Source organism: Lissotriton helveticus, chromosome 4_1 (genome assembly GCF_964261635.1).
Source record: "Lissotriton helveticus chromosome 4_1, aLisHel1.1, whole genome shotgun sequence".
Lineage (NCBI taxonomy): Eukaryota > Metazoa > Chordata > Amphibia > Caudata > Salamandridae > Lissotriton > Lissotriton helveticus.
In genome coordinates this window covers 1,588,217,154-1,588,289,242 of record NC_136063.1, presented here as the reverse complement: position 1 = coordinate 1,588,289,242, position 72,089 = coordinate 1,588,217,154, and positions in this window count along the sequence as shown.

The following is a 72,089-nucleotide window of genomic DNA, read 5'->3' as shown; positions in this document are numbered from 1 at the left end:
ATTACCTCCGACTCATCATCCTGCACATCTTCTTGAATAAAATTGACTTTGTTTTTAAAACTATGACATACCCTACTGAAATGACCTTTCTTCTTGCATGTAGTGCATATTTTATTCATTGCAGGACACCAATTGGAATTAGCTAAGTGGCTACTAGAACCACATCTATAATACACCAATTTTTGTGGTTCAGCAATGTTCTTGTTAGAATTGCTATCAAATGTTTTGCTATCTCCTTTACTTCTACTCTTGATACTTTTATTCACAACACTTACTTGACTGGTACTACTATTCTCATTCTCCAATTCCATCCTTTCATTCCTCACTTCACGTATGCATTGATCAGAAACCTCAACACCCCTAGCAACCTCAATTGCAGCCTTCAATGAAATAGTACCACATGACCATAATTTGTCTTGGATCTTCTTGGACTTAGTTCTCATTAAAATGTGGTCACGTAACACTTAATCATAAGTCATACGATCAAATTCACAAGTAACTGCAAGTCCCCTCAAAGCTGAGACATATTGGTCAATGGATTCATCTACTTTTTTCACTCTAGAATAACATTTAAATTGCATATTGATGAACCCCAATATCACCAGCATTGTCTAGCATAGGTAAACCTTGTTAAAATAAGTCCTCGAAGATGTGAACAGATAGTTCGAAACATAGCGCGGTAACTTGCCAGCCAGAACAGTGTTTGAAAACCGCTACAGGATGTTACCAGAATGCTTACGAACTTCTTTTGTCCAAAGGAATTACAGTAGATCCAAAATGGCCACACGTTACCAGCATGATGACACTTGACGTCGTGCGTGTGCTGTTGCTAAGCGCAACGATGCCATACAGCTTCAAGCGTTGCTAAGCAGGCAAGATGCTTTGCTGTCAACGATGCCAAGCAGCCTCGAGCATTGCTAAGCAGCCACGATGCCTTGCCTCCAAAATTCATCACAGGTGGCACGTAGGTCAAATGGTCATACACGCCTTTGAAAATGAGGTAATTCTCAGTAATATATAATCTTAAAACTTCCGAAGTAATTTTTTTATTTAAATCAGGAATCCGCACATCCCCGGTGTCGCCATGCTCCCGCTCATCGCCACTGTGAAGAAGACAATGGTTCACCAAAGAATTGTATCCAGTAATCCTTTATTCCAGTATCATGGTACAGCGACACCGGAGCCAGACCTCCACACTCCAGCAGCAATCTCCAACTAACCTGGAGCTCTGCTACCTGTTCATCCATAAACATTCTACCACCACTCGCGACCCACTCATTCCGCAACCTCATGCGGCACCCACACCAAGATCCATGGGCCCATACCACACAGATATTTGCCACATAGTGTAATGCAGTGACCCACTGATGGTAGTTTTTAATCCCTCTAATCTTGTGGTTACTAGAGTCAAAAAATGTGCAAATGAGGAAAGTGTTTTAGCCAGTTTCTTGTAGCTTAGCTATATCTCATTTAGTCAGTAGGTGTAAACTGTCTTGCTTCGACCGTATATATATTAAACCAGCTACAATCCAGGAAATTATTTTGAGTGCAATCAACAGGCTATGTAATGGGTGAATCAAGGCAGAAGATGATCTTACTTGCTGAGACAGGAATAGGAATATCCCATGCAGGCAGGTGTGTACCCCTGCCCTGACTGTCTAACCGTGAGTGACGTTGATATCCTATCTCTGTGGCTGTAGGGTGAAGATCCAGACACTAAAGTGAGGAGGATGGATACAGGACTCCCTTTAGAAATTCCTTGAGTGCTTTGTTAGCAAAGTACTGCTGATTGGTTCTTCCTCAGCACTGTTATGTGATACATGGTAGAGGTGATGGGTTGGACTGCAGTTTCTTTTGTTCAGGGTTAAAGAAGATTCTAAGCAAGGCCTGCCCATGTCTGTCTGTGATTACTGCTTCAGGAAGGCTGAATAATAATTGGGTGCTGACATCTCAACTGTCATTGTGCCCTTGTTTGGGCCATTCTAAGGAGCTCGCCCGATTGCTATCACTTTCCATAAAGGCTATGTCTAGTTGAAACTGCAAACTCTACACAGCCTGGAAGCGACACTTGTCTCCAACCACCTCACCTCCAGAAACCCAGCCTGAGGCCACAACTGCTATTGCTGAGCACCTGGCTTATTAGGGTTGCCTCTGCTGGTGGTGCCCAGTGCTTCTGCAGATGTGTCTCTCCTAGACTGTTCCACAAAGCTTGCCCTGAGCAGGCTACTGACGCAGCTTCCACCCACGAAAGAAGATTCAAGACAGGAGTGCAACCCACACTTGCTTATGAGCCAAGACTACTGATAAAAGCCAGCAGGTAAACCACAGGGCTTAGCTTGAACCAGAGCTAACAATATTAACAAAAGGAGCCATATAAACATTGCACTAAATTGTTCATTGAGCCAGTGATAATTGTTGAGCTAATTGTGCTAAAGCCTAATCTTGCCTGAGTGTATACAGAGTTGGAGATGGTCATAGCAGGATCTCAAACACAGCAGGAGGAAGTACAAGTATCAGGAAGGTGGGAGAAAATGTACCACCTTACTTGCAACAAAGAACAGACCTGTATATCTTACACATTGGATTATGCAGTATGTAATACTACTTTGATATTAAAGTACTTCCTTCTTCCATGAGAAACAAGCACTAGGCTGGGCATTAGGGTTTTTGTATCTATTGGTTGACTGTTGAGTTATGAGGTTTTTCACCACCTTGCTACCTCCCAGAGAAGCCTGTGTCTTCTTGCCCCTGTAATTCCAAGTGTCAAATGCTGAAAGGGTTGTACTTGCCCAGTTTTTACAGACCCTGGATATCAGTGGCAAACGACCTAAACTACCACAGTTGTGTTCCAGTAGCCTATGTCTGCCTTTGGTGTCCTGAGCAGAGTATAACACCCACCAAATTAGTACTGGAAATTTAATAATCAGGAAGAAACAAGTAATATAGTAACAATAATCCCTCCCTATCATTCACCTGTGTGTGTGACCTTACTTGTTGACTTCTCTAGAACTTGCATTTTGATTTTTTTTTCATATTTCTCCAGTATTATTAGAGGACACTGTATTACTAAGTGGGATGCCAAGTATGATTCTTCTGAATTTGCTTGAGTTTTTAAAGCAAAAATGAATACTTGTGTGACATGTTGTCAACCACAAAAATGTTGAGATAACAAAATATCACTTCAATATTAGCAAAAACCCTACTATCGTCTTTCTTAAAACTCTGTACAAAATACAAGAATATCAAGAACAAATATAGTGACAATAAAAATATAGTAAAACAAACAATATCAAGCAGAAACATATCGAAAACAACATCAACAATACAATAAACCAAATGAAGCACAATGTAAACATTGATACTAAAAATATCCAACAACATATAACTGCTAAATAATATATCAAATATAAATAAAATATTCTTTTTGACAATAATATATATCAAATAAAAAGCATATATAATAAACAAATACAAAATATTACTACGCCTGTTACATATATGGTCAAATAAAAAGTCATAACTAAACCTTTAACCGATGAATTTAAAATAAAAATGTTAACGAAAAGGAAAAACAATTCAATTTTATAAGTGCTGTAAATGGAGAACTGCTTCACTGGAAGTCACCACACCAATAGCATATTTTTCTGTCGCAGTATAAAGCCAAAGAGAACGTCTGCACAAAAAAAGTATCAAAGCATCTCAAACTCCAGAAAAGTAAGTACTTCAAAAATTATGGCAAAAATTTACATAAAAACTTGTCAATTTTAATGTATGTATCCACAATACAGAACAAAAGACTGAAGAAATAAACATCAACTCTTAAAAAAAGAAAAATCCTGAAAATCAAAAGAGAATCTCACCACCGGAAAAGGTACAAATAAAATGTAAGTACAGCAATTAAAATATGAAAAATTGATTTACAAGTAAATATCCTAAACATAAAAAATGATTCACTATTGAAAATACATAATATTATAAACATAATATGTATACAGAACCAAAACATTAAACCAATCTATTTTTATTCACTTATCTAAACTGAAAAAATAAAATACGCCAACAAGTTCTGAAAAAATACACGTTTAATAAATCTTTAAAAAAGAGAAGAAAAGTTAAAATGTAAATACAAAATGTGAAATGTTTAAGTGTACCTAACAATAATAATAATAATAAGGAGAAGAACTATAAGTATAAATATAATATATTTTTCAATAATAACATAATCCACAAATCTCAAATTATATAAATTGCGAGATACATAACATCCCAGAAAGGAAAACCCCATTAAAGTTACTTGCAAGAAGGAAAAAAGCATATTTGAAATGTACAAAGTATTGATCAAATGGCTGTTATGTTAGAGCAACCACAGTAAATTGCATAATACAGAATGTAATAGAACACAATTGCCCTCCCAATATTACTGAAATCCCAGTTAAAAATGGTATACAAGAGCAAAGTGAAGCTAGTATAAATACCTCTGCCCATAAAAGAACTCTATTAAAAGATATAACACCTCACATATCCGAGGAAGTAACCGGACAATTACCTGTAATAGCTAACCTCAAAAGAATAATAGGCAGAACATGAACTGCAGTAAGACAAACAACAAGTGTCCCACGAACATTCTAAGATATAGAAATGATAACTGAAGAAACCCATGCTAACCAAGGTTTCATCTTAGATGACAACCAATGTAATGAAAGAAACATTTGCTATTCCTCAACAGCTAACCCCAATCCATAGCACAACCTAAGTGTTGCATTGGATTTTTCATGTATACCCCCATTCACACAAATTTTCACCATTCACCATCAATATCACAATGCTAAAATTGTAGACATTTACACACTACTTCCTAAAAGCAAACTTGAACTTACAAAGAACTTCGTACAAGAATCAAAGAAAAAAAGCTATTACCACCCAAAATTATTATAGAGTTTAAGCAACCCTTGATAAATACAGTCTTAAAAGTCTATCTATATACATCCATACAGGGATTCTTTTAGCACTTTAACCAGGCCTTATGGCGGTACCTTAAAAAGTGAACACTTAGCATAGAGTGCTCGACAAATGCACAATTCATATTTGAAGTTTTACAAAAATAATAGTACTAGTCTATGTGGCAACTACAGAAGTAACAAACCACTTTTGCTTAATCATATAGCCACCCTCTAGCAAACAAGAATTATCCACTGCTGGACAATTTCAAAGACATTTGGGTTGGACGGTTTAACCTATTAGGTCGCAGGCATCAACCTAAATTTAAAATACCATGGTGGAACGTGTACAATAGTACGGTTTGACAAGAAACAAATAACTAAAATGATGTCGAAGGGTGGCAAAATTCCTTCCAAAGGAACTCATGGAAGGAGCCACCTAACATTTCATCAATTTATAGAGATAGTAAAAAAAGAACAAACCAACTAAGAGCTCCAAATAACACAACCCTGACACTAAAACTCAAATATATCAATGAAAGCAATCAAAGTCTGTACTATCTTGTACAGTCAAACATCAGTGATAGCTGGCAACTAATTGGAATTACCATCCCTCTGGAGCCCTCATGGAATCAGTCACAATATGGTTTTGAGACGCCATATATCCCTGTAAATACTTACAGTTGTTCCTGCTCAAAAGAATTTCTTGGAGTAGTAGAATGTCAGTCCATATTGCTTAGCTTTCTTAAGAGCTGCAGCCCTTTTAATCATATGAAGATTACTAATATTGCATGAAAGACATTTTAGCTCCTCCTTAAAGTCATCTGTGTAGATGTGAGTGGCCATATATATTAGGCAATGGTGTAGAGAGATGCATATCTGTACGGGGTGACCAATTACGTATAACAAGGAAAGGAATAAGCAAACATTAAACATTCCTAGCCTGTTATATTCTATTGAGGTACCCCAATATAGGCTCAGGTAATATCCTAACCCTTCACCTATATTCTTAGGGAATTACCTTTTACCTAGATACAACACTGCACACAGAATGCAGGATTTTCCTCAGTAAAGGCCTCATACATTATGCATGAGGATTCATGGAAACTCAGCAGGACTACCATCTCCTGTATAATAATTTTGTATAAAGTTCATTCCCGATGTCATCCTAAGTCTGACAAATGGCACAGCAAGGCAGAACCCCTGGGTAGACCTTTGGGTATATAACCATCACATCTTGCTGAGACAGACAGAAGAGATCAGGATTTCCCTGCCGACACACTGACGCGAGACGCTGAGGTTCCTGCATGCAGATACTCCAGCTCGCAGTAGTCTAACATTCCTTGCAAGGTGTCAACTCGAGACCAAGACGGGGTCCCACAGTCTCTCACTTCAAGTAATGGGGTTGACTTTATCCTAGAGAGATTCTTGGCTTAACACTTACATATATGCTAGGTACATTTAGGTACATCTAGTCGGGGTAGCATTGTAGGGGTACGCATTTTATTGTCATGTATTTCATATACTTGCCTGTATACATGGTTATAGCAAAATGGTAGAAATCTACCATCCTTTTACTTTCTTAGTGATTCTAATAATTTATATCTGTTACTGTCTAATGAGTGTTTCAGCACACCTATTTTACACTAGAATAACAACTGTTCAATAAATGATTATTGGAAAACGTCCATACTGTTTATTCTGTGTATCTCTCTGAGAGTAAGTTGGCATGAGTGACTGAGCGAAAAGTAATTTACTGTTTCCACGGTCCTGAGGTATCAGGGTTGTCATGTTTGATAGTTTCCAAGAACTATTCTCTCCCAGATAAGAGGAGTTTCTAGTGGCACTGTGAGCTAGCTGGTATACAGGCCAACATACCCGGTGGGGGTGTCTAGAATCAGTCTGACACCAATCCTACAGTGTATGTTGTCTAAATGCACAGATCCTATATAGGTTTTGTAGGAACTACATGACATGGCGCAGCCAACGTTGGTTGGGTACTTATTTAACAGTCAAATCAGAGTAATTCAGTTGTGCTATTCTCAGATACCCCTACTCACATTTCCCCAAAGACGTCTGGAGTGGAAGGGTACAAAAATCTGCCGCAGATGAGTAGGCAAAATCCTATGTATTGGCTTTTGGTTAATGAAGCTTGAAAGACACATTGATCCTACTTGCACATAACACATTATCTTGGTTCCCTTCAAAAACTCATCTTACTAAAAACAATGACTGAGCAAGCGGATAAAGCTGTACATGAGCTAAATCTATCAGCCGAAGAAGATGCAGATGCAATACAAATTACAGAAAATGTTACAAATGCCATCACCCTAAAACTAGCTTCATATGGTTTAACGTTTAACAGCTAGGGGTGGGCCAGTAACCTTTGTGATTGGGGCACACAAATCATTTAGTACAGAGGTATTCTATTCATGGGTTGCATTCCCACAGTCAATTGCACGAACAAAGACATTTCATTACTACACAGAAGATGAAATTCCGAACGAATATTGTCCGTACGAGGACATTGAATCTCCGCTCACTTACCAGGAGCATTTATACTGGTATAAAGGCGTCCTACTCAATATAAGAAATAAAGTAAGACTCAGTCAGCATTTCTGCAATATGAACAAAATATCCTCTCCCAAATGAAATAATGCCTCCAGATCAGTATGCAATATAATTTACACTGACAGATCTGCTCAGCCGGCCATTAGAAGTAAACAACAATACAGCGCCGCATGAGCGATTGTGAAAGGTCGTATGCAGGACGGAAAGTTTCATCCAAGCTGTACAAAAAACATGGTCTCTAGGAGACTGCACAGCTCAGCTGGCAGAATTAAAAGCTCTATTACTGGCACTGATAAATACAGATTGAGAATTCCCCACACTAATTGTGTGCAATTCTTTCTTCTGTGTCCAGTCATACAATGAATATCTTCACTGTGCAAAATGGGTTTAAAGACTCAAAAGGTGGCACAATTAAGCATAAAATGGTATGGGAACAGGTAGTTGAGTTGAAAAATGATGTACCAAGAGTTCACGTGATCACACGCGGAGTCATAAATGTGATGGCGTTCACATTGAAGGGAATTCATTGGCTGATGAAGCCGCAAAGGGGGCAGTATGAACTGTGTCCATAGCTGCAATCACTTGTTCAAAACCGAGAATAGAAGGACAGATGATGGTAGCTGTCATTGCTTCACGCAAAGACAACAAGGCATTGCCGAACGCTTTTCCACTCAAGTACTCCTACAAGTTAGATGCAAATAACGCTCCATTTGCTCAGATTCCCGGAGTGTGGGATAGAGTAATTCCAAACATGCATAGCATGGCAGATTAGGCTTAATATTAGCTGCACATGAGGGTTTGAGGTCTGCACAGGCAGGTGTTACGGCAACAGTTTCTTTACTGAAACAACGCTATTGGTGGCCAGGGTTAACAAAGCAGACCAAAGATTATCAACAGATGAAGGACTCCACCAGAACACGTCCAGCACAGACACCATTGCTAATATCAGATAGATAACTCTCGTGTGTCTACTTGGACCAATGCGGCTCCTTACAATCAGATGGGGCTTACAAGTACATCATGGTTGCAGTGGATTCCTGCTCGAGATTCTGTGGGTATGGCCTCAGTGCTTGACTGACACTCGAACTGTTATCAAAGATTTGCGAGTCTTTATAGGGACATACGCAGTTCGCACATTACATTCTGACCGTGGTCCTGCGTTTAGCTCTAGGGCTTACAAGGAAGCCATGGGAAGTTTGGGTGTTGCACTACAGTACTCCTCGCCGTACCATCCCAAGGAAAATTTGGTTGTGGAGAGGAAAAACCGGGAGTTAAAGCCATCATTAACAGCTAGAGTATTAGGCACGGGTGGCAGTTGGGTCAATCATTTATATGTGCTACAGCGGGCCTTGAATAACATGTCAAGATGTTCCCTAGGGGGTGTCATTCCTCATGAGGTCCTATTTGGGATGAGAATCTGGGTAGCTGATCTCAATTGTGAAGGCACAGTGGTGGATGAAAAACCTTTTGACATCAATAAACGTTTAGTTGTTTTACAGGATCTGAATGAATCCAGGGCAATGCAGAGCAATGTGTAAGTAAAGCAGACTGCCACTGGGCAACTCAAGTTAATCACGGCAAGACCTGTTTGGGTCCCTAATATCAGGGATCTGGTCAGAGAAAGGATAGTGGAAAAAAAACTGAATTTGGTCCATCATACAGAAAGCATGTACCTGTCCTGGCTGTTGAAGGAACAAGAACTGTACTCCTGCCACCTCTTGCCGGGACAATGGGGAAGAGATTTGTCTCCATTGATCTGATAAAACCACACTATGTGGCTGATAAGGAATAGTAGGCCTTCTGGGCTCCTGGGTAGCCGATGCCCTCCTCTCGCTACCATACAGGATGTTCAACAGAAAGACTCATCACGTTTGAAGAGTCACCTATACGGAATGATTGACTATGCAACAATGCCATGGAACTTGTTCCTCTTGATACAGAAATTCAAAACCAAAATGAAATACAAATTTCAATTCGACCTAACACTGATATCTACATAAACATGCCTCAAAAAGAGCAGTCTACAAGTTTAACAAAACCTGCTGAACTACCAAAAATAGATCGAACTGCATCTGGCTATTTCATCGACTTAGATGCCTTTTCCTTGAATCCGAGTGAACCTGAAACAACGCCGGCCCCAATATCTTGTCAACAACAAATCAAAGAATTCTTAATTTTTCTTAAAAAGTCTTACCTGGTGTCACCTTGGCTAGAACTTTGGATAATCACTGGTATGGTTTTCTTTCTTTTCTGGATAGGCTTAGTAACTGTCTTTTGCTTACTTATTAATGGAACTTATCTTCGCCAAAGCTCTGTAGCATCAAAAGTGAACTTGATCCTGAAATCTCATGTTTCATCACATCGTGTACAAAGACAGCAGTTCCTATACCTGATGGTATAGTCTGGGACAAGGTTGATTATGACATATTTGGTCCGACAGAACTTTTAAAAATACCACATTTATTTAAAATTTCCTTAAATTATATCATCACCTCCAGTACATTTTCTGATGATTGTGATTTTGAAACTGTAAACAATAATGTTGTCTGATTTGGAACAATCTGCCCCATTTTCTAGCAATGAAATGTTATAAGACACATTTTAACACCATGTATTGTTATCAACATTATGGTCATCATTTTTTACACAAATCCAGTACCGCTAGGAATGTTTTCACATATCACCATTGGGAACATTGCCCTACACCATCAAAAAGTAGTTTGATAACGTTTGCACAAAACTTTTCATATTTTTCAGGATTTAACATTTCAGACCCGACCTCATATTACTCTAGGGTTGTACCGACATCCGCACAGAAAAATATGCTGACTAACATCAAACAGATTTACTCTGCTGCTTTCATTACCCATCTGTCTGAACGGGGTTTGACTTATGGAAAGACACTATAGACTTAAAATCAGTCTGAGGTTCTAGAAACTGGCCAGTCCAGGGAACAGAAGCACTATTTGGAGCATGCCGCAATCCCCAGCAGATGATGTTTCTAAATGATACTGTGCAACAGACTACCGGCCTTGGAATAGCCAAGAACAAGGACGACACACCTCCGATTCCAACACCATTACATACTGAGGATAATTTTACATCACAAGAAGGGATGACAATAGATGATATTTTATAATACAATAGATCAGACCCCAATTGGATGGGATGGTTGGTTTGGCCCATAGACACAAACAGATGCAAATGAAGATTCAGGGGTACCACCGAAGGGTTCAGTATCCATAGGCCAGACCAACGCTATATACAAAGAGAGCATCCAGGGGTGGTAACATCATACAGTGTTTGGGAAGTTATGCTTTGATTGGCTAAAAACCTCAATACTGACACAGGTGAAACAATACTTATCCTTACTTACAGAGGATGTGGACCTATGGGATTTTTTTTAATGTCCCAGAAAGCCACGTCAAAAATGTTTCTATTATGCTGTATATAATGAAATTTTGAAAATCTCCCAACAAGAAGCAGTGGAGAGACTACGTGAAATAGATAGAATTAACTTAGAAAAGGCGTTAGCCGTAGTTGACAATGGCATGACTACGTTAACTTCCAGGATTTATTCACTTGGCAATATTGTATCTTCTGCTATTGATGTACTAGTACAAGATTTGTCCATACTACAGCACAGGCAGAATCAGAATTAGGTTCAATTATGTTATTGAGCTGGATGCTGCAATCATTGCACGTAAGTTATGTGCCTTGGCGTTTTATCAACAGTACGTCACTGTTTTCTGCATACAATCTAATGGGAAAACAGATGAAAATGGCAATGAGGGGAGTGAAATATACAATGTTGTGTATTGAAAAACTGGATAGATTACCTTTTACTGTGGCAGAATCATCATCCACAGAGTGGTTGATCCATGGCATATAACATTACCGGTCACTACTTTCAAGTTTCAGTACTGTCTAGACCAACAACCGGCAGGCAGATGTGAAGCGATGGGTAGGAAATTCTTCAAAGAATCTTGGTAATTAGTGTACAGATTTCGATGCAGGAGTGGGGATCTAAAAGTGTTTCCAAGTGGTACAAACTGCGAGAACGCTTTAAGGGGATCTCTCATAAACCAGGATATTATGCTGCATGGGCCTGCAATGGTTCAGTGGCGAGCCTATCCTGTCACTTGAGGGGTACCCCAGCAGCCGTGATTACCCGGTATTCAAACTACTTTCAAATGGGAGTTACTTGATGCTGAACGATCAAGGTTGTTGTGGGATGCTTCTGGGCATCGCATATCTCGTTACTGTGAGCTCCAGGGTTACTTGCTGCATGCAAGTATTGTTTCCACCGACACACACAGTCAGGGAGGTGCCACTATGGCCTTCGTTGAATGTTTCCTTAATACGGTTTGATACTCTGAGCAAAATAAAAGCCATGCTTCTACAGAAAAGCGTGCCCTTAACCTCCGCCTGGGAGACTTTTGATCTCCAGATTGCAAGGTCCTCGGTTGAGATACAGGTACTTATACATACGAACTGCCCCTTCCATTTCAAAGAAATGGCAAATCGTATCTTTAACATGTCTGATACGACAGGTATAGTACATCTATTTAAGACCATAGGTTCCGGACTGTTAAGTGCCATGCAGACGGTCCTCGGAGTTAAACCAAACTTTATACACTCCGTATTCGGAAGCATTTTTGGAGGACTTCTACTGATCCTGTTTCTAATAGCAGGTATCCTGATTGTGTTTTTTCTGCTATGCAATGGTTGTTAGAGTCACCAAGGAGATGGAAACAGTACTCCTGGAATGTAAATACTGTGACCTGGGCACACCTTGCCTACGGGAACTAAGCGCCTCTTGGTTCCAGTCATTTAGACAAGTTATGTTATGTTATGTTATGTTAATTTATTTCTTCTAAAGCGCTCGGCTACTCCGAGGAGCATCCCGGCGCTTTGGCGAAGAAAAAACAGCAAGCAAGACAGCAACATAACAACTAAAAAGCAGACAGAAGAGAAAGTAACAAGTTTATTTAGTAAAAAGCCACGTTTTAAGCTCTTTTCTAAAAGCAAGGAGACTGGGAGCCTGTCTGTTTGGACTGCGTCTTACCTTTTCTCTGATGCCTGTTCTGCTGAGAAGAATGCATGTTCTGCAGTGTCCCCAGCGTATGCCTATGTTGATGGAGGCATTTTTAGAGTCTTCACAGGAAGTCTCTGCTCCTGTTGAAATGTATACCGGCTCTTCCACTAACACTCAGGCCATGGATGGCACACAGGCTGCTCCAGCATCAGCTGCAGACAGTATGGAAGATCATCTGTGCTCAATTGACATGATCTGCGAGGTGTTACAAGAGTCTTCGTCTGTGAAGGCAGGTAAACAGCGATGTTGCGTCTACCAGCCAGGACACATATTATTCAGCCTTTTTTTTATAAAAAACTCAAAATTGAAACTCTAAAACAATTGACACTTTTCATGATCTGCGTAGCTTTCCGATACTTATAGTTGTTTGAACTATATATACGAACACATTAAAGCTATAGCTTGATTGACAATTTTCTCCTTTTTACATATTTTAGAAATTTTTTAAACATTTTTGCAAAACTACTGTTTTACTATAGTGGTTTGTGTACGAATGCCTGGTCAGCCTAAGAGTATGTTTGAATGTAATTATGTCATCTAGTCGGATGAGGAGTGGGTGTTATATTCCATAGAGGTAACCCAATATAGGCTTAGGTAATATCCTAACCCTTCACCTATATTCTTCCCTACATTACATACATAATGATTCTTGGGGTATGACCTTTTACCTAGATACGACGCTGCACACAGAACGCAGGATTTTCCCGGGTAAAGGCCTCATACATTATGCATGAGGATTATTGGAAACTGAGCAGGACTACTATCTCCTGTACAATAACTATGTATAAAGTTCATTCCCAACGTCATCCTAAGTCCGACAAGTGACACAGCAAGGTAGAACCCCCGGGGAGACCTTTGGGTATATAAACATCACATCTTGCTGAGACAGAGAGAGGAGATCAGGATTTCCCTGCTGACACACTGACACAAGACGCTGAGGTTCCTGCATGCAGATACTGTTCAATGAATACTTATTGAAAAAAACGCCCAACCATTTATTCTGTGTATAATTCTAAGACAGACTAAGTAAGCACAAGTGACTGAGCGAAAGGTAGTACATTGTTTCCACGATCCTTTTTTTTTTTTTAAGTTTTATTGTTTTATTGCAAGGAAATACAGCAGAACATAACTAACAGAATAACACAATGTCTTCAAAAAATACATAACAAATTACAGCACAAATATAAATTAAGCAGTATAGTAAATTAAATCCATTTGGCAATTGGTGCCCAAATTTTCTCCCCCTTTAGTTTGCATATAGCAGATTCGATATTATACATAAACAATAATTTTTCACGCCACATAAAGAATGAAGGCGGGTCCGAACTAATCCATTCCTTAGTAATACAAGATCTAGCTGCAGCCATACAAAGAAATAAAAAATACGAAGTTGGTCTTGGCCTAATAGCAGTGTGATCAAGGCCCAGCAACAGCAGTTCTGCAGTTATCTTAATCTCACATTTAACAATCAAAGATAAAAAAAATTCAATATGTTGAAACAGCGTAGAAAGTTTAGGACAAAAAAAAACATATGCAATTCATCAGATGCGAATAGCCCACAGCGACTGCAGTTCATGCCTGTCGTCGTACTCCACTTAGCAACTTTACTTGGGGTATAATAAAGATTATGAATACACATAAAATTTTGGGATTTCATCATCCCTGTTATTAGACAATCAGAAGCCATTTTAATCGATAGCAAAATATCGGCATCAGGTATACCTAGGCTATTAGCCCATTTCAGCTGACATTGTCCTAGATCGTCCCCATATTCCTGAATTAAACTTGAGTAAATAATTCCTATACGGGGCTTTTTTTGCAAAAGTTCTAACAATGGAGTTTTGGCTGGGAGAATTGAAGGATGATTCTGTAGGAAGCTTCGAAGTTGAAGAAATTTAAAAAAGTCATTTCGTCCCACAGAAAAATTGTTCATTAAATCCTGGAATGAAACAATTTGGTCATTGCTAAATAGATCTCCCAGATACCGTATTCCTTTCTGCTGCCATCTATACATAGTTAAATCACAAAAAAATTCTGGTAAAAAGCCCTTTGATATAAGGGGAGTATAAAAGTTTAATTTACATAGTTTTATGTGTTTTTGAACTTGTTGCCAGACTCCAAAGGCTGCCTTCAGTATCTTATATTTTGTTTTTTTGTGATAGCTAGGCTCTACAATCCTCAGAAAGCTGCCCTTGGCTTTCTCGCCCATAATCATTTCATAAATTGACGGAGTCTGACAGTTCAGCACTTCTACTCTATCTCCCATAATTAAAGGACTTATATATTGCAATGCGGCAGATAAATAATAAAAAAGAAAATAAGGAACATTCCATCCGCCACATTCATTACTCAGTATCATTTTCTTTAATGCTTTCCTTTGACGTTTATAACCCCATAAAAACCGAGAAGTACTTCTATCTAGATTTTTAAAGGAAATCGGTTGAAATTCTAATGGTATTGTACGATACAAATAGAGTACTTTTGGTAAGATCATCATTTTTAAAATGTTAAGTCTACCGTAAAGTGATAAATGTAAGTGGTCTAAGCGCTGCAGTGAAGCATTAATTTGAGTTAATATGGGGTTTATATTGCGTTCTGGTATCTGCTCTACCGGCAGGGAGATCTTAATTCCTAGGTATGTGACCTCTGAGATAGTGGTAATATTTGAAGGTGGGTTATCTCCTGAACAAAGAATTTGTGTTTTCTCCAGGTTAAGTTTGTAACCGGAAAAAAAACCAAATTGCTTAGGAATGTCGTCAATCCCTGGTAGGGCTGTCTGAATATCAGTAGTAGTTATCACTATGTCATCAGCATAGGCTAAAACTCGATAATTAACATTGGCTAGATGAATAGGTTTAATTTTTTGCTAAAAAAAAACACGGTTAATTAGAGGATCAATATAAAAAGCAAAAAGTAAAGGGGAACAGGGACATCCTTGTCGGGTGCCCCTGGTAATTGAGAAGGGAGTAGAGATTTGCCCATTAATTCGAATATACGCTTTAGGAGCGATGTACAAAGTTTCTAAAGCTTTTATAATACCAGGGCCTAATCCCTTCCTGGATAGAAGGTCCCACAGGTAGTCCCAAGCAACCCGGTCAAAAGCTTTTTCAGCATCTAGAAATAAAAGTCCAACATTAGACCGAGTTGCTTGGGACCAATCCAAAAACGAGATCACTCGCCGAATATGGTCAGCAATGTCTCTAGCAGGAATAAAGCCATGTTGATAAATAGAAACTAAGGGAGAAATAATATTGGATAATCGTAAAGCTAGAATTTTAGAAAACATTTTACTGTCAGCATTTATAAGTGATATAGGACGGAAAGATGAGGGTAATAACGGGGGTTTGCCTTTTTTAAGAAACACAGTAATTATAGAATCATGCCATGATTAGGGGGCACTGCCCTGTTGAGCTCTCAGACATAAATCCACTAGTTCAGTTTTTAAGACCCTCCTAAACTGTTTAAAAAACTCTAAAGGAATAGCGTCAGGGCCTGCTGCTTTTCCTGAGGCTAACGACATTAGAGAGAGTTCAATTTCCTCCCAAGTAAATGGTAAATCTAATTTCTCCTTCTCTTCGCTAGATAAGGTGATATTCAAAGCTGATTCAGCAAACTGAGTAATCTGATCTGAACAATCTAACCTAACATCCTCAGTATACAATTTAGAGTAGAAGTCACTAAATACTTTAAGAATATCTTCTATTTTATTAACAGTCATCCCTGTCAGGTTATTTATTTTATCAATACTAGCAAATGTCGCTTTCTGTCTGGCCCTCTTAGCCAAATGTTTACCAGAGTTTTCTCCAACTTCGTAAACCTCTGTCCTAAAGGCAGAAACTTGTTGAGCAAACTTTGTAGCAAAGCCCTGATGAATTTTGACTTTAAGAATTGTTAGTTCCTTTATAATGCTTTCAGTAGCTGCACCTTTACTACACGCCTGCATAAGCTGAATCTCTAGCAACCTTAAATTTTTCATTTCTAATTCTTCTCGCATTCTAGCCTCCTTTTGTTTTCTTATTGAATAGCTCAGTGTTTCTCCCCGGACCCCACATTTAAAAGCATCCCAAACTATTTCTGCAGATGCAGAGCCTTTGTTATTAAAAAAGAATTTGGGAATCCAGATACTCATATGGTCAACATAGGATGAGTCATACAATAATTTACGGTCAAATGACCATGGTCGAGGGGTGGAAGGAGTGATTAATTCAAATTTAAAAGTTATGGGATTATGATCTGAGATGACTTTTGGTAGCACCCCATATTCCACTTGAGAAAGTTCATTATATAAACACTTAGATACGAAGAAGTAGTCCAGTCTAAAAAGTTTTTGATGCGGGGCAGAGAAAAAAGTATATCCACACATTCCTCCCCTTTTCTCATATCCTACATCTAACATTCTATTATCTTGAATTATCTCTTTAAGTGCCCGGAACACCTTCTTCTTCCTGCCTTTATATGGGATATTACCGTAGATATCAAATGTTTCATCCAAATGTAGATTAAAATCTCCACATAAAATGATATTAGATGATCATTGAGCTAACTCCACACTTAGGTGATTAAGGGCAATGGGGTCATCAATTATAGATGCATATAATGAACATATAGTAATAATCAATCCTCCATATTTAAATTCAGCAATAACCCATCGTCCTAATGAATCTTCTTTAACTCTTTTAGTTTCCCCCAATCCAAATCTCTTTAAAATTGCAACCCCTCTAATTGTAGAGCTCTGACGATAGAACCCTACAACTTCCAATCCAAGCTCTTTTAGCCACCCTCTGTTAGACCAAGCGATATGAGTCTCCTGTACACAGACTACGTCCAGCCGCATAGTTTTTAACATCTGAGCCATTGTACCCCTTTTTCTTTTATCATTTAAACCACAAACATTAATAGAGCATATCATCAGTTTAGCCATTATATTCTTTTAGTAAATTAACACAGTTAAACATATAATAACAGAGAATTCCAAGATTCAACACCTGCCATAAATGTATCATGAACTTAGAGTGAAAACATCTTTCAGCTGTATGACCTTGCACCCCAAAAACAAAAACAAATTCCCACCTACAACCCCCCCAACCCACCCGTTCCCCAACACCCCCCCACCGGAAGCGTAAGGGCTAATGCCCTCATTGATGGTAAGTGAGTATGAGCTGTTAGTTCCGCCCAAGCCAGCCCGACCTGAAATATAATATACCTCTGGCACGAAAAGAAAAAAGCAAAAAAAAAAAAAAGACTTAAAAATAAAGCACAACTAGAAGGGCCGCCCACTCAATCTACATATAAATCTTATCATTGACCTTTATCCTATACATCATTATTGCATGGTCTCTAGAAATTGTTGTGCTTTAATTTCTGATACAAAGTACATAGTTCTCCCCTTATGCACAACCTTAAGCTTAGCTGGATTTAAAAGGAAGGCTTGTCCCCCTTTAGATTGTATTGGTGCCATTAGTTGTTTAAGTCTCCAGCGTTGTTGCACTGTTGCAGAACAAAAATCTGGTCGAACAAAAAATTTGTGCCCCAGACCCTTTCTAGTTTTAGATGGCCTTGCCAAGTCATATAGAATCTCACGAAGTAGATAATTCTGCAAACTTATGAGAATAGCTCTTGGATTTTTGTTTCCCCCCTCCTGGTCATGTTTTTGGTTGAAAGGAAAGCGATGAGCTCTTATGACTTCTTTATCCCAGTCCCATCCTTTGAGATCCTGAAAGGCATCTGAAAACATCTCTACAACAAAACATCGAACATCCTTTCCTTCTGATTTTTCTGCCACTCCCAATATACGTAGGTTGTTACGCCGTGCGCGATTTTCCAGATCGGTTAATTTCCAATCAACATCTTGTCTAGTACTATCGAGATCTTTGATTGTGTTTTTTTGTAAAGTTAATTCATTTTCTACCGCAGATATGCGGGTTTCAGTCTCCTGTACTCTCAGATTAGTATCCGTACTCGACTTAGCCAAACGGCGAACAACATTCTGGAGCTTGCGCACAGCTCCTTGCGTTCGAAGCCCCTCTGCTTTAGTTTCCTCTCTGTGAGTCATGATCTTTCTGTACATTGACGTCTGTAATTTATATATTGACTTCAGTGTTACCTCTTCGTCTCCCTCCACTAACTCTGGAGATTCGGGATCAGTTTCTACATTCGTACCAGCCCCTTCCCATTGCGGTTGACCTATAGAACCTATATTTTCCTCTGTTTTGGCCTCTATGACCCTACGGACAGTATTTGGGGCTCCTTCATTCAATAGTAAATCAGATCCAAACAAATCTTCTTCTGAAACTTGATTACAATCATCGGCCCAGTCTTACAAGCAAATGACCCTCACTAAGTAGCTCCTCATCAAGGTCTCCTTCAGATGTTATCGACACATCAGACATAGAGAAAAATTGGCCCCCTGATTCAATGGAGTCTGCATCGTGCTGTTCAATCATCCTATGTGAAACTCTGATTTCCTCTGCAGCATGACAAAGTTCAGATAGTACATTGTCACTCACTCCCGCTCCTGCTCCAGCTTCCTGTTCAGATGTTATCATTGCTAAATTTACAAGAGATTTAGCTAGATGAATTGCGTTAGAATTTTTAGGAATAGCACCGGTTAAAGCCTTGGAGGAGGTCTGCACATTAGTACTGTTTTTAGAGGGATTAGGTATGTTTTTTTTTCTAAATAGTTCAGGTATTATGGGCTCTTTAGTAGTCCCATTTGCTTGGAGATTCCGGTTTTCTGACTCTGTTATTGTCATCGACGCTGTTGTCGTTTTTTCTGTAACTCCTGGCGTGGTATTTTCAGAGTTAACTACATTAGTGGCATTTTTTTTTGTTCCTCTGCCTTTAAGGGCCATAACTGAACCTTCAGTTGTTATGTTGATATTAACGGGTTACAGCCCTTCATGCAGCCCTTCTGTAGCTAGTTAGAGAAAACTCTGTATCAGTTTATAGTAGTTTATCAGTCTCAAAAAGCCTCAAAAAGCCTCAAGAACAGAAACTCAGAATTTCAATTATTGTATTGCATCAAACACAGAGTCTTCAATCTTCTTTAACTTTGGCTCCCCTTTTACTTTTTTAATCTGCTCTCCACACGCCTTATCAAATATTGCAGCTCTCACCTGCAGCTTGGTAAATATAAACACCACACTGTATCCAGACTCAGCACTGATTGAAACAGCTCACCGGTTAAGTTGGATGGGACCCTAGACGTTATACTCGGCAATTTCAACAATCCCTTAAACGCTGCTACAATGTTGCGGCGATAGACAAAGAGAGCTCTCAGCTCAGCTCCCCGGTTCTGGTCGTGCCGATGCCCCCGCCTCTCCTGCAGAAACGCCGTGAATCGCGTATCCGCCCGGAACAACTAGGCTCCAGCCACCGCACCACACCAACCTCCGCAGCAGCAATAGTCCACAAATGAAGCGTCGGGGATCTCGCCTTCACCCGTGGCAAGTGGCAGCGTCCGACCGCCGCACCAGCCAAGCGGCAGCCGCACGGCAGCAGCGTGGAAATGCCGAACACGCCGGTCTCACTCTCCAAAAAACGCCAGAGTTCAAATCAGTCCAACGGCCAGGTAACCCCACACAACCCTCGCAGCTTATCCCGAATACTTGGATAAGATTTCTAGTTCGCAGCAGTGGAACAAACGCCGATTAACTCCAGGTCGAGTCGGACATCAGGCGGAGAACACCACAGCTCCTCACATGGCTGCAGTAGCAGCCGCCATCTTGCTTCCACTGTTTCCACGATCCTGAGGGATCAGGGTTGTCATGTTTGATGGTTGCCAAGAACTATTCTCTCCTTGGTAAGGGGAGATTCTAGTGGCAATGTGAGCTAGCTGGTACACAGGCCAACATATCCAGTGGGGGGCTAGAATCAGTCTGACACCAATCCTACAGTGTATGTTGTCTAAACGTGCAGATCCTATATAGGTTTTATGGGAACTACACGACAAGCCCCCTACCCCACACCTCACATATGAAGAATCTATCATAAAGAAAATTAGGACAATGTGTCTACTATGCATGGAAGAACAAGGTAAAGGCTATGCTCCCTAGGCTACCCCAACTAAAACCCTTCCTACTTCTCAATAAGAAATTTAGGTAGTTGCAAACTAGTTTATAGCGCCTCAAGTCTTATCCTATTCAACATGCCTTGGTTGAACTACCTTGAATGCGGAAAATACAGAATAGGCAAGGCTTGCACTCTTCACATCATGTGGGTTGACCCGCTGCTGGTGCACCAATCAGTCTTCACCTTCATGGTGTTTTTTGTGATAATTGTGCTTTTTCCACTGCTTACTATTGTACATTACTGATTGTTTGTGTCCATGGGTGAGTGAGATCAGACAGAGCCCCCTCCATCCATTCTCTCCTGTGATTGCTCCAATGCAGTAGACTCCACCAGTACAGAAGCGTCAGCGGTCGAGGACCCCATTTCCCGCATGCCTCCTTCATTCTGATATTAGAACTTGGATCTGAAACCAAGGCAGATCTCTGCCATTTTTGGTTTAGTAGCAGTTGCCTGGCCTAGTTGCTGATTTCTCCACCCCATCCATGCCTAGTCCGGCGAATCAAAGAACAATGATTGAGCTTGAAATGTATGTTTCAATTTAGCAGAGAATAACAGCAAGTATTTAGGTTCAATGGCTCTTAATGTCTGTTTAAATTGGTTGAATGATTTACATTGCTTTTGGACCAGTCTCATATAGCTAAAGAACATCATGGTGGTTTGTGATTCAAGCTTTGCTTCAGCTTCTAATTCAATTACAGGAAGGATACGATCTCTGTCCTTGAAGTTAAGATACCGAGATATTATCTGCCATGCTGGAGGTGCCAGCAGAGGCCTCACACCCAGGGGCCCCTGTGCTTGCTCATTTGCATGGCATGGTGATAGTTTTTCCTTCAGGATAAATGTCAACATACAGGTGTTCAGCATGTGTTCTGTGTCGTCCTCTATGCCCTACACAAAGCCCACAAACATTAGGTTGTTCCTTGAGGAACGACCCTCTTCATATTTTCTTCACTGTGTCAATTCCTTAGATGAGGTGACAAGCTGGGCAGCAGCAGATTTGATCTCTTTAATTGTATCTTTTAGTTCTTTAGGATGTTGATGCATGGATGTCAGAGGGGCATCCTCTGTCTGCATTGGGGCCATTGTGGATTCTGAAATAGCCTGTTTGCCAGGAAGAAGCCTCTAATATTTATCTGTTCAGCCTTGTTTTGGCTTTGAACTTGACCTGTCCCTGGTAGTAGGTATTTGCTTGCCAAACCTCAGAGGTTTCCACTACGCACTGTTTTCCAGAGAAAAAAGTCTAACTGCAGGTTTTAGGGAGCAACTCCATCTGTAGAGGAGCACCTCCACTTTCTCCAGTCTTGCATCTCTCACACCGTAGCGCGGATGTCTATCTCTGTTTATGTATTCCTGGCCATAATATCAGGGTTGTGGCCCATAGTGAGAGTATTTCACAACTTGGTTCTATAGAAAGCAGGGACAGGCAACTTGCATTGCTTATGGCAGTCCAGAAGCTCCACCTCTAGCCCCTGGACCAGGGTGTGCAGCAGCCCTTGGAGCCCAAGACTGCATCAGTATTGTACAGTTTAGGCTCTTCAATGGGTTGTACATCTGTCTTACACATCAAGGGGTGCTCCAGCACAGAGGGTACCCCCTCCAAGGAGCTCCTCTGAAGGCTGTAAGCTGAGAGTAATCAATTGCTGTGATCCACTGGGGCCAGGTCTGCACCCTAGGTCCAGCTGCTGCAATGTCTACCGTTTCAGGGCACCATTGACAATCAAAGGGCAGATAAAGAATAGGCCCTGATGCCTCATCCACAGCTGCTGACTTTGGGGCAAAAGGGAGGAATACAGTCGCCTCCTGCATGATAAGTGCCTCTGGTCCACTTATCCCTTGAGAGAGTGCTTATTGTTGGGTAGTACGAGCAGCTGAGAGTTCCCACCACTGATTCCTTTCCCTGGCTGTCAAGGAAATTCACACCGATATGTATCCCTGCAACTCCTCTAGGTCTTTAGTATGTAGAACTCCCATTCTGATACCTAGTTGCCTCTCCTTCTGCTCCAGAGTACTTAAATGATGGCAGTGCTAAGTGAGGTTCTTTCCAGTGCAGCCACCACAGCTCCAGTGCTGACATCCAGCTCCCAGGGGATACTCAGAGGGATTTATTGGTTGCAATCTTACAAGCAGCATGGGCCAGTGCAGGAAGACTCTGTGTAGGTCACCCACTCCAGATTGTAAATTTGGCCAGGTAATGCTACATGTTGGAGATCCACCTTCTGCAATGATTTCAGCATTATTAGGGCCTCAAAAGAGCAGAATGTAGATGGATTTTCGAGTCATGGTTGGAACATGTTGGAAATGGGGTCTCTAGTTTGCAGAGATGTGCACCACGTCCAAGTAAGGACACCAGTCAAGTCAAGGTAAGGATAGTACACACTAAAAGTTTACCTATCCTCACCCTCTGGTACCTTGGCAAAGAGCAGGCAAGCTAAACTAAAGAGGTAATGTGTAACATATTTGTGCACATACACACAGAAACACAGTGAAAACACCACAAAAATACTCTGCACCTGTTTAGTAAAATAGCCAATATTTATCTGAGTAAAACAAGAACAAAATGACAAACATCTGACATACATATTCAAGATATGACTATTGCAAGCTTAAATCAAAATGCAGTGCTTATAAGTTTATAGCTCCAACTGGGGCTATCTGGTCAGACTTGACCGGGCCAAACCCAAAAGTTCAATCCGACTGCAATGGAGAGCGGGTCGGATACAGGAGTCATGTAGACCAGCTGACAGTACCTTGGATGCTTTGATGCTCAAGGACAAAGCATTGAAATCCGGTGGTGAAGTGTCGCTGTCGCGGGCGATGTGTTAGTTACGAAGTCAGGCAAGGTCATTGATGTGTCTATGTCAAGAGATCGGTGCGTCTGTTATAAGGCATGAATGTCGAAACAACTGAGCTTGAGGCGATCCGTTGATGGGAAGCCATGCTGGGCTCAGGATGCGTCAGAGTTGGGACAGTGCACCACAGACATCAGAAAGATGTCAGTGAAGCATTGTCCGAGACTCATGCAGCAGCACTTCTTCGGAGGCCCTGCAGCAAAGTTGAGGATGAGTTATAAGTCGAGGTCATTGCGTCACGCACTCTGCAAGTGAGGACTACGGCTTCGGTGCTGCAGTGGCGATGCATCGACAAAGTTGGGGCTGTGTTGTAAGTCGAAGTCAAAGTGTGATGCACTCAGTGAGTGGGGACCACGGCTTCAGTGCAGGCAGTTGCGAAGCGTCGATTTTGCAGGGAGCACCGTTTTTGAAATGACGCTTTGGAGTTGATGCATGGACTTCTTGGGTTGCAGCCTAAACATTCACTTCCAAGGGCCTAGGACTGAATTTGGCACCACTTGGCAGTGCAGGACTCACAGCAGAGGAGCCCTGATGCAAGTAGCAAGATGCAGATGAAATGCAGGTGAAATATTTGATGTTCCTGAGACTTCAGCAGTAGGAGGCAACCCCAAAAACGCCCTTGGAAAACCTTTAGAGGCAGTGTGAGAAGTTGGCCTGGTATATGATGCTCACTAGTTCTAGTGATCACCTTGTACCATGCCAAGCAACCCTTATGATGATTGGTTGTAAGTCAACCTTGTAGATCAGCTATCCTAGTAGCGTGGACAAAGCAGTCTTAGGCTAAACTCTGTAAAGGCATGTGAAGCAAGCTGTTTTACCATACACAATCCCCTTGAATACCACATGAAAGGACACCACACAGATATATATTAAAAATATATATAGATTTATTTCTACAAATATCCCCGATACTCTTTATGAGCACAGAAGAAAAAATGCGTTAAAACAAAACACAGTTTAAATATACAAAAGTTGCACAATTTTAAATGAGCCCTAGGGGCCACCTAAACCATATACTAAAATAGTGGTATAAGAACTACTATGGGGAAAGAAAAGAGGCCTAGGGCCTGGGGAATCGCTGGAGCTGTTTGGGACTAGCAGTGATGAAGTCGGGAAAGGCCCGCGGGACTCGGGTGCAGCGCTTAAAGCGCACGCATGCACCAATGCAATGTCAATGGTGCGTAAAAGTTACAAAGTTAGTGTTTTAGGAACCTTCCGATGGACCTACAAGGATAAAACTTTAGACACAGGCACTAGAGGTGTATACCAGTGTGGGAACACTGGCGTTGCTGAGTTACCTCACCCACAGGAAGCGGGTGCACAGGTGCGAAGTAGTGTCGGGTTTCGTCACGCAGGTCGATGGTGCTTGGAGCTGAAGATGCTGCAGGCGGGTCGTCGAGGAGAGTTCCGGTGGATCCAAGGGTGGATCTGAAGAGGTGAAGACCTGAAAGCAGAGGGGACAATGTTCAAAGTCACTAGCCAGTGACTACCGTGGAACCAGGATGGAACCAGGCAATGTCGGGTGCAAACAGGTGAAAAGGTGAAGATTGTCTCTGCAGCCATGTAGACACGAAGAGGTCGAGGATGTCCAGGCGTGGTCATGAGCTGTCCCACAAAGGCTCTAGCTGTTGGCGATGTCGGCTTCTTGATTGGAGCAAACAGGCCTTGGCTAATGCAAGCCACACAGAAATCAATGCAAGCTTCTTACTCGGACCAGCAAGGTCAGAGCGGGTGCTCCTTTTCAGGGGAGCAAGGGCCAGTCTGGCGCAACCAGAACAGCGGTGTAAGTCGTAGTTTTCATCACCAAGATGGCCGCTAGCCACGTGGCAATTGGCCGGGATGGCGCGTAGAGTGGCAAAGTGCAAAAGGGCCCCACGCAGATCGTGGAGATGCTGGGGGGCTGATCTTTGGTGAAAATGCTGCTCACTGTTGGGGCTTCTCGAAACCCCAAAGCACAGCATCGAGGGTGCCTCGGGTGCTGCGCAGTCAGCTTCTCGGGGGTCTTCCAAGATGTCCGGTCCCACGTCTCTCGGTGCCTCCACGGGTCTCTTCTTTTCAGGGACTGTGGATCGGGCTCTGAGATGTCTGGGAGTCTGCGTCTTGTCAGGCTCTGGGCTCGGGCTCTGGTGGGAGGCGGCGGCAAAGCAGATGTCGAGGTGCTGATTGGTGCCTGTATTCACAGGGTGGTCACTCCTTGGCCACAAGGGAGATTCTCTTCAGTCTTCTGTGCAGCAGAATGTCCAAGTCCAGTTTTCTTCTTAGTTTCAAGTCGAGTTCAGGATGATCTGAAGTCTTGGGACACAGCTCCTACTCTTATTCCAAATCTAGCTGCCGGATTACCTGCTAGGTCCCTCCTCTGGGTGGACCAGGAAGGGGAGTGGTTACACCCCCTTTCCTTTGTCCAGCTTTGCGCCAAGACTGGGGCTGGAGAGCCCCAGCACCGGTTTGAACTGGCATATGCACAGGGACACCTTGTGTGCCCCAGGCATGTCTGATTCTATTCAGCCCTGTCCTACCTAATACACAAAATCCTGTCTGGGGTGGTGCTAGCACCTCCCAAGGCAGGAAACCCTTTGTCCAAGCCTCCCTCGCTGGAAGGACTCCCAGCAGCAGGAGGTCAGACTTGTGTCTGTGGCGGCAGCATCCATTTTGTGATGCTGAGGTTCATGTTTAACTTTACCCGGGTTTCAGGTTATGTACATGTCGTGTCCCTCTAGAAGGGTGGAATGCTACCCCCGTCGCCAGAACTGGCGAGGGGGTAGTATTCCAATTCGTATGACACCTTACTCGACATGTTTTGATAAAGCCAAACCAAAGATAGCATTTAACCGCGAGGTTCATAATGCACTTAAGGGTATATGGTATGGCAGTATCATGGAACAGCTAAAGGACTTGGTTCCGAAAGCTGCAGACAGGCTCAGCTCATGCCAGAGCACCATCTCACATATTTCCAAGCACTCTGCCTCCAGGATTGAAGAGGCCTTCCATAGGAGTGGCTGATAGGAACATATGTGTCCATTTTGGGTTAGATATAGGCATACTATACCTAAGTAATGGGTGATTACACTGACTTACCCCAGCTGAGTGATCAGCCAGTTGTGTCAAATATGGAGGCCAGGCCAGGGGTGGCACAATACGTGCTGCAGACCCTGGTAGGCCTTGGAAGCACCTATGCCCTGGGTACCTGGGGTACACTGTTACAGGGGCCAATAAGGTGAACCAGTTCCAATTTCGTAATGCACCTAATGTGCATTGGCATTAATTTAGAGAGAGAACAGCAGGCTGTGGGTCTGATTAGCAGGCCCACAGCCACATTAAGTCATAAACCAGTGAAGCAAAAAGCAAAAATTTGGGGTGACCATAGGATAGCAGACCCTACTCTCCTACACAACCCCCCCAAACGCAGGGACATTAGACTAACCTTGACCAGTTGTGTCTTCATGTTCTAAGTGGAACTACCTGGAGAGACCATCTGCATTACCATGGTCAGTCCCTGGGCCGTGCTCCACTGTAAAGTCCATCCCCTGTAGGGAAATGGACCACCTGAGCAGTTTGGGGTTTTCACCCTTCATCTGATTAGGCCATAAGAGGGGCTTATGGTCGGTCTGAATCTTGAAGTGAGTGCCAAACAAATATGGTCTCAGCTTCTTCAGGGCCCACACCACAGCAAAGGCCTCCCTCTCAATGGCTGACCAACCTTTCTCTCTGGGGGTCAGCCTTCTGCTAATAAAAGCAATGGGCTGGTCTTGACCATCTACATTAAGTTGTGAAAGCACAGCTCCCACTCCCAACTCAGAAGCATCTGTTTGGACAATGAACTCTCTTGAGTAGTCAGGACTCTTCAGGATAGGTGCAGAGCACATGGCCTTCTTCAGGTCATCAAATGCCTTTTGACAGTTTACTGTCCACTGAACCTTTTTGGGCATCTTCTTGGATGTCAGATCATTAAGAGGAGTCACAATGGACCCATAGTTCTTAACAAACTTCCTGTAGTACCCAGTCAGGCCCAAGAACGCTCTGACCTGAGTCTGGGTAGTTGGAGGGGACCAGTCCTTTATGGTCTGGATCTTACTCTCCAGGGGTTGAACTTGGCCTCCACCTACAAGGTGGCCCAAGTATACAACTTTACTCTGCCCTATCTGGCACTTGGTGGCCTTGATAGTGAGGCCTGCCCTTTGCAGAGCCTCTAGCTCTTCCTTCAGGTGGACCAGGTGATCCTCCCAGGTGGAGCTGAAGACAGCAATATCATCCAGATATGCTGCGCCAAAGTCATCCAACCCAGTAAGGACTTGATTCACCAACCTTTGGAAGGTGGCAGGTGCATTTTTCAAACCAAAGGGCATCACCACAAATTGGTAATGCCCACCTGGGTAGAAAATGCTGTCTTGGCTTTAGACTCCTCAGCTAACCTGATTTGCCAGTAGCCAGCTGTCAAGTCAAATGTGCTCAAATACTTGGCAGAAGCCAATTTGTCTATGAGCTCATCTGCCCTTGGAATAGGGTGTGCATCTGTCCTGGTGACAGCATTGAGTCCTCTGTAATCCACACAGAACCTCATCTCTCTCTTTCCATCTTTGGTGTGAGGTTTGGGGACCAGAACCACTGGGCTGGCCCAGGGGCTCTCTGAAGGCTCAATAACACCTAATTCCAGCATCTTTTGCACCTCAGTCTTGATACAATCTCTGACATGGTCAGGTTGCCTGTAAATCTTGTTTTTCACAGGACGACTATCCCCAGTGTCCACCACATGGGTACACCAGTTAGTCTGACTGGGTGTCAGGGAGAACATATGTCTATATGACTGCAAAACTTGTCTACAGTCATTTTGCTGATGTTCAGTGAGGCTGCCATCTAAGGCCACACCATCAACTGACCCATCCTCAGGGTTCTGAGTCAGCAAGTCTGGGAGAGGGTCACTCTCTTCCTCCTGCCCCTCATCTGTAGTCATGAGCAAGCCCATGTCTGCCCTGTCAACATATGCTTTCAGCCTGTTAACATGGAGCACCCTGTGGGGGCTCCTGGGAGTTCCTAGGTCCACCAAGTAGGTAACCTCTCCCTTCTTTTCAATGATAGTATGGGGTCCAGACCATTTGTCTTGGAGTGCTGCTGGGGCCACTGGCTCCAACACCCATACTTTCTGTCCAGGCTGGTACTCAGTCAAGACAGCCTTTTGGTCATGCCAAGCTTTCTGTAATTCTTGGCTAGCCTCAAGGTTTTTGGATGCCTTCTCCATATACTCAGCCATCCTGGAGCGGAGACCAAGTACATAGTCCACTATGTCTTGCTTGGGCTTTTTGAGAGGTAACTCCCATCCTTCCCTCACCAAACACAGGGGTCCTCTTACAGGGTGCCCAAACAACAATTCAAAGGGGTTGAAGCCAACCCCCTTTTGTGGGACCTCTCTGTAAGCAAACAGAAGGCACGGTAGAAGGATGTCCCATCTGCGCCTGAGTTTTTCTGGTAATCCTTTGATCATACCCTTTAGGGTCTTGTTAAATCTTTCAACAAGCCCATTGCATTGTTGGTGATAGGGAGTGGTGAACTTGTAGTTGACACTACATTCCTTCCACATAGCTGTTAAGTATCCTGACATGAAGTTGGCACCTCTATCAGATACTACCTCCTTAGGAAACCCCACTCTGGAGAAAACTCCAAGTAAGGCCCTGGCCACAACAGGAGCTGTTGTGGTCCTAAGTGGAATTGCCTCTGGGTACCTGGTGGCATGGTCCACCACCACCAGTATGAATCTGTGCCCAGATGCTGTAGGGGGATCCATTGGACCTACAATATCAATCTCCACTCTTTCAAAGGGGACCCCCACCACAGGTAGTGGTATCAGGGGGGCCTTTGTTGTTCCACCTGCTTTGCCACTGGCTTGGCAGGTTACACAGGAGCGACAAAACTCCTTTGTATCTTCAGACATGTGAGGCCAGTGAAAGTGAGAGACAAGCCTGTCCCATGTCTTATTCTGGCCTAGGTGTCCTGCTAAGGGAATATCATGGCCCAAGGTAAGAAGGAAGCACCTAAATTGCAGAGGTATGACCAACCTCCTGGTTGTACCAGGCTTGGGGTCTCTACCCTCTGAATAAAGGAGCCCATCATCCCAATATACTTTATGGGTACCTTGAGCATTCCCAGCAGCCTCAGCAGCAGCCTGCTGTCTGAGGGGTTCAAGAGAAGGACAGGTTAACTGAGGCTGCCCCAAGTCTGCCCTAGAAAGTCCCCCTGTCCCCAGAAACTCAACCTGATCAGGTTCAAGCTCTTCAGGGACAGTTCCTTCAGGGGTCTCAAGATCACCTTCCTGTGAAGGCTGATCGTCACTTGTAGGCAGTTGGGAAGGCACAGCCTTTACCCTCCTGTTCTTCTTCTTGGAAGGTGCTTAGTCCATTGTTCCAGGATTTATCACCTGGTAGGTATTGTCCAGGGTCCACAAAGCTAGGTGTCACCATGGTGACACTGGCACATGTGTCCCTGTATGCTTGAGACACTTTTTCATTAATCAAAGGCGTCTGCCTGTACTTGCCCAGATTACTGGGACTGACAGTAGTGGACAAATCAATCTCCACATCACAAATCAGAACAGCCTGTGTAGGGGTTCTGACTAGGCCAGAATCTCCCTCAGTTCCCAAGGTGATACCTACTACCCCCTTAGTTTGTGGACCAACACTTCTGACTGTACTATTGGGTACAGGTGCCATAGGGGCTGCAGTGTTGGGGGCTCCACCCTTTTTACACTCACTGGTGCAGTGAGAGGTGTTTTTACAAGTACTACACCAGGGTTTTCTCTGACCTTCTTTCTTCTTCTTCTTTGAAGTTTGGGACCCACCCTCAGTATTAGTTTGGGGCCCTGTTGAAGACTTCTGGTCTTTAGCTTTCTGCTCCCCACCCTTCTGGTCTGTTTTCTTTTGGTCACCACCCTGGTTCTGGTTCTTTTGCTTAACTCTGGTTATAACCCATTTGTCTGCCCTCTTTCCCAATTCTTGGGGAGAGGTCAGATCTGAGTCAACCAAATGTTGATGCAACTGCTGGTTCTGACAGTTATTTAAAATCTGTTCTCTCATCAGTAAATTGTACAATCCTTCATAGTCTGTAACCTTACTTCCCAGCAACCACCCCTCCAGAGCCTTAGTGGCAAATTCAACAAATTCAGACCAGTCCTGAGTCTGTGTCTTCTGGGTGTCTCTGAACATTAACCTGTACTGTTCAGTGGTTAAGCCTAACCCATCAATCAGAGCACTCTTCAGGACCAGGTAGTTTCTAGAATCCCCATCACTAACTGTGAGGAGTCTGTCTCGACCTCTACCTTCAAAGGAGAGCCACAAGATTGCTGCACACTGCTCCTGAGGGATCTGCTGTACTCTGCAGGCTCTCTCAAGTACAGTCATCCATTTGTGGATATCATCCCCAGCTTTGTAGGGGGGCACAATCTTACTCAGGTTTCTATTGTCATAGGACCTGTCTTTATCCTTTTGGATATTGCTGCCACCAGTGGATCCTAAGCCACCCTCTCTAGACTGTCTTGCTCTAGCAAGTTTCTCTTTGGCCAGGGCAACTTCTAATTCTTGCTTCTGGATCCTAAGCTCAGCCTCTCTCATTTTGGCCTCATGCTCCCTTCTCTGAGGGCTAGTCAACTCCCTTCTGGAGTGACCATGAGATCCTCTAGAAGCTTGGGAGGCATTGTACTCACCTGAGTGATTCCTCCTCCTCCTTTGCTCCTGGTTAAGTCCACTTGGGGGTCTGAATGGGTTGGACCCACTTTCAGTCCCAAATAGGCTTAAGTTAGCCTGGTTAAGCCTGCTGACTAACACCTGGATATTTCTACCATCATCAGAATCACTTCCTTCCTCCTCCTCTTCCTCTTCTTCCTCATCCTCAGGCTGAGTATCTCCAGTGACCTGGTCTTCCTCATCTATCTGGATGACAGGGACAGGGGTGTCAGTGTTATCATCTTCAGTGGGAGAGCCTCCATCTCCATTCCCTGAGGGGCCTGGTTTGGAGGTCTTTAGAGCTTCAGACTTTTCTAACAGCTCTTTGAGGTGACCTGCTGTAGGGGTAGGACCCGTTTTAATTCCTCTTAAGGAACACAGCTGCCTCAGTTCTTTAAAGTTGAATATAGCAAATTTGGATGGTACCTTTGGAGGGTTATTCTCAACAGGGATAGATCTGCCCTCTGCTCCAGACATTGCTCTAGTGTGGGTGGATATGTTGCAATCTACCTACACTGGTGTTTACCTACTAAACCTATCTAGTAGTTGTAGTCAGGGTGTGCTACTCCCTATCCTCTACAACAACTAAGTTCAGTAGAACTTAAGTATACTAGTCTTGTTTTAATGTACCTATCAGGTACCTGTATGATCTTTCAAATGATACTCTCAAAGATTGTAATGGTAAAACAACAGCAAGCTCAAATCCCAACACTGCTCACCAATGTGAGAAGTTGGCCTGGTATATGATGCTCACTAGTTCTAGTGATCACCTTGTACCATGCCAAGCAACCCTTATGATGATTGGTTGTAAGTCAACCTTGTAGACCAGCTATCCTAGTAGCGAGAACAAAGCAGTCTTAGGCTAAACTCTGTAAAGGCATGTGAAGCAAGCTGTTTTACCATACACAATCCCCTTGAATACCACATGAAAGGACACCACACAGATATATATTGAAAATATATATAGATTTATTTCTACAAATATCCCCTATACTCTTTATGAGCACAGAAGCAAATGTGTTAAAACAAAACACAGTTTAAATATACAAAAGTTGCACAATTGTGGATGAGCCCTAGGGGACACCTAAACCATATACTAAAGTAGTGGTATAAGAACCACTATGGGGGAAAGGAAAGAGGCCTAGGGCCTGGGGAATCGCTGGAGCTGTTCGGGACTAGCAGTGATGAAGTCGGGAAAGGCCCGCGGGACTCGGGTGCAGCGCTTAAAGTGCACGCATGCACCAATGCAATGTCAATGGTGCGTAAAAGTTACAAAGTTAGTGTTTTAGGAACCTTCCGATGGACCTACAAGGATAAAACTTTAGACACAGCACTAGAGGTGTATACCAGTGTGGGAACACTGGCGTTGCTGAGTTACCTCACCCACAGGAAGCGGGTGCACAGGTGCGAAGTAGTGTCGGGTTTCGTCACGCAGGTCGATGGTGCTTGGAGCTGAAGATGCTGCAGGCGGGTCGTCGAGGAGAGTTCCGGTGGATCCAAGGGTGGATCTGAAGAGGTGAAGACCTGAAAGCAGAGGGGACAATGTTCAAAGTCACTAGCCAGTGACTACCGTGGAACCAGGATGGAACCAGGCAATGTCGGGTGCAAACAGGTGAAAAGGTGAAGATTGTCTCTGCAGCCATGTGGACACGAAGAGGTCGAGGACGTCCAGGCGTTGGTCACGATCTGTCCCACAAAGGCTCTAGCTGTTGGCGGTGTCGGCTTTTTGATTGGAGCAAACAGGCCTTGGCTAATGCAAGCCACACAGAAATCAATGCAAGCTTCTTACTCGGACCAGCAAGGTCAGAGCGGGTGCTCCTTTTCAGGGGAGCAAGGGCCAGTCTAGAGCAACCAGAACAGCAGTGTAAGTCGTAGTTTTCGTCACCAAGATGGCCGCTAGCCACGTGGCAAGTGGCCGGGATGGCACGTCGAGTGGCAAAGTGCAAAAGGGCCCCACGCAGATCGTGGAGATGCTGGGGGGCTGATCTTTGATGCAAATGCTGCTCGCTGTTGGGGCTTCTCAAACCCAAAGCACAGCGTCGAGGGTGCCTCGGGTGCTGCGCAGTCAGCTTCTCGGGGGTCTTCCAAGATGTCCGGTCCCACGTCTCTCGGTGCCTCCACAGGTCTCTTCTTTTCAGGGACTGTGGATCGGGCTCTGAGATGTCTGGGAGTCTGCGTCTTGTCAGGCTCTGGGCTCGGGCTCTGGTGGGAGGCGGCGGCAAAGCAGATGTCGAGGTGCTGATTGGTGCCTGTATTCACAGGGTGGTCACTCCTTGGCCACAAGGGAGATTCTCTTCAGTCTTCTGTGCAGCAGAATGTCCAAGTCCAGTTTTCTTCTTAGTTTCAAGTCGAGTTCAGGATGATCTGAAGTCTTGGGACACAGCTCCTACTCTTATTCCAAATCTAGGGGCCGGATTACCTGCTAGGTCCCTCCTCTGGGTGGGACCAGGAAGGGGAGTGGTTACACCCCCTTTCCTTTGTCCAGCTTTGCGCCAAGACTGGGGCTGGAGAGCCCCAGCACCGGTTTGAACTGGCATATGCACAGGGACACCTTGTGTGCCCCAGGCATGTCTGATTCTATTCAGCCCTGTCCTACCCAATACACAAAATCCTGTCTGGGGTGGTGCTAGCACCTCCCAAGGCAGGAAACCCTTTGTCCAAGCCTCCCTCGCTGGAAGGACTCCCAGCAGCAGGAGGTCAGACTTGTGTCTGTGGCGGCAGCATCCATTTTGTGATGCTGAGGCTCATGTTTAACTTTACCCGGGTTTCAGGTTATGTACATGTAGTGTCCCTCTAGAAGGGTGGACTGCTACCCCCGTCGCCAGAACTGGCGAGGGGGTAGTATTCCAATTCGTATGACACCTTACTCGACATGTTTTGATAAAGCCAAACCAAAGATAGCATTTAACCGCGAGGTTCATAATGCACTTAAGAGTATATGGTATGGCAGTATCATGGAACAGCTAAAGGACTTGGTTCCGAAAGCTGCAGACAGACTCAGCTCATGCCAGAGCACCATCTCACATATTTCCAAGCACTCTGCCTCCAGGATTGAAGAGGCCTTCCATAGGAGTGGCTGATAGGAACATATGTGTCCATTTTGGGTTAGATATAGGCATACTATACCTAAGTAAGGGGTGATTACACTGACTTACCCCAGCTGAGTGATCAGCCAGTTGTGTCAAATATGGAGGCCAGGCCAGGGGTGGCACAATACGTGCTGCAGACCCTGGTAGGCCTTGGAAGCACCTATGCCCTGGGTACCTGGGGTACACTGTTACAGGGGCCAATAAGGTGAACCAGTTCCAATTTCGTAATGCACCTAATGTGCATTGGCATTAATTTAGAGAGAGAACAGCAGGCTGTGGGTCTGATTAGCAGGCCCACAGCCACATTAAGTCATAAACCAGTGAAGCAAAAAGCAAAAATTTGGGGTGACCATAGGATAGCAGACCCTACTCTCCTACACAACCCCCCCAAACGCAGGGACATTAGACTAACCTTGACCAGTTGTGTCTTCATGTTCTAAGTGGAACTACCTGGAGAGACCATCTGCATTACCATGGTCAGTCCCTGGGCCGTGCTCCACTGTAAAGTCCATCCCCTGTAGGGAAATGGACCACCTGAGCAGTTTGGGGTTTTCACCCTTCATCTGATTAGGCCATAAGAGGGGCTTATGGTCGGTCTGAATCTTGAAGTGAGTGCCAAACAAATATGGTCTCAGCTTCTTCAGGGCCCACACCACAGCAAAGGCCTCCCTCTCAATGGCTGACCAACCTTTCTCTCTGGGGGTCAGCCTTCTGCTAATAAAAGCAATGGGCTGGTCTTGACCATCTACATTAAGTTGTGAAAGCACAGCTCCCACTCCCAACTCAGAAGCATCTGTTTGGACAATGAACTCTCTTGAGTAGTCAGGACTCTTCAGGATAGGTGCAGAGCACATGGCCTTCTTCAGGTCATCAAATGCCTTTTGACAGTTTACTGTCCACGGAACCTTTTTGGGCATCTTCTTGGATGTCAGATCATTAAGAGGAGTCACAATGGACCCATAGTTCTTAACAAACTTCCTGTAGTACCCAGTCAGGCCCAAGAACGCTCTGACCTGAGTCTGGGTAGTTGGAGGGGACCAGTCCTTTATGGTCTGGATCTTACTCTCCAGGGGTTGAACTTGGCCTCCACCTACAAGGTGGCCCAAGTATACAACTTTACTCTGCCCTATCTGGCACTTGGTGGCCTTGATAGTGAGGCCTGCCCTTTGCAGAGCCTCTAGCTCTTCCTTCAGGTGGACCAGGTGATCCTCCCAGGTGGAGCTGAAGACAGCAATATCATCCAGATGTGCTGCGCCAAAGTCATCCAACCCAGTAAGGACTTGATTCACCAACCTTTGGAAGGTGGCAGGTGCATTTTTCAAACCAAAGGGCATCACCACAAATTGGTAATGCCCACCTGGGTAGAAAATGCTGTCTTGGCTTTAGACTCCTCAGCTAACCTGATTTGCCAGTAGCCAGCTGTCAAGTCAAATGTGCTCAAATACTTGGCAGAAGCCAATTTGTCTATGAGCTCATCTGCCCTTGGAATAGGGTGTGCATCTGTCCTGGTGACAGCATTGAGTCCTCTGTAATCCACACAGAACCTCATCTCTCTCTTTCCATCTTTGGTGTGAGGTTTGGGGACCAGAACCACTGGGCTGGCCCAGGGGCTCTCTGAAGGCTCAATAACACCTAATTCCAGCATCTTTTGCACCTCAGTCTTGATACAATCTCTGACATGGTCAGGTTGCCTGTAAATCTTGTTTTTCACAGGACGTCTATCCCCAGTGTCCACCACATGGGTACACCAGTTAGTCTGACTGGGTGTCAGGGAGAACATATGTCTATATGACTGCAAAACTTGTCTACAGTAATTTTGCTGATGTTCAGTGAGGCTGCCATCTAAGGCCACACCATCAACTGACCCATCCTCAGGGTTCTGAGTCAGCAGGTCTGGGAAAGGGTCACTCGCTTCCTCCTGCCCCTCATCTGTAGTCATGAGCAAGCCCATGTCTGCCCTGTCAACATATGCTTTCAGCCTGTTAACATGGAGCACCCTGTGGGGGCTCCTGGGAGTTCCTAGGTCCACCAAGTAGGTAACCTCTCCCTTCTTTTCAATGATAGTATGGGGTCCAGACCATTTGTCTTGGAGTGCTGCTGGGGCCACTGGCTCCAACACCCATACTTTCTGTCCAGTCTGGTACTCAGTCAAGACAGCCTTTTGGTCATGCCAAGCTTTCTGTAATTCTTGGCTAGCCTCAAGGTTTTTGGATGCCTTCTCCATATACTCAGCCATCCTGGAGCGGAGACCAAGTACATAGTCCACTATGTCTTGCTTGGGCTTTTTGAGAGGTAACTCCCATCCTTCCCTCACCAAACACAGGGGTCCTCTTACAGGGTGCCCAAACAACAATTCAAAGGGGTTGAAGCCAACCCCCTTTTGTGGGACCTCTCTGTAAGCAAACAGAAGGCACGGTAGAAGGATGTCCCATCTGCGCCTGAGTTTTTCTGGTAATCCTTTGATCATACCCTTTAGGGTCTTGTTAAATCTTTCAACAAGCCCATTGCATTGTTGGTGATAGGGAGTGGTGAACTTGTAGTTGACACTACATTCCTTCCACATAGCTGTTAAGTATCCTGACATGAAGTTGGCACCTCTATCAGATACTACCTCCTTAGGAAACCCCACTCTGGAGAAAACTCCAAGTAAGGCCCTGGCCACAACAGGAGCTGTTGTGGTCCTAAGTGGAATTGCCTCTGGGTACCTGGTGGCATGGTCCACCACCACCAGTATGAATCTGTGCCCAGATGCTGTAGGGGGATCCATTGGACCTACAATATCAATCTCCACTCTTTCAAAGGGGACCCCCCACCACAGGTAGTGGTATCAGGGGGGCCTTTGTTGTTCCACCTGCTTTGCCACTGGCTTGGCAGGTTACACAGGAGCGACAAAACTCCTTTGTATCTTCAGACATGTGAGGCCAGTGAAAGTGAGAGACAAGCCTGTCCCATGTCTTATTCTGGCCTAGGTGTCCTGCTAAGGGAATATCATGGCCCAAGGTAAGAAGGAAGCACCTAAATTGCAGAGGTATGACCAACCTCCTGGTTGTACCAGGCTTGGGGTCTCTACCCTCTGAATAAAGGAGCCCATCATCCCAATATACTTTATGGGTACCTTGAGCATTCCCAGCAGCCTCAGCAGCAGCCTGCTGTCTGAGGGGTTCAAGAGAAGGACAGGTTAACTGAGCCTGCCCCAAGTCTGCCCTAGAAGGTCCCCCTGTCCCCAGAAACTCAACCTGATCAGGTTCAAGCTCTTCAGGGACAGTTCCTTCAGGGGTCTCAAGATCATCTTCCTGTGAAGGCTGATCATCACTTGTAGGCAGTTGGGAAGGCACAGCCTTTACCCTCCTGTTCTTCTTCTTGGAAGGTGCTTAGTCCATTGTTCCAGGATCCAAGACCTGAGGTTCAGAGAGGCACTTTTTGGCCTGTGACCTGGTCACAGCAAGGACATGTGATGATATCCCTAACATCTCTGCATGAGTCCTGTACTCAATTTCTGACCATAGAGAGTTCTCCAGGTCATTGCCCAACAAACATTCTACTGGGAGATCAGCACTAACCACAACTCTTTTTAGGCCAGTTACCCCTCCCCAGGAAAAGTTAACAAGTGCCACACTATGTGTAGTAGTGACATTGCTGGCATTGGTCACCAGGTAATTATTACCTGGTAGGTATTGTCCAGGGTCCACAAAGCTAGGTGTCACCATGGTGACACTGGCACATGTGTCCCTGTATGCTTGAGACACTTTTTCATTAATCAAAGGCGTCTGCCTGTACTTGCCCAGATTACTGGGACTGACAGTAGTGGACACATCAATCTCCACATCACAAATCAGAACAGCCTGTGTAGGGGTTCTGACTAGGCCAGAATCTCCCTCAGTTCCCAAGGTGATACCTACTACCCCCTTAGTTTGTGGACCAACACTGCTGACTGTACTATTGGGTACAGGTGCCTAAGGGGCTGCAGTGTTGGGGGCTCCACCCTTTTTACTCTCACTGGTCCAGTGAGAGGTGTTTTTACAAGTACTACACCAGGGTTTTCTCTGACCTTCTTTCTTCTTCTTCTTTGAAGTTTGGGACCCACCCTCAGTATTAGTTTGGGGCCCTGTTGAAGACTTCTGGTCTTTAGCTTTCTGCTCCCCACCCTTCTGGTCTGTTTTCTTTTGGTCACCACCCTGGTTCTGGTTCTTTTGCTTAACTCTGGTTATAACCCATATGTCTGCCCTCTTTCCCAATTCTTGGGAAGAGGTCAGATCTGAGTCAACCAAATGTTGATGCAACTGCTGGTTCTGACAGTTATTTAAAATCTGTTCTCTCATCAGTAAATTGTACAATCCTTCATAGTCTGTAACCTTACTTCCCAGCAACCAGCCCTCCAGAGCCTTAGTGGCAAATTCAACAAATTCAGACCAGTCCTGAGTCTGTGTCTTCTGGGTGTCTTTGAACATTAACCTGTACTGTTCAGTGGTTAAGCCTAACCCATCAATCAGAGCACTCTTCAGGACCAGGTAGTTTCTAGAATCCCCATCACTAACTGTGAGGAGTCTGTCTCGGCCTCTACCTTCAAAGGAGAGCCACAAGATTGCTGCCCACTGCTCCTGAGGGATCTGCTGTACTCTGCAGGCTCTCTCAAGTGCAGTCATCCGTTTGTGGATATCATCCCCAGCTTTGTAGGGGGGCACAATCTTACTCAGGTTTCTATTGTCATAGGACCTGTCTTTATCCTTTTGGATATTGCTGCCACCAGTGGATCCTAAGCCACCCTCTCTAGACTGTCTTGCTCTAGCAAGTTTCTCTTTGGCCAGGGCAACTTCTAATTCTTGTTTCTGGATCCTAAGCTCAGCCTCTCTCATTTTGGCCTCATGCTCCCTTCTCTGAGGGCTAGTCAACTCCCTTCTGGAGTGACCATGAGATCCTCTAGAAGCTTGGGAGGCATTGGACTCACCTGAGTGATTCCTCCTCCTCCTTTGCTCCTGGTTAAGTACACTTGGGAGTCTGAATGGGTTGGACCCACTTTCAGTCCCAAATAGGCTTAAGTTAGCCTGGTTAAGCCTGCTGACTAACACCTGGCTATTTCTACCATCATCAGAATCACTTCCTTCCTCCTCCTCTTCCTCTTCTTCCTCATCCTCAGGCTGAGTATCTCCAGTGACCTGGTCTTCCTCATCTATCTGGATGACAGGGACAGGGGTGTCAGTGTTATCATCTTCAGTGGGAGAGCCTCCATCTCCATTCCCTGAGGGGCCTGGTTTGGAGGTCTTTAGAGCTTCAGACTTTTCTAACAGCTCTCTGAGGTGACCTGCTGTAGGGGTAGGACCCGTTTTAATTCCTCTTAAGGAACACAGCTGCCTCAGTTCTTTAAAGTTGAATATAGCAAATTTGGATGGTACCTTTGGAGGGTTATTCTCAACAGGGATAGATCCAGTGGACCCCTCTGCTCCAGACATTGCTCTAGTGTGGGTGGATATGTTGCAATCTACCTACACTGGTGTTTACCTACTAAACCTATCTAGTAGTTGTAGTCAGGGTGGGCTACTCCCTATACTCTACAACAACTAAGTTCAGTAGAACTTAAGTATACTAGTCTTGTTTTAATGTACCTATCAGGTACCTGTATGATCTTTCAAATGATACTCTCAAAGATTGTAATGGTAAAACAACAGCAAGCTCAAATCCCAACCGCTGCTCACCAATGTGAGAAGTTGGCCTGGTACATGATGATGATGCTTGGGGACTACCTCTCCCCTGTTAAGTCTTTGCAATGTGGGGTGCCACAGGGGTCGGCGTTGAGTCCGACCCTGTTCAATATCTATGTGGCCCCCCTTGCAAGGCTAGTAAGATCTCAGGGGATGGAGGTAGTGTCGTATGCCGACGACACGCAGATTATGGTGTCCCTGACCCACTCCGTAAACGTCACCTCGTCCAGCTTTAAAGCCTGTATGCAACTTGTTGCAGAATGGATGGTCTTCAACTCACTAAAGTTGAACGGTGACAAAACGGAGGTCCTGGTCTTCGGCAAAGACCAGGGTATGTGGTCAGGTGAGTGGTGGCCCTCATCGTTAGGCATCTGCCCCACACCCACCGAATCTGCTAGGAACCTAGGCGTCATTTTTGACACTCGGCTCTCCATGGAGCTTCAGGTCAATAGGACAGTGGCCACCTGTTGGGGGGTCATTGGAATTCTGAAAAGAATTGCTCACTATCTGTCCCCACAGGCACGCAAACAGGTTGTGGTTGCCCTTGTTGGCTCAAGGCTTGATTATTGCAACTCTCTCTATGCCGGGGCCAACAAGGGTATTCTACAACGCCTGCAGGTGATTCAAAACGCCGCGGCACGTTTTGTTTTGGCCCTCCCATGGCGGACCTCTGCAACCTTGGCAAGGAAGAGTCTCCACTGGTTGCCCATCCCTTCCAGAGTGTCGTTTAAGCTTCTTTGCCTTACCTACAGCGCCCTGAGGGCAGGCCCGAATGATGCTTTGGGGTCTTTGTTAACTAGGTATGTCCCAAATAGATGCCTCCGCTCTCTCGAGCTTAACCAACTGGTAGTCCCGCGCGCCAGGATGGCGAGATGGGGGAGCAAAGCCTTCTCCATTCTTGCACCACAACTGTGGAATGCTCTCCCATTAGAGATAAAATCACAGCCTTCACTGGATCTCTTCAGGAAGGCATTGAAAACTTGGTGCTTCATTAAAGCCTACCAGTGAGCTCCTGGTTTCTGTTTGCCGTCAGCTAGTTTTGGAGTTAGGCGCCTTGACGCCCATTGGGCATAGTTGCGCGGAGATAAATAACATTTCATTCATTCATTCATTCACTAGTTCTAGTGATCACCTTGTACCATGCCAAGCAACCCTTATGATGATTGGTTGTAAGTCAACCTTGTAGACCAGCTATCCTAGTAGCGTGGACAAAGCAGTCTTAGGCTAAACTCTGTAAAGGCATGTGGAGCAAGCTGTTTTACCATACACAATCCCCTTGAATACCACATGAAAGGACACCACACAGATATATATTGAAAATATATATAGATTTATTTCTACAAATATCCCCTATACTCTTTATGAGCACAGAAGCAAATGTGTTAAAACAAAACACAGTTTAAATATACAAAAGTTGCACAATTGTGGATGAGCCCTAGGGGCCACCTAAACCATATACTAAAATAGTGGTATAAGAACCACTATGGGGAAAGGAAAGAGGCCTAGGGCCTGGGGAATCGCTGGAGCTGTTCGGGACTAGCAGTGATGAAGTCGGGAAAGGTCCGCGGGACACGGGTGCAGCGCTTAAAGCGCACGCATGCACCAATGCAATGTCAATGGTGCGTAAAAGTTACAAAGTTAGTGTTTTAGGAACCTTCCGATGAACCTACAAGGACAAAACTTTAGACACAGGCACTAGAGGTGTATACCAGTGTGGGAACACTGGCGTTGCTGAGTTACCTCTCCCACAGGAAGCGGGTTTACAGGTGCGAAGTAGTGTCGGGTTTCGTCACGCAGGTTGATGGTGCTTGGAGCTGAAGATGCTGCAGGCGGGTCGTCGAGGAGAGTTCCGGTGGATCCAAGGGTTCATCTGAAGAGGTGAAGACCTGAAAGCAGAGGGGACAATGTTCAAAGTCACTAGCCAGTGACTACCGTGGAACCAGGATGGAACCAGGCAATGTCGGGTGCAAACAGGTGAAAAGGTGAAGATTGTCTCTGCAGCCACGTGGACACGAAGAGGTCGAGGACGTCCAGGCATTGGTCACAAGCTGTCCCACAAATGCTCTAGCTGTTGGCAGTGTCGACTTCTTGATCGGAGCAAACAGGCCTTGGCTAATGCAAGCCACGCAGGAATCGATGCAAGCTTCTTACTCAGACCAGCAAGTTCAGAGCGGGTGCTCCTTTTCAGGGGAGCAAGGGCCAGTCTGGGGCAACCAGACCAGTGGTGTAAGTTGTAGTTTTCATCGCCAAGATGGCCGCTAGCTACGTGGCAAGTGGCCGGGATGGCGCGTCAAGTGGCAAAGTGCAAAAGGCCCCACGCAGATTGTGGAGATGCTGGGGGGCTGATCTTCAGTGCAAATGCTGCTCGGTTTTGGGGCTTCTCAAACCCCAAAGCACAGTGTCGAGGGTGCCTTGGGTGCTGCGCAGTCAGCTTCTTGGGGGTCTTTCAAGATGTCCGGTCCCACGTCTCTCGGTGCCTCTACGGGTCTCTTCTTTTCAGAGACTGTGGATCGGGCTGTGAGATGTCTGGGAGTCTGGGTCTTGTCAGGCTATGGGCTCGGGCTCCGGTGGGAGGCAGCGGCAAAGCAGACGTTGAGGTGCTGGTTGGTGCCTGTATTCACAGGGTGGTCACTCCTTGGCCACAAGGGAGATTCTTTTCAGTCTTCTTTGCAGCAGAATGTCAAAGTCCAGTTTTCTTCTTAGTTTCAAGTCGAGTTCAGGATGATCTGAAGTCTTGGGACACAGCTCCTACTCTTATTCCAAATCTAGGGGCCGGATTACCTGCTAGGTCCCTCCTCTGGGTGGGACCAGGAAGGGGGGTGGTTACACCCCCTTTTTCTTTGTCCAGCTTTGCGCCAAGACTGGGGCTGGATAGCCCCAGCACCGGTTTGAACTGACATATGCACAGGGACACCATGTGTGCCCCAGGCATGTCTGATTCTATTCAGCCCTGTCCTACCCAATACACAAAATCCTGTCTGGGGTAGTGCTAGCACCTCCCAAGGCAGGAAACCCTTTGTCCAAGCCTCCTTCGCTGGAAGGACTCCCAGCAGCAGGAGGTCAGACTTGTGTCTGTGGTGGCAGCATCCATTTTGTGATGCTGAGGCTCATGTTTAACTTTACCCGGGTTTCAGGTTATGTACATGTCGTGTCCCTCTAGAAGGGTGGAATGCTACCTCCGTCGCCAGAACTGGTGAGGGGGTAGTATTCCAATTTGTATGACACCTTACTCGACATGTTTTGACAAAGCCAAACCAAAGATAGCATTTAACCGCGAGGTTCATAATGCACTTAAGAGTATATGGTATGGCAGTATTATGGAACAGCTAAAGGACTTGGTTCCGAAAGCTGCAGACAGGCTCAGCTCATGCCAGAGCACCATCTCACATATTTCCAAGCACTCTGCCTCCAGGATTGAAGAGGCCTTCCATAGGAGTGGCTGATAGGAACATATGTGTCCATTTTGGGTTAGATATAGGCATACTATACCTAAGTAAGATGTGATTACACCGACTTACCCCAGCTGAGCGATCAGCCAGTTGTGTCAAATATGGAGGCCAGGCCAGGGGTGGCACAATACGTGCTGCAGACCCTGGTAGGCCTTGGAAGCACCTATGCCCTGGGTACCTGGGGTACACTGTTACAGGGGCCAATAAGGTGAACCAGTTCCAATTTCGTAATGCACCTAATGTGCATTGGCATTAATTTAGAGAGAGAACAGCAGGCTGTGGGTCTGATTAGCAGGCCCACAGCCACATTAAGTCATAAACCAGTGAAGCAAAAAGCAAAAATTTGGGGTGACCATAGGATAGCAGACCCTACTCTCCTACACAACCCCCCCAAACGCAGGGACATTAGACTAACCTTGACCAGTTGTGTCTTCATGTTCTAAGTGGAACTACCTGGAGAGACCATCTGCATTACCATGGTCAGTCCCTGGGCCGTGCTCCACTGTAAAGTCCATCCCCTGTAGGGAAATGGACCACCTGAGCAGTTTGGGGTTTTCACCCTTCATCTGATTAGGCCATAAGAGGGGCTTATGGTCGGTCTGAATCTTGAAGTGAGTGCCAAACAAATATGGTCTCAGCTTCTTCAGGGCCCACACCACAGCAAAGGCCTCCCTCTCAATGGCTGACCAACCTTTCTCTCTGGGGGTCAGCCTTCTGCTAATAAAAGCAATGGGCTGGTCTTGACCATCTACATTAAGTTGTGAAAGCACAGCTCCCACTCCCAACTCAGAAGCATCTGTTTGGACAATGAACTCTCTTGAGTAGTCAGGACTCTTCAGGATAGGTGCAGAGCACATGGCCTTCTTCAGGTCATCAAATGCCTTTTGACAGTTTACTGTCCACTGAACCTTTTTGGGCATCTTCTTGGATGTCAGATCATTAAGAGGAGTCACAATGGACCCATAGTTCTTAACAAACTTCCTGTAGTACCCAGTCAGGCCCAAGAACGCTCTGACCTGAGTCTGGGTAGTTGGAGGGGACCAGTCCTTTATGGTCTGGATCTTACTCTCCAGGGGTTGAACTTGGCCTCCACCTACAAGGTGGCCCAAGTATACAACTTTACTCTGCCCTATCTGGCACTTGGTGGCCTTGATAGTGAGGCCTGCCCTTTGCAGAGCCTCTAGCTCTTCCTTCAGGTGGACCAGGTGATCCTCCCAGGTGGAGCTGAAGACAGCAATATCATCCAGATGTGCTGCGCCAAAGTCATCCAACCCAGTAAGGACTTGATTCACCAACCTTTGGAAGGTGGCAGGTGCATTTTTCAAACCAAAGGGCATCACCACAAATTGGTAATGCCCACCTGGGTAGAAAATGCTGTCTTGGCTTTAGACTCCTCAGCTAACCTGATTTGCCAGTAGCCAGCTGTCAAGTCAAATGTGCTCAAATACTTGGCAGAAGCCAATTTGTCTATGAGCTCATCTGCCCTTGGAATAGGGTGTGCATCTGTCCTGGTGACAGCATTGAGTCCTCTGTAATCCACACAGAACCTCATCTCTCTCTTTCCATCTTTGGTGTGAGGTTTGGGGACCAGAACCACTGGGCTGGCCCAGGGGCTCTCTGAAGGCTCAATAACACCTAATTCCAGCATCTTTTGCACCTCAGTCTTGATACAATCTCTGACATGGTCAGGTTGCCTGTAAATCTTGTTTTTCACAGGACGTCTATCCCCAGTGTCCACCACATGGGTACACCAGTTAGTCTGACTGGGTGTCAGGGAGAACATATGTCTATATGACTGCAAAACTTGTCTACAGTAATTTTGCTGATGTTCAGTGAGGCTGCCATCTAAGGCCACACCATCAACTGACCCATCCTCAGGGTTCTGAGTCAGCAGGTCTGGGAAAGGGTCACTCGCTTCCTCCTGCCCCTCATCTGTAGTCATGAGCAAGCCCATGTCTGCCCTGTCAACATATGCTTTCAGCCTGTTAACATGGAGCACCCTGTGGGGGCTCCTGGGAGTTCCTAGGTCCACCAAGTAGGTAACCTCTCCCTTCTTTTCAATGATAGTATGGGGTCCAGACCATTTGTCTTGGAGTGCTGCTGGGGCCACTGGCTCCAACACCCATACTTTCTGTCCAGTCTGGTACTCAGTCAAGACAGCCTTTTGGTCATGCCAAGCTTTCTGTAATTCTTGGCTAGCCTCAAGGTTTTTGGATGCCTTCTCCATATACTCAGCCATCCTGGAGCGGAGACCAAGTACATAGTCCACTATGTCTTGCTTGGGCTTTTTGAGAGGTAACTCCCATCCTTCCCTCACCAAACACAGGGGTCCTCTTACAGGGTGCCCAAACAACAATTCAAAGGGGTTGAAGCCAACCCCCTTTTGTGGGACCTCTCTGTAAGCAAACAGAAGGCACGGTAGAAGGATGTCCCATCTGCGCCTGAGTTTTTCTGGTAATCCTTTGATCATACCCTTTAGGGTCTTGTTAAATCTTTCAACAAGCCCATTGCATTGTTGGTGATAGGGAGTGGTGAACTTGTAGTTGACACTACATTCCTTCCACATAGCTGTTAAGTATCCTGACATGAAGTTGGCACCTCTATCAGATACTACCTCCTTAGGAAACCCCACTCTGGAGAAAACTCCAAGTAAGGCCCTGGCCACAACAGGAGCTGTTGTGGTCCTAAGTGGAATTGCCTCTGGGTACCTGGTGGCATGGTCCACCACCACCAGTATGAATCTGTGCCCAGATGCTGTAGGGGGATCCATTGGACCTACAATATCAATCTCCACTCTTTCAAAGGGGACCCCCCACCACAGGTAGTGGTATCAGGGGGGCCTTTGTTGTTCCACCTGCTTTGCCACTGGCTTGGCAGGTTACACAGGAGCGACAAAACTCCTTTGTATCTTCAGACATGTGAGGCCAGTGAAAGTGAGAGACAAGCCTGTCCCATGTCTTATTCTGGCCTAGGTGTCCTGCTAAGGGAATATCATGGCCCAAGGTAAGAAGGAAGCACCTAAATTGCAGAGGTATGACCAACCTCCTGGTTGTACCAGGCTTGGGGTCTCTACCCTCTGAATAAAGGAGCCCATCATCCCAATATACTTTATGGGTACCTTGAGCATTCCCAGCAGCCTCAGCAGCAGCCTGCTGTCTGAGGGGTTCAAGAGAAGGACAGGTTAACTGAGCCTGCCCCAAGTCTGCCCTAGAAGGTCCCCCTGTCCCCAGAAACTCAACCTGATCAGGTTCAAGCTCTTCAGGGACAGTTCCTTCAGGGGTCTCAAGATCATCTTCCTGTGAAGGCTGATCATCACTTGTAGGCAGTTGGGAAGGCACAGCCTTTACCCTCCTGTTCTTCTTCTTGGAAGGTGCTTAGTCCATTGTTCCAGGATCCAAGACCTGAGGTTCAGAGAGGCACTTTTTGGCCTGTGACCTGGTCACAGCAAGGACATGTGATGATATCCCTAACATCTCTGCATGAGTCCTGTACTCAATTTCTGACCATAGAGAGTTCTCCAGGTCATTGCCCAACAAACATTCTACTGGGAGATCAGCACTAACCACAACTCTTTTTAGGCCAGTTACCCCTCCCCAGGAAAAGTTAACAAGTGCCACACTATGTGTAGTAGTGACATTGCTGGCATTGGTCACCAGGTAATTATTACCTGGTAGGTATTGTCCAGGGTCCACAAAGCTAGGTGTCACCATGGTGACACTGGCACATGTGTCCCTGTATGCTTGAGACACTTTTTCATTAATCAAAGGCGTCTGCCTGTACTTGCCCAGATTACTGGGACTGACAGTAGTGGACACATCAATCTCCACATCACAAATCAGAACAGCCTGTGTAGGGGTTCTGACTAGGCCAGAATCTCCCTCAGTTCCCAAGGTGATACCTACTACCCCCTTAGTTTGTGGACCAACACTGCTGACTGTACTATTGGGGACAGGTGCCTAAGGGGCTGCAGTGTTGGGGGCTCCACCCTTTTTACTCTCACTGGTCCAGTGAGAGGTGTTTTTACAAGTACTACACCAGGGTTTTCTCTGACCTTCTTTCTTCTTCTTCTTTGAAGTTTGGGACCCACCCTCAGTATTAGTTTGGGGCCCTGTTGAAGACTTCTGGTCTTTAGCTTTCTGCTCCCCACCCTTCTGGTCTGTTTTCTTTTGGTCACCACCCTGGTTCTGGTTCTTTTGCTTAACTCTGGTTATAACCCATATGTCTGCCCTCTTTCCCAATTCTTGGGAAGAGGTCAGATCTGAGTCAACCAAATGTTGATGCAACTGCTGGTTCTGACAGTTATTTAAAATCTGTTCTCTCATCAGTAAATTGTACAATCCTTCATAGTCTGTAACCTTACTTCCCAGCAACCAGCCCTCCAGAGCCTTAGTGGCAAATTCAACAAATTCAGACCAGTCCTGAGTCTGTGTCTTCTGGGTGTCTTTGAACATTAACCTGTACTGTTCAGTGGTTAAGCCTAACCCATCAATCAGAGCACTCTTCAGGACCAGGTAGTTTCTAGAATCCCCATCACTAACTGTGAGGAGTCTGTCTCGGCCTCTACCTTCAAAGGAGAGCCACAAGATTGCTGCCCACTGCTCCTGAGGGATCTGCTGTACTCTGCAGGCTCTCTCAAGTGCAGTCATCCGTTTGTGGATATCATCCCCAGCTTTGTAGGGGGGCACAATCTTACTCAGGTTTCTATTGTCATAGGACCTGTCTTTATCCTTTTGGATATTGCTGCCACCAGTGGATCCTAAGCCACCCTCTCTAGACTGTCTTGCTCTAGCAAGTTTCTCTTTGGCCAGGGCAACTTCTAATTCTTGTTTCTGGATCCTAAGCTCAGCCTCTCTCATTTTGGCCTCATGCTCCCTTCTCTGAGGGCTAGTCAACTCCCTTCTGGAGTGACCATGAGATCCTCTAGAAGCTTGGGAGGCATTGGACTCACCTGAGTGATTCCTCCTCCTCCTTTGCTCCTGGTTAAGTACACTTGGGAGTCTGAATGGGTTGGACCCACTTTCAGTCCCAAATAGGCTTAAGTTAGCCTGGTTAAGCCTGCTGACTAACACCTGGCTATTTCTACCATCATCAGAATCACTTCCTTCCTCCTCCTCTTCCTCTTCTTCCTCATCCTCAGGCTGAGTATCTCCAGTGACCTGGTCTTCCTCATCTATCTGGATGACAGGGACAGGGGTGTCAGTGTTATCATCTTCAGTGGGAGAGCCTCCATCTCCATTCCCTGAGGGGCCTGGTTTGGAGGTCTTTAGAGCTTCAGACTTTTCTAACAGCTCTCTGAGGTGACCTGCTGTAGGGGTAGGACCCGTTTTAATTCCTCTTAAGGAACACAGCTGCCTCAGTTCTTTAAAGTTGAATATAGCAAATTTGGATGGTACCTTTGGAGGGTTATTCTCAACAGGGATAGATCCAGTGGACCCCTCTGCTCCAGACATTGCTCTAGTGTGGGTGGATATGTTGCAATCTACCTACACTGGTGTTTACCTACTAAACCTATCTAGTAGTTGTAGTCAGGGTGGGCTACTCCCTATACTCTACAACAACTAAGTTCAGTAGAACTTAAGTATACTAGTCTTGTTTTAATGTACCTATCAGGTACCTGTATGATCTTTCAAATGATACTCTCAAAGATTGTAATGGTAAAACAACAGCAAGCTCAAATCCCAACCGCTGCTCACCAATGTGAGAAGTTGGCCTGGTACATGATGCTCACTAGTTCTAGTGATCACCTTGTACCATGCCAAGCAACCCTTATGATGATTGGTTGTAAGTCAACCTTGTAGACCAGCTATCCTAGTAGCGTGGACAAAGCAGTCTTAGGCTAAACTCTGTAAAGGCATGTGGAGCAAGCTGTTTTACCATACACAATCCCCTTGAATACCACATGAAAGGACACCACACAGATATATATTGAAAATATATATAGATTTATTTCTACAAATATCCCCTATACTCTTTATGAGCACAGAAGCAAATGTGTTAAAACAAAACACAGTTTAAATATACAAAAGTTGCACAATTGTGGATGAGCCCTAGGGGCCACCTAAACCATATACTAAAATAGTGGTATAAGAACCACTATGGGGAAAGGAAAGAGGCCTAGGGCCTGGGGAATCGCTGGAGCTGTTCGGGACTAGCAGTGATGAAGTCGGGAAAGGTCCGCGGGACACGGGTGCAGCGCTTAAAGCGCACGCATGCACCAATGCAATGTCAATGGTGCGTAAAAGTTACAAAGTTAGTGTTTTAGGAACCTTCCGATGAACCTACAAGGACAAAACTTTAGACACAGGCACTAGAGGTGTATACCAGTGTGGGAACACTGGCGTTGCTGAGTTACCTCTCCCACAGGAAGCGGGTTTACAGGTGCGAAGTAGTGTCGGGTTTCGTCACGCAGGTTGATGGTGCTTGGAGCTGAAGATGCTGCAGGCGGGTCGTCGAGGAGAGTTCCGGTGGATCCAAGGGTTCATCTGAAGAGGTGAAGACCTGAAAGCAGAGGGGACAATGTTCAAAGTCACTAGCCAGTGACTACCGTGGAACCAGGATGGAACCAGGCAATGTCGGGTGCAAACAGGTGAAAAGGTGAAGATTGTCTCTGCAGCCACATGGACACGAAGAGGTCGAGGACGTCCAGGCATTGGTCACAAGCTGTCCCACAAATGCTCTAGCTGTTGGCAGTGTCGACTTCTTGATCGGAGCAAACAGGCCTTGGCTAATGCAAGCCACGCAGGAATCGATGCAAGCTTCTTACTCAGACCAGCAAGTTCAGAGCGGGTGCTCCTTTTCAGGGGAGCAAGGGCCAGTCTGGGGCAACCAGACCAGTGGTGTAAGTTGTAGTTTTCATCGCCAAGATGGCCGCTAGCTACGTGGCAAGTGGCCGGGATGGCGCGTCAAGTGGCAAAGTGCAAAAGGCCCCACGCAGATTGTGGAGATGCTGGGGGGCTGATCTTCAGTGCAAATGCTGCTCGGTTTTGGGGCTTCTCAAACCCCAAAGCACAGTGTCGAGGGTGCCTTGGGTGCTGCGCAGTCAGCTTCTTGGGGGTCTTTCAAGATGTCCGGTCCCACGTCTCTCGGTGCCTCTACGGGTCTCTTCTTTTCAGAGACTGTGGATCGGGCTGTGAGATGTCTGGGAGTCTGGGTCTTGTCAGGCTATGGGCTCGGGCTCCGGTGGGAGGCAGCGGCAAAGCAGACGTTGAGGTGCTGGTTGGTGCCTGTATTCACAGGGTGGTCACTCCTTGGCCACAAGGGAGATTCTTTTCAGTCTTCTTTGCAGCAGAATGTCAAAGTCCAGTTTTCTTCTTAGTTTCAAGTCGAGTTCAGGATGATCTGAAGTCTTGGGACACAGCTCCTACTCTTATTCCAAATCTAGGGGCCGGATTACCTGCTAGGTCCCTCCTCTGGGTGGGACCAGGAAGGGGGGTGGTTACACCCCCTTTTTCTTTGTCCAGCTTTGCGCCAAGACTGGGGCTGGATAGCCCCAGCACCGGTTTGAACTGACATATGCACAGGGACACCATGTGTGCCCCAGGCATGTCTGATTCTATTCAGCCCTGTCCTACCCAATACACAAAATCCTGTCTGGGGTAGTGCTAGCACCTCCCAAGGCAGGAAACCCTTTGTCCAAGCCTCCTTCGCTGGAAGGACTCCCAGCAGCAGGAGGTCAGACTTGTGTCTGTGGTGGCAGCATCCATTTTGTGATGCTGAGGCTCATGTTTAACTTTACCCGGGTTTCAGGTTATGTACATGTCGTGTCCCTCTAGAAGGGTGGAATGCTACCTCCGTCGCCAGAACTGGTGAGGGGGTAGTATTCCAATTTGTATGACACCTTACTCGACATGTTTTGACAAAGCCAAACCAAAGATAGCATTTAACCGCGAGGTTCATAATGCACTTAAGAGTATATGGTATGGCAGTATTATGGAACAGCTAAAGGACTTGGTTCCGAAAGCTGCAGACAGGCTCAGCTCATGCCAGAGCACCATCTCACATATTTCCAAGCACTCTGCCTCCAGGATTGAAGAGGCCTTCCATAGGAGTGGCTGATAGGAACATATGTGTCCATTTTGGGTTAGATATAGGCATACTATACCTAAGTAAGATGTGATTACACCGACTTACCCCAGCTGAGCGATCAGCCAGTTGTGTCAAATATGGAGGCCAGGCCAGGGGTGGCACAATACGTGCTGCAGCCCCTGGTAGGCCTTGGAAGCACCTATGCCCTGGGTACCTGGGGTACACTGTTACAGGGGCCAATAAGGTGAACCAGTTCCAATTTCGTAATGCACCTAATGTGCATTGGCATTAATTTAGAGAGAGAACAGCAGGCTGTGGGTCTGATTAGCAGGCCCACAGCCACATTAAGGGCCAGATGTAGGTTGCCAATTACCGGTCGGTAACGGCCGAATTCGGCCGTTACCGACCGGTAATTGGATTTTGACATGTAGGAGCATGCTTTACAGAATCGGCATTTTACCGAATCTGTATTTACAGATTTGGTAAAATTACCGAATCGGTAAATACAGACTCGGTAAAAATACAGAGTCTGTAAAAGCATATGTAGGTAGCACATCTTTGAGTGCCGCAGGCCTTTCAGATTCGGTATTTTAACACCCAATCCAATTGGGTGTTAAAATACCGAATTCAGGTGTGCATGCACATCTGTGCATGCACACCTGTGCCATGTGACAGACAGACATGCCCTTAGGGCATGTCTGTGTGCCACATGGCACACATGCCTGTATTTGGGGTGCTAGAGGGTGTCAAAGTGACACCCCCTGCACCCTTGCTAAAAATCGGTATTTACCGAATCAGTAAATACCGATTCGGTAATGCCCATTGATTCCTATGGGCTTCAATGCCCATAGGAATCAATGGGCATCACCGATTCGGTATTTACAGAATCGGTAAATACCGAATCTTAACGATTCGGTATTTACCGAATCAGAAATACCTACATCTCCTCTCCTCTTTTTTACCACTTCTTAAATACCGATTCGGTATGAATCGGTATTTATGAAGTGGTAAAAAAGATTTACCTACATCGGGCCCTAAGTCATAAACCAGTGAAGCAAAAAGCAAAAATTTGGGGTGACCATAGGATAGCAGACCCTACTCTCCTACAGGCAGGATGTAGAGAGCAAAGTCCAGTCCTCTCAGCCCCAGGCAAGACGCAGCAGACAGCAGGCCAACACAACAAATCAAGCAGCAAAGTGGTGTAATGTGCCCTAGTCAGGCCTAGAAGGAAACATTGCCATTTTACATGAGCACAGGTCTTGCCTTCACTTTTTCACATCGACTTTTGACACACGTTTGCATTTGTGACACTTTGGGTTAGTTTCCTAGAAACACCAACCTTGCTCACACAACTCAACTTTGCAAGAATGCTATTGTATTGCCTTGACACTATGTACAAGGCCTACATGTACGTTGTGCAAATCTGCTTGTTATTTTCATACTTATGGCAACAAAGCTATCTGTAGCACCCATACAATGGCAACCTGATCTCAATCTCAGCCCAAGGAAAGGATTACTTTTGTTATATATAAACATCTGCTTCCGTGTGTCGGCAGAGGAGCACTTAGGACCCGGATCCCCCAGCATGCTCCCCGCTCCCTCCTTATAACATGACGACCCACATGAAAATCAACAACAGAGATTTGTGTGGGTGTAAAAACGGCCATGTTTAATATTTAGACAATTCATAAACATGACAAGGCATTTCAAATTTATTACATACAATTATCAACACAATTTTATTCTTGACCTCCTGATCTTCTTTCGCCAGATTAAGATTCTAATCTTCCAGCACTAAGGGGGGGCTTCCGGCTCCCCTCTTCCCTGCCGTGCATCCACGCGAGGTGAAACCCACCTGCGAACCAAGAGGGGTGAGCCCCCAACCTCTGATCCTTGTCCGCCTTCTCCAGGGGCCCACCCTCCGACCACCAGGCTGACCAGGAACCCAGGAGGCTCGTAACCTGTCGCCCTAGCCTCCCCAGCCGGGGCCCTATTTCACAGCGGAGAGCTTACCGTCTCCCCCCTCAGTGCTAGCCTAGGGAGTACGCAAGGCGGACTCCCGTCCATTCCGTCGGTCAATTGTACTGTCCCAAGGTCTTTCTACCGCAACACGCCCCTCAAATCCACTGAGCTAAAGGGACGGGTGGGTGGGAGTTTAAAACTAAACAAAGAGTTGAAGGAGAGGAACGCTTCTGGGAGGCCGCCACGATCCGGTGCAACAGAGGAAGGAGAGGCCGGGGTCCCTGCCCCTAGCGCCTAAATAGGTCACCAGGCTCCGCCCTCTGTCGCACCGGAAGTGCGTCCTCCCGCCCTGGAAGGAAGTGATAAGCGGCCGGTCGCCCATTGGGGCAGACCGGCCACCCCTATCTAGATCAGGTAAGGGGGGGCGGGGGCCGGGGGGCCGGGTCCTAAGTGCGCGCTTGCCGATGCTCTGCTCGCGCTTGGCATAGGACCCGGATCCCCCAGCATGCTCCCCGCTCCCTCCTTATAACATGACGACCCACATGAAAATCAACAACAGAGATTTGTGTGGGTGTAAAAACGGCCATGTTTAATATTTAGACAATTCATAAACATGACAAGGCATTTCAAATTTATTACATACAATTATCAACACAATTTTATTCTTGACCTCCTGATCTTCTTTCGCCAGATTAAGATTCTAATCTTCCAGCACTAAGGGGGGGCTTCCGGCTCCCCTCTTCCCTGCCGTGCATCCACGCGAGGTGAAACCCACCTGCGAACCAAGAGGGGTGAGCCCCCAACCTCTGATCCTTGTCCGCCTTCTCCAGGGGCCCACCCTCCGACCACCAGGCTGACCAGGAACCCAGGAGGCTCGTAACCTGTCGCCCTAGCCTCCCCAGCCGGGGCCCTATTTCACAGCGGAGAGCTTACCGTCTCCCCCCTCAGTGCTAGCCTAGGGAGTACGCAAGGCGGACTCCCGTCCATTCCGTCGGTCAATTGTACTGTCCCAAGGTCTTTCTACCGCCACAAAGGTGATCAGGGCCCAAAGGTCCGTCACCTTCCCCACCTGCGCTCTGCAAGAAAGACCCTAATCCTCTGACCCAGCTCTATGTACCGATGTCCGATAACTGCCCTCCATCTTTGCAATACCTCACCTCACCGGAAAAAACCCATTCGGTGCGGAATGTGACACCGGCAGCCCTTCACTGAGCCCACCTGGTCACCTCCAACCATGTGATACCTCACCTTTCCAGAGACTGGAGACCCTTCGGGTGGAATGCTACACAAGCGGCCCTACACTGAGCGCGACCTGGGCAATTCCTACTTGAGCCGCCTCACCGAGACATTCCAGGCTCTCGACTTCTTCCATGGGCCGCCCGCCCCGACACAGGAGCCCTGTCTCCTTCAGGCCCAATGGCCATACCACTCGCCCCTGCCATAGTCGCCTTGCAGCTTGTCGCATGGACGAGTGCCACATGCCACCACCACTTTCGCGGGCACATTACTGAACAGGAGAGAAATAGAAAAGTCAAGCATGGTCATTGGCAATTCATAGCATTTCTGACACTACCATTCTGGTCAAATGAGTCTCCTGCCACCGTTGGACGACAAGCGCCCGACCTATTCCATTGCGCTGTCTGGTAAGCCTGCTTCTGCAGTTAGCGTTGCCCCACCTACCCTGCCCGAGAGGGCAGGAGATCCCAACATGCTCAGTCCCGGTTCCACTAACACTACTCTGAGCGGCTTGCTGTGGTACTGCCACAGATAGTCAACATATTACAAGTAAAGCCCCAGGCCAGTCCCACTCTGCTGCGCGCCATGGAAACCATAATATACCTTTCTATGGCAACGGGCAGCCCGTCTCACCCTGAGTATTCCTGAGACAAATTAAGTGAGCCCGAGTAACTGTATAGTTTCCGAGCCCATGGGGATCGGGGCCGTCCTGTTCCGGGGATGCTAGACACTAGGCGGGGAATCAAGAACTCTATGTGCTCGCTGATCCCTATAGCCTACGTATACGAGGGGGGGGTGCATGGGGCTGCCTGCCCACAAACCTAGTCTACGATATCCCAACTTGACGGACCCCTCTAGGGTATATGGGGACTACACACCAATTGAAGGCGAGGTCCTATGTTATTTGACAAGGCGACCAGACCATAGAAATCTAGCTACTTCTTATGCCCGAAACTGGCTTACTTTCCCAGGATGATGGTCTTGGAGTGAATTAATGACGCAGCTCATCATATGGTTTCACCTCCGGAATTAGCAGTACCGTGAACCGTATGTACATGATAAACCATAAGCCACTAAGACTACTATGCAAGGCACTCACATAGCACTATCCCCTTTTGCCTTCATTACTAGCCCTAAACCCCGTAACTCGATGGTAAGGGAGCTCCCCTACCCTATTTAGATCCCCCAGGGCTGAACTTCACCTCTTGTACGTTCCACCCCTACTAATCCCTTTATTCAGTAATCCGCACCCACTGACAACCCATAAAGACTCGCCCCCCCACGACGGCCTGCTCCCATTAGGTTTTTCTACGAACATATTGTGGATCTGCCAGCACCATGCACTTACCAACCAAACCCCACCGTAGGGAGCAAGATGTGAACAAACAAAACCCTGGCCCCTCATCACATCCAGGTTCGATTACCAAAATTCTGAAGCATAGTTTAGAATGATTGCACATACTGTACATTTGTACTCCCACTGGATGAAAGCATTCTAGTTGCCCAACTAAGGAAAAGTAATGCAGTACATTTGACACCTTTTACTCCTGTAATCACAGTAGGTCTTCCAGATGATTTGTCACACTCATCAGGACAGCATAGCGATTTTTGCACCATAGTGTGATGCACCATTGCCCATTACCCTTTGGATGCGTTATCCTGGAGCCATGATAGGCTGATCCACTCGTGTTCTTATGCATAAAGGGTTAATATCTCACCTGCAAAGCACATCATGTAAGACGCAGATGACGGACTTACTTTATGGAAATCTGTAAGTGGCTTACTGTTTTTAACAAAGATTCTTTTTGTTGCTTGCAGTTCATAGCCCGCAATCCAAATATAGCACATTGAGATAGGAAGGACATGTGGCACCTACACATTGTGACCCTCACGGTTTTATGTAACTCATCCTGTAAACTGATCTACATGCTCATGGTGAATTGTCAATGCATAACGTATACAAGTGAACATGTAAAGCAAATTGATATTTGTGTACACGCTGGGACAGACCAACGAATCTGACATTTACAGTGCACGTCCATTACTTATAAGCAGGTACTGAATAAAGTCACAAGCATGTCTCTTAAGCACTTGAGAAGTAAGGTGTGTGCCTTTGTTTCCTCTCCATTGCGTTTACATCTAGGTGTGAGGCTCCAGATTGCTCCCAGCAGGGTACTCCAACAAAAGAAGGCCTGATGGCCCCTTAAATGTGGCCCTCGTTTTAGGACCAGCTGGAATTTTGAAATAACAAAGCCCCCTCGCACATTGCTGCTCAGAAGGAAGGAAGGAAGACAAAGTGCGATGGTGCTGCAGAATGTGTCCCAGTGTATGAAAATTAAACCAGGACGAGTTTAGCATATTTCTGTGAGGGCCCACCTACTTGGCAGTGTACATTACCCGGGGGCACCCTCGATCTAAACCCTCGTAGACAGTGTCAAAGGAGAGAGGACCATGGCATCGTCTCAAGAAAGTGGAAAGACTGGCTCAATCGCCAACACTGATAAACCCAAACGACAGAGTGGGCACAGAACATAACAAAAATAAAAGGTGCAAAGACTTATAGGCCCAAAGATGCAGGACTAAAAACCACAGGTCCAAACAACAGCCCACTTAGATGAACACAGTTCCCCGCTCAGACTGACTTGCCACATGCTAGTGATATTGATGCAAACAAAGGGGGTGGCACGGGCCTAAATAAATGGTTTAATTTCTTTTTGAAACATCCGGTCAGACGAAGACCTGCAGGCAAGTATTGGATATCTGACAAGTGTAAGCCAAACATTGAGGACAGGGCCACAGGCAAAGATGAAGACAATCCCAAACTGCAGGAAACACTTTCATGTTTTAATGCAAAGGACAAAACCACAGGCTGAAAACAGGTGACACGCAGGATCAAGTTCAGCTAAAAGTGCATTTAAGTAAGAAATGAGGTTTCCGTTACACACTACTAGAGGCAGCCAGATCAGTTACTCAACCGACCGGACACCATTAGTAACTGCCCGACTGGGACGGCACCCGTGAGCAGGGATGTGCCTTTAATATGGAACCTTACCGAGGCCGAAAACTACAGTTCTTATGTTTAATAAACAGATACCTACTAACTGTGAATACTTTTTTAAAACAAATCAGCCGCTAAAGGTGAGGCCCGAACTCATAACCTCGTCATGGCCCAGTGCGAGTACTGCAATACAAGAACCACGCGCTAACTGATAGCGCCACCGGAGCTCGTTAATAGAATCATCACAATTATGGACAAGTAGCTAACACAACGTAAGTCAGGCAGTTGCTCAAACGTACGGTGGAATAGAAAGGAGTTTAACTGCATTTCCGTACACTCATGCTCTTTTAAAAGCCAACCTAGATGCGGCCATTTTCACACTGGTTCATGGAAAAACGCTTCCACCTGGCAGAACAGGACATCCATTTCAAACCAACTTGCAGCAGAAAAAGGTGGGTTTACCCGGGTTAACCAGTTCGGATATAATCCCCCATTGGCTCGTTCCTGTGCAGGGCCGTCACACCGAAGCTGCAGGATCTGCAAAATTCACTACTACTGAAAAGCATACTCCGCCGATCTAACGTGCACCAACGTGCCTATCGATTTTCTGGCATGGTAACGTGGAATTTAAGGGCTTCCGCCTCTCCACGGCCCCCTCATTTTTCTCCGCGCGGTGCACCGACCTTAGGTAACACGATTCTGTAGTTTTTCCCTCACCATAACCGCCACAGCCTATCCAGCGCAGCGCACTGTACCGCAAGATCATAGAGTCATGAAGCATCCACCGCCGCCTAATTTCCTGACCCTACACCACCCGACCCATTTAGTCCCCGAAATGCAACCGCAGGCCCCGATGTGACACCATCCCAAGGCTCGAACCGTGGTCTCCCCTCCCTGTATGAAGGCTCCAGGATAACTGAGCATTCACGAAGCTGCCTGGTTTAGGCGGGAAACGCGGTCACCGGTTCCGAAAGGAAAAGACCCACTCCGACTCCCCAGCAAGGTACCAGCAGTACTGCTCAAATCCGACTGAAAACACCTAAACTTTGCCTGTACAAGGCCTTCTGTGCCGGGCCCTAACTGGCCCGTGTGTATTTTCCCCGTCTACTTATCCAGCCATGCCAGGCCCTGATACCGACCCCCTCAGCCCACCCACGTCGACCAGGAAGGAGCCCACAGGCCCAGGGACCCTGCCGGCAGCCGCAGACCACAGGAGCAGACTCAATACCCAGACACCCCTCCCGTAATCCGCGGCTGCACACAGGCCCCCCCGGCACCCGACTCCTTACCTGACGAGATGAATGGCTGCAATCCGACGCGCTTCTCCTCCTCGTCGTCTCCCATCACGCACTCGGCTGTGGAAAGCCTCGAACATCCGCTCCTACCACCGGCCAAGGGAATTCGGGAATTTTAAAATTTACACTAAGTTTAAAACTAAACAAAGAGTTGAAGGAGAGGAACGCTTCTGGGAGGCCGCCACGATCCGGTGCAACAGAGGAAGGAGAGGCCGGGGTCCCTGCCCCTAGCGCCTAAATAGGTCACCAGGCTCCGCCCTCTGTCGCACCGGAAGTGCGTCCTCCCGCCCTGGAAGGAAGTGATAAGCGGCCGGTCGCCCATTGGGGCAGACCGGCCACCCCTATCTAGATCAGGTAAGGGGGGGGCGGGGGCCGGGTCCTAAGTGCGCGCTTGCCGATGCTCTGCTCGCGCTTGGCATATGCTGACATCGAGAGGTCTGTATGCACTGAAGCTTTCACCCAGCAGCTGACTGCTAGCTCCGTGAGAGGTCCATCTTGTGACCAAGAAGGGGTCCTAAACTCTTTCCCATCAGGTAATGGGGTTGGATCAACCAGTACAGGGATTCTTGGCAGAACACACACATACACCCTAGACACGTAGGTTAGAGAATGCATAGTAGGAGTATGCCAGATTGTTATACTGTTTCATATACTTGCATATATAAATTGTTTCAGCAAGATGGTGGAACTTTTTACTTTGTTCACTGCAATTATACTTCTCATAGCTTTCATCTGCTTCTGTCTATTGAACATTGCAGCACATATATTCTAAACAAGATTCACGTTGGCCCAATAAACATTGAAAACGTCCCTCTGTACATTCTTTGTTTATTTCTCTTAGAAAAAGCAAGCACGAGTGTATGAGGTTTCTAGATCTGTCACCACGATTTCAGAAGGATTAGGGTTTTCATGTTCAGTGGTTGCCAGAACTGGTCGCTACCTATCTGGGGTTGGGGGTGCTTATGTGGCTCCTGGGTAACGGGCGCCATCGCGGGGAATCTTTTTTGGGTTTCAGCTAGGGAATTGGTTCTACCAGAAAGGAAAAGGATCTCATGTGTAAGGACTGCATTCCGGAAGACGAACAAAGAGGTAAAGAAATGTGAACAGAATCAGAGGCAAAGGAGAGCCTCTCTGTTTGCATATTGCAGGGCACTGTGAACAATTAGACTTAGTGCTCCCAGAGTAAGTCAGCTATTATCTCATCTTGTCAGAGAGCCAAGGGCCCCTTTGTTGCCCTGATGAGGCCCTGTTCTCTGCACAGCGATATGGCAGCAGTGAGACAGATTCCCTTAATGCACCACAGTTATGGGCAGTGTGAGGCCCTGATAGCTTGCTTACCCATTCCCTTGTAACAGTCCTATGAGAAGAAACTATAAAAAGAGTGTCCTACAGTCAAGTTCAGACAGTTATCTGTATTATTCAATTTTGTCTTTGAAAAGCTCTTAAACCGCAGACTGTATTAAGCTACAAAGTTTTGCATCCACTGCATTACAATTACAAAAAGCGAATTACTCTTTTCCAAACCATCACCAAGTTTTAGACCTCCACAGAACCCTCAATCAACTTGTTGCTCTCCAGCTGTTGATATATTGGTGTCGCTGACAGAATGCGAGGTATTAAAATCTATGAGAGAAGTAGGCGGTCGAAAGTATTATGTCCTAATTTTATTGGTATTGTGAGATTCAAATTTGATGTTGCTGAAAGAATAATTTCTCTTCTGCAATCTAATAACCAATGACGTATTGATTCTCGTCCGCTCAGTGGCGAACTGCCGGTCCTATTTACAAAATCAGATGTTCCCGCCTCCTGCGACAATGTGCGCGCTGTAGTTCCCTGGGGATTACCTGAGAAGTTGCCTTGGACTTGAATTCCCTCAGCAGCCGCAGTCGGCAACCCCCAGCTCATCTTGGAATGGTGAAACACTTTATCTGTGGTATACAAATCATTGTGTTGCGAAAACATTTTCCCCAAGCTGGCAGATGCATTCTGCACAGTGTTATTTCTTATTTGTGTAAACAGCATCTTTCCAAGCATGGTTCTTTTATTTCATCTAGGCTGCGGTGTTTTGAGCCGCAACGGTGAGATAAAAGTTGTTAAAATTCATGTTGGAAAGCAGTGGGGTACTGAAGAAAATCTTCAGCGTGTGCTTAAATAACTTTCCTCGAGATGTGTCTGCTCCTGGCCTCATTATAGCAGCATCCTGGGTAGCTAAGCATTGCACAGGTTAAGCTACATTGCACATCATAATGAGGGCCATTCGGGATAATTGAAACCACGCGGAGAAGGGCTTTTTCTTTCCAAGACATATTGTTTCAAAGGCGCCCTTAACGGGGAGCGATCCTGCAGCTCTAGGTTCAGGCGTGAAGGATGTGGTTTCCAGCGAGTCACGTGCACATTTGTTTGAAGTTGTTTACTTGAGCACTCCTCAGCAGGGAGGGAAACAAAGACGTTCAGCACAGGCATGGGGAGCAGTTTTAGGATGGGCGAGAGCGACGGAGTGAAAAGGCAGTGCGGAGTGCATGAAGTGTTCCCGGCAGGCGCAGTCCCAGAATACATTATTATATGTCTACAGTGGCGAGACAATGGCCTGGACTGTAAGTAGCCCCCGTCTCACCATATAATAATGCGCGGAAAGTCGGGGTCAGGCTGGGTTCGCTCGGGGCTTTGATGCCGCGAGAAGGTCACTGGGGGAATCGATGGACAAGAATGAAACCTGAATTCCACCCAATCAATGGGAATTTTTTTTATCTAAAGTGGACACTGCTGGGCGCAAGTCTTTGAGCTTCAAATGCAGTTTTGCTGGACTTTAATAGACAGAGGAAGAGGATACATTTCAGATATATTGCTTTTTTTTCACCATTGCAGTGGTACAGTTGGTATATAAAAATCTAACAAGGCTGTTCTGGGAAGTCATCCACAACGTGGAAGAAAGAAATATCTAATGTAGACTAAATCTTTTTTCTTGAAGATTTTATCTGCTATGAAAAGTATTTTCCCCGCTTCTTCAGGATGAAGTGCCAATTTTAGGGTCACTGCAAATTACCGAAGAGTTCTGTGACCAAATAGAGACTTAGGGCCAGATGTAGGTAATTCATATTTACCGACTCTTAAATACCGAATTTTACTGATTCGGTATTTAAGAGTCGGTAAATATGAAGGGGGGAGATGTAGGTATTACAGATTCTGTAAATACCGAATCGTTAAGATTCGGTATTTACCGATTCTGTAATTACAGATTCGGTATTTCCCATTGATTCCTATGGGCTTTGAAGCCCATAGGAATCAATGGGTAATACCGATTCTGTAATTACAGAATAGGTAAATACCGATTTTAGCAAGGGTGCAGGGGGTGTCAATTTGACACCCTCTAGCACCCCAAAGACGGGCTTGTGAGCCATGTGGCACACAGACATGCCCTAAGGGCATGTCTGTCTGTCACATGGCTAGGTGTGCATGCACACATGTGCATGCACACCTGGATTCGGTATTTTACCACCCAATTGGATTGGGTGGTAAAATACCGAATCTGTAAGGCCTGTGGCACTCTCAGGAGTGCCACTTCATTTGGATATACCGATTCGGTAAAAATACCGATTCGATATTTTACAGAATCGGTAAATTTACCGAATCTGTAAATTTACCGATTCTGTAAAATATATGCCCCTACATCTGAAAACCCAAATACCGGTCGGTTACGGCCGAATTCGGCCGTTACCGACCGGTATTTTGGCTCCTACATCTGGCCCTAGGTGACTTGCAATATCCTTATCATGAACGTCAAGGGGTACTTTATTCCTTAATATACATGGCCACACCCTCACCTTTCCCACAAACCACTTAAATTCTTGGTGTGAAAATCTTTCGTATGAAGGAGAGAGCATGTTTGCAAACATGAAGAATAAAAATAGGATATTCAGTGCAGAAAGCCCATCAAAGAAGCTGTATAATATTTGTTGCAAAAGAAAATTAGAATCAATGTAAAACAAATAAGCCTATAAAAACAAAAGCTTTAAACAGCGGCTTCAATTATGTTCAGTTACCCAACCTGCTGTTCACCTTGGGTGCTGGTTGTAGGAGGAGGAATTGCGATGCCATAACCAGGGCAACTAGAATCATGCAGTAGAGAACCCCTTAATTATGCGGCAGGGTTGACTAAATAATGCATTAGAAAGGGCAAATGAAGTGTTATAATGCACACATTTTTGCATAATATTACTTCATTATTTTGTAATTTTTACATGTGGTAATATCGCCTGAGCAGAGCCTTCACCTTATTTGTACCAGTTTAAGAACCAAATACAGAAATATGCAATTGAAAGATGACCAGCTAACCTTTGCAAGGGCCTACCACTGCACGCAAACACGTCACTGTGTTTTTAGTAACTATCGACCTGCTTGAGCTAGAAACTATTTTGTATTGTTTAAAATCTGCAGATTTTGCAGCAGCTGATGGATTATGGGGAAAATGCTGCACATCAACACTTATAGGAAAAAGCTGCAGCCACAGAATTACTTAATTCCAGTGGCCCTAGTCATAACTCAAGTGTAATAAGTTATTACAGTTAAGCTGCTACATCATTTCTTTATAATAGGTGATTGGATGTGTCACAAATCCTCTATTGTAAACATGTTAGAGATAGGTTTTTATACAGGGATTGCAAAATCCAATGCATCAGATATGAGATAAAGTACTCTTGAAGTACATTATAAGGATTTTGAAACTAACTGAGGAGTTCAGTGACCATATAGAGCAGGGATTTTCAAAGTACGGCCCAGGGGCAGCATGCGGCCCTCCTGATCTTTACATGCGGCCCCCTGATCACCAGCAGCACTAGGCTTCTGTTCACTGGATTCAGTGTGAACATTAAATAATGTTAAATAAACAGGCAAGCCTTTACTTAAAGGTTAATTGCAGTTAACAAAAGGTAGTAACTAGGTTGTCCTGCACCACTGAAGTTTAGGAACAACTTCATTTTCAAAGAACATCTTGCAGCAAAAGAGTAAATATGATAAGGTCTCTTCAAAATTCAAGTAGATTTCATTATTATGCAGAACCATTTCACCTTAGTATATCAGATTATATCACTGCATTGAGAAATATTTATTTAAAGTGATAGTTTTAAAATATGAATTTAGAAACATTTATACTTCCCCACACTGACAAAAATGCCAATAGTGAACTAAGAGGCAAGTCAGTTGTTATGTGCACTCCTAGGGTGCCCGAGGTACCTATTACACATGAACAACATTCTAGTTTATTAGATAAAACACAGGAGAAGGTTTTGTACAGCACACATCCTGAACTAATGTATTTTGAGGTTCTCTTAGATGTGATAATAAAGAAAAAGGAGGGAAACAGAAATAAATCAATTGCCTAGGATCACACAGTTTAGTTAAGTGGGGAAGCTGGGCTTAATCCCAAGTTTTCTGATTTCGCATTTTGCAATTCAGCCACTAGATGTATGTGCTTTGTTTCCCTTATGCCCACCATACAGCCATGACCACCACCCTGCTGGCATTAATGTGACCCTCTGTCATATCGCAGACCACACTTTGTGGCCCATGGGAAAGTACCCATGATATAGAGGAACAAGGCAAAGGCTGAGCTCCTTGATATGACCTTCAAGGTCCAAGGTAATTTGCCCTATCCTTTGAACATACAGCAAAGGTTTTTTCTATTCTGTACTACCTTACCCGTCGCGCGTTGCTGCGATCTCCGAAGAAAGGAAATTCAAGGAAACTCGTTATGATGACATTCAATTTACATTGTGTCATTTTTATTGAAACTTATTCATTTTAATATGGAAAACATTTCAAAGTGTCGTCTTAATTCTATTTATTTATTCGACTGCTTGTGGATACACAATTTTTTGTTTTTCCGTCTGGTGCGTACATCAGTATTCGAAAGATTATGAGGGCCCTGGGGGGGGTGATATTTAAAAAAAATGTATGCCAGAAACCTTTGCGGGAGTGTACTCAACAACTTCCCAAAGTTTTCTGGTGATCGGATGAATGCTGTTTTAATTCTATTTATTTATTCAAGTGCTTGTGGATACATGATTTTTTGTTTTTTCCGTCTTGTGCGTACATCAGTATTCGAAAGATTATGAGGGCCCTGGGGGGACGGTATTTAAAAACAAAATTATGCCAGAAACCTTCACGGGAGTGTACTCAACATCTTCCCAAAGTTTCCTGGCAATCGGATGAATTCTGTTTTAATACTATTTATTTATTTGAGTGCTTGTGGATACACAATTTTTTGTTTTTCCGTCTGGTGCGTACATCAGTGTTCGAAAGATTATGAGGGCCCTGGTGCGCCGATATTTAAAAAAAATGTATGCCAAAAACCTTCGCGGGAGTGTACTCAACAACTTCCCAAAGTTTCCTGGCGATCAGATGAATGCTGTTTTAATACTATTTATTTATTGGAGTGCTTGTGGATACACGATTTTTTGTTTTTCCGTCTTGTGCGTACATCAGTATTCGAAAGATTATTAGGGCCCTGGGGGGGCCGATATTTCAAAAAATGTTATGCCAGAAACCTTTGCGGGAGTGTACTCATCAACTTCCCAAAGTTTCCTGGCGATTGGATGAATGCTGTTTTAATTCTATTTATTTATTCGAGTGCCTGTGGATACCAGATTTTTTGTTTTTCTGTCTTGTGCGTACATCAGTATTCAAAAGATTATGAGGGCCCTGGGGGGGGGGCGATATTTAAAAAACATTTGTGCCAGAAACCTTCACGGGAGTTTACTCAACAACTTCCCAAAGTTTCATGGCGATCGGATGAATGGTGTTTTAATTCTATTTATTTATTGGAGTGCTTGTGGATACACGATATGTTGTTTTTCCGTCTGGTGCGTACATCAGTATTCGAAAGATTATTATGGTCCTGGGGGGGCCGATATTTAAAAAACATTTATGCCAGAAACCTTTGCGGGAGTGTACTCAACAACTTCCCAAAGTTTCATGGCGATCTGATGAATGGTGTAGTAATGCATAAAGGACAAACAGACAGAGAGACATACTTTCGTTTTTATATATATAGATAACACTTGGTCACACCGTCACACTTCACACAAACCACTTATTTCCTTGTGTCTTGATGTTTTATATGAAAGAGAGTGATCGCAGAAATAAAAAAACAAAAGTAGGATTTGCAGTGCAAATTAAACACACCAAAAAGCAGTTAATAATTTGTTGCAAATAATATTAGAATCAGTTTAATGTAAGTCCGATTAAAAAGCGATGAGGCTTACAATGTGTAGATAAATACAGAGCAATTATATTTTTATCGTAATTACCTTTATTGTGCTGAAAGTAAACACGTTGCCATAACTATCTAAAATTGCCATTCTCCATTTTACTCATAACTGTTCATTTTAGAAAAACAGATCACACAGTTTAGTTAAGTGGTGAAGCTGGGCTTAATCCCAAGTTTTCTGATTTCACATTTTGCAATTCATCCACTAGGGGCCCGATGTAGGTAATTCTTATTTACCACTTCTTAAATACCGAATTTTACCGATTCGGTATTTAAGAAGTGGTAAATATGAAGGGGGGAGATGTAGGTATTTCCAGATGTGTAAATACCGAATCTTTAAGATTCGGTATTTACCGAATCTGGAAATACCGAATCGGTATTTCCTATTGATTCCTATGGGCTGTGAAGCCCATAGGAAGCAATGGGCAATACCGATTCTGTAATTACAGAATCAGTAAATACCGATTTTAGCAAGGGTGCAGGGGGTGTCACTTTGACACCCTCTGGCACCCCAAAAATAGGCATGTGCGCCATGTGGCAGGCATACATGCCCTAAGGGCAGGTCTGCCTGTCACATGGCATAGGTGTGCATGCACACATGTGCATGCACACCGGAATCAGTATTTTACCATCAAATTGGATTTGATGGTAAAATACCGATTCTGTAAGGCCTCTTGGACTCTGAAGAGTCCCACCTACATCTCGGTGCCTCAGAATCGGTAAATTTACCGATTATTTATTTTACCGAATCGGTACAATTACCGAATCGGTTATTTTACCGATTCATTAAAATAATGCCCCCTACATACCTGTCACCCATATACCGGTCGGTAACGGCCGAAAATACCGTTTTTCGGCTGTTACCGACCGACCTACATCTGGCCCTAGATGTATGTGCTTTGTTTCCCTTATGCCCACCATACAGCCATGACCACCACCCTGCTGGCATTAATGTGACCCTTTGTCATATCGCAGACCACACTTTGTGGCTCATGGGAAAGTACCCATGATATAGAGGAACAAGGCAAAGGCTGAGCTCCTTGATATGAACTTCAAGGTCCAAGGTAATTTGCCCTATCCTTTGAACGTACAGCAAAGGTTTTTCTATTCTGTACTAGCTTACCCGTCGTGCGTTGCTGCGATCCCCGATGAAAGGAAATTCAAGGAAACTCGTTATGATAACATTCAATTTACATTGTGTCATTTTTATTGAAACTTATTCATTTTAATATGGAAAACATTTCAAAGTGTCGTTTTAATTCTATTTATTTATTCGACTGCTTGTGGATACACAATTTTTTGTTTTACCGTCTGGTGCGTACATCAGTATTCGAAAGATTATGAGGGCCCTGGGGGGGCGATATTTTAAAAAAATGTATGCAAGCAACCTTTGCAGGAGTGTACTCAACAACTTCCCAAAGTTTCCAGGCGATCGGATGAATGCTGTTTTAATTCTATTTATTTATTCAAGTGCTTGTGGATACATGATTTTTTGTTTTTCCGTCTTGTGCGTACATCAGTATTCAAAAGATTATGAGGGCCCTGGGGGTACTATATTTAAAAAACAAATATGCCAGAAACCTTCACGGGAGTGTACTCAACATCTTCCCAAAGTTTCCTGGCAATCGGATGAATGCTGTTTTAATTCTATTTATTTATTCGAGTGCTTCTGGATACACAATTTTTTGTTTTTCCGTCTGGTGCGTACATCAGTGTTCGAAAGATTATTGGTGGGCCGATATTTTAAAAAATGTATGCCAGAAACCTTCGCGGGAGTGTACTCAACAACTTCCCAAAGTTTCCTGGCGATCAGATGAATGCTGTTTTAATTCTATTTATTTATTCGAGTGCTTGTGGATACACGATTTTTTGTTTTTCCGTCTTGTGCGTACATCAGTATTCGAAAGATTATTAGGGCCCTGGGGGGGCCGATATTTAAAAAAATGTTATGCCAGAAACCTTTGCGGGAGTATACTCGCCAACTTCCCAAAGTTTCCTGGCGATCGGATGAATGCTGTTTTAATTCTATTTATTTATTCGAGTGCTTGTGAATACCCGATTGTTCGTTTTTCTGTCTTGTGCGTACATCAGTATTCAAAAGATTATGAGGGCCCTGGGGGGCCGATATTTAAAAAACACTTATGCCAGAAACCTTCACGGGAGTGTACTCAACAACTTCCCAAAGTTTCAAGGCGATCGGATGAATGGTGTTTTAATTCTATTTATTTATTCGAGTGCTTGTGGATACACGATTTGTTGTTTTTCCGTCTGGTGCGTACATCAGTATTCAAAAGATTATGAGGGCTCTGGGGGGGCCGGTATTTAAAAAACATTCATGCCAGAAACCTTTGCGGGAGTGTACTCAACAACTTCCTAAAGTTTCATGGCGATCTGATGAATGGTGTAGTAATGCATAAAGGACAAACAGACAGACAGACATACATTCGTTTATATATATAGAGACAAAACTTGGTCACACCGTCACACTTCACACAAACCACCTATTTCCTTGTGTCTTGATGTTTTATATGAAAGAGAGTGATCGCAGAAATAAAAAAACAAAAGTAGGATTTGCAGTGCAAATTAAACACACCAAAAAGCAGTTAATAATTTGTTGCAAATAATATTAGAATCAGTTTAATGTAAGTCCGATTAAAAAGCAATGAGGCTTACAATGTGTAGATAAATACAGAGCAATTATATTTTTATCGTAATTACCTTTATTGTGCTGAAAGTAAACACGTTGCCATAACTATCTAAAATTGCCATTCTCCTTTTTACTCATAACTGTTCATTTTAGAAAAACAGATCAGAAAATACGAAAAGCCAGTTTTAGTTTTCGTTGCTCAATCTGAAACTATAATTATGCTATTTTTACCTGCTTTTCACATTGGCTTCTGTCTCTGGGACATCACAACTCAACTGCAACTTACTATAGTTGAGCAACACATTTATTTTATCATTACAGGTGGCTATACTTTCATAAGAAGATTAGAGACAGGTTTTTATACAGGTATAGTAAGCTCAATTTATTATAGACCGAATGCTTTAAAGAAAGTCCAATTCCTTTTGTTTTTTTTTGCCTTGTTCATTAATTGATGGTATGGATAATGTTGCAGGGCAAGGCTTGACACTCAGGCCCTGATTTAGAGTTTTACAAAAGGGAGTGGTGATGGACGGAGCATCTGAACCAATCAAACACTCACACCCAGTCAAAAGATCTGGGTTTGATCCATCACCGTTTTTTAGCCCACTCTGCCACCCCAGTCCAGACATGGCTATATGCAAATCAGTCTGACCCTGTGCCTCATGGGAACAGTTCAGCCCGAACTGCCAAGCCATGCCTTCCCTGAACCTGAAAAAAGCTTCCGAGGACCGGTTTCTGGCATTACAGCCGTCTTCAGCCCGGCTTGCTTGAATCCAGTGGCAAAGTGAGCAAGGGACTCACGTCTGACCATACCCTGCCACACTTATGGCGGCCAAAGCGGTACAAAAGGGGGTGGTGATGGACGGAGCATCTGAACCAATCAAACACTCACACCCAGTCATAAGATCTGGGTTTGATCCATCACCGTTTTTTAGCCCACTCTGCCACCCCAGTTCAGACATGGCTATATGCAAATCAGTCTGACCCTGTGCCTCATGGGAACAGTCCAGCCCGAACTGCCAAGCCATGCCTTCCCTAGACCGGAAAGAAGCTTCCGAGGACCGGTTTCTGACATTACAGCCGTCTTCAGCCCGGCTTGCTTGAATCCGGTGGCAAAGTGAGCAAGGGACTCACGTCTGAGCAGACTGATTGGTTCAGATGCTCCGTCCATCACCACCCCCTTTTGTACCACTTTGGCCGCCATAAGTGTGGCAGGGTATGCTCAGACGTGAGTCCCTTGCTCACTTTGCCACTGGATTCAAGCAAACCGGGCTGAAGACGGCTGGAATGCCAGAAACCGGTCCTCGGAAGCTTGTTTCCGGTCCAGGGAAGGCATGGCTTGGCAGTTCGGGCTGGACTGTTCCCATGAGCCACAGGGTCAGACTGATTTGCATATAGCCATGTCTGAACGGGGGTGACAGAGTGGGCTAAAGAACGGTGATGGATCAAACCCAGATCTTTTGACTGGGTGTGAGTGTTTGATTGGTTCAGATGCTCCGTCCATCACCACCCGCTTTTGCACCGCTTTGGCCGCCATAAGTGTGGCAGGGTATGCTCAGACGTGAGTCCCTTGCTCACTTTGCCACTGGATACAAGCAAGCCGGGCTGAAGACGGCTGGAATGCCAAAAACCAGTCCTCGGAAGCTTGCTTACGGTCCAGGGAAGGCATGGCTTGGCAGTTCGGGCTGGACTGTTCCCATGAGGCACAGGGTCAGACTGATTTGCATATAGCCATGTCTGAACTGGGGTGGCAGAGTGGGCTAAAGAACGGTGATGGATCAAACCCAGATCTTTTGACTGGGTTTGAGTGTTTGATTGGTTCAGATGCTCCGTCCATCACCACCCCCTTTTGTACCGCTTTGGCCGCCATAAGTGTGGCTGGGTATGCTCAGACGTGAGTCCCTTGCTCACTTTGCCACTGGATTCAAGCAAGCCGGGCTGAAGACGGCTGGAATGCCAGAAACCGGTCCTCGGAAGCTTGTTTCCGGTCCAGGGAAGGCATGGCTTGGCAGTTCGGGCTGGACTGTTCCCATGAGGCACAGGGTCAGACTGATTTGCATATAGCCATGTCTGAACTGGGGTGGCAGAGTGGGCTAAATAACGGTGATGGATCAAACCCAGATCTTTGGACTGGGTGTGAGTGTTTGATTGGTTCAGATGCTCCTTCCATCACCAACCCCTTTTGTACCGCTTTGGCCGCCATATGTGGGGCAGGGTATGCTCAGACGTGAGTCCCTTGCTCACTTTGCCCCTGGATTCAAGCAAGCCGGGCTGAAGACAGCTGGAATGCCAGAAACCGGTCCTCGGAAGCTTGTTTCCGGTCCAGGGAAGGCATGGCTTGGCAGTTCGGGCTGGACTGTTCCCATGAGGCACTGGGTCAGACTGATTTGCATATAGCCATGTCTGAACTGGGGTGGCAGAGTGGGCTAAAGAACAGTGATGGATCAAACCCAGATCTTTTGACTGGGTGTGAGTGTTTGATTGGTTCAGATGCTCCTTCCATCACCAACCCCTTTTGTACCGCTTTGGCCGCCATATGTGGGGCAGGGTATGCTCAGACGTGAGTCCCTTGCTCACTTTGCCCCTGGATTCAAGCAAGCCGGGCTGAAGACAGCTGGAATGCCAGAAACCGGTCCTCGGAAGCTTGTTTCCGGTCCAGGGAAGGCATGGCTTGGCAGTTCGGGCTGGACTGTTCCCATGAGGCACTGGGTCAGACTGATTTGCATATAGCCATGTCTGAACTGGGGTGGCAGAGTGGGCTAAAGAACGGTGATGGATCAAACCCAGATCTTTTGACTGGGTGTGAGTGATTGGTTGAGATGCTCCGTCCATCACCACCCCCTTTTGTACTGATTTAGAGTTTGGCGGACTATGGTTAAAATATAAATACGGCAGAGTACTTTACTTCTGCCTAACACACAGCCCTCTAACAGCCCAGTGGACATCTCTTACCATTGGCTGGATCAGCAGTCACATCATTTCCTGTCAACGTATTAAAAGTTGGACGGATGGCTCCGCCATCATGATGATACCATTCATCAAACTTATACAATGGGAGTTTGTTTTTGAAAACACAGAATCCAAAAGCTAAAAATCCCCACTCCATGGGGGTCATTTTGCTGTTTTCACAGTCTCTTACTGCTAGGTTTTACCTAGCAGTGATGAACAGTGAAAACTGACCATTCAAACCCCCATTC